The 72,089-nt window shown below is 36.6% G+C and overlaps 2 protein-coding genes, 1 non-coding gene and 3 pseudogenes across 7 annotated transcripts; all 6 read right to left on the minus strand.

The window, feature by feature from the left end:
• Positions 1-11,286: 11,286 nt before the first annotated feature.
• Positions 11,287-39,862, minus strand: LOC122106690 (UDP-glucuronosyltransferase 2B31-like). 5 transcript variants are annotated; one of them, XM_042678162.1, is made up of 7 exons: positions 39,139-39,862; positions 37,700-37,848; positions 36,209-36,340; positions 31,977-32,064; positions 30,974-31,193; positions 28,893-29,078; positions 11,287-11,440 (listed from the first exon to the last, which is right to left on the minus strand). In XM_042678162.1, exons 1-7 carry the CDS (start codon positions 39,860-39,862, stop codon positions 11,347-11,349), a joined length of 1,593 nt encoding a protein of 530 aa, XP_042534096.1. In that variant the 3' UTR covers positions 11,287-11,346. The 5 variants fall into 5 exon arrangements, with proteins under 5 accessions (XP_042534096.1, XP_042534095.1, XP_042534099.1 ...); XM_042678161.1 differs by having other exon boundaries at positions 11,287-11,435; positions 28,888-29,078; XM_042678165.1 differs by lacking the exon at positions 11,287-11,440 and having other exon boundaries at positions 28,802-29,078; positions 39,139-39,190; positions 39,542-39,862.
• Positions 33,202-34,143, minus strand: LOC122106803 (annotated as a pseudogene).
• Positions 39,863-47,591: 7,729 nt separating the features above from the next.
• On the minus strand, positions 47,592-56,939 carry LOC122106846 (annotated as a pseudogene).
• Positions 56,940-57,199: 260 nt separating this feature from the next.
• LOC122106940 lies at positions 57,200-57,333 on the minus strand. The gene has a single exon (XR_006147259.1). It is a non-coding gene; the product is annotated as a small nucleolar RNA SNORA70 (small nucleolar RNA).
• Positions 57,334-58,972: 1,639 nt separating this feature from the next.
• Positions 58,973-72,072, minus strand: LOC122106689 (UDP-glucuronosyltransferase 2B31-like). Its single transcript, XM_042678160.1, is given in 7 exon segments — positions 58,973-59,249; positions 61,034-61,253; positions 62,016-62,103; positions 66,790-66,921; positions 69,789-69,937; positions 71,359-71,613; positions 71,616-72,072. Coding segments are annotated over 7 exon segments (1,578 nt in total).
• Positions 63,203-64,141, minus strand: LOC122106805 (annotated as a pseudogene).
• Positions 72,073-72,089: the final 17 nt, after the last annotated feature.

A 72,089-nucleotide genomic window follows, 5' to 3' on the forward strand; every position in this document is an offset into this window, starting at 1 on the left:
CAGTTTGTTTCTTGGTTATGAAGTGCATACAGAGGAGTTGCATACTTATAAAATTAATGTGTATCTCTGTGCCTTAATTCTTTCTCCTTTAGAGCTTATCTTAAATTTTGTCAAAAGTTCCCAGTAGCTTTACTGTGATTTTTAAATTATAAAGTTGGAGTTTAGACTCTCAGTCAAATTTCATGTGAGTTGTATTTAGGCCCCAAATGTATGTATATCTAGTTCCTTGTTTGAAGGATTTATTGCTTTTTCATTGTTTATGCATGGTATCTTTTCACACATAACTAAATCTTAATACTGTCAAATCAGAGTTCCAGCAAAATGTGTTGCATATAACTAAGTATGAAGGGCCCTCAACATCACTTTTCTGCGTCCAACATGCTAAGCTTGCAATACCATGGGGAAATGTGCACATGATCTTTATTGGTGTAATCTAGTCAAACTTTTATTAATCATTCCACTCTTTAGACAGCTGTTGGGATTATCTTTCCAGAATATGTAAGAAGTGTTCTCACTTCACATCTCAAATCCATGCTACTTTATTTTAAATAATATTTTTATTATCTTTAAGTAGCTATAACTAGAAAGTTCATGATCAGCTTCACCCTTCTAGTAATCTTTTTCATCTTTAAACTTTCCTTTTTTTCTGATATTCATCTTATAATTTAACTTCAAACCAATAAAATAATATCTTGTACTTGGTGTTTAGACCTGTATTCTCTTTTTTTGTGTTGTGTTCCTTGGATTTGAACTCAGAATCTCCCTGAGCTTTCAGCACTTAAGCCACAGATCCTTTCCAGCTTTTTGGTGGTTAATTGGAGTTAAAAGTCTCAGGGATTTTCCTGCCCAGGCTGTCTTCAAACCATAATCCCCTAATCTCAGCCTCCTCAGGAGGTAGGATTACAAGTGTTATCCACAGGTGCCTTGCTGCTCTGCATTTTTAGACTACAGTTGAATACAAAAGAATAGGAAGAACCAATTCCTGTTAATTGTAGAATTATATCCAATCTTTCAGGTATTTATTATGGTTCAAAATCAGAAAAGTTCATATCGTTGTTCACATGGAGCAGAAAAGTTCAGATCAGGGTTGACACAGGTCAGAAAAGATCACAAAGCCCCAAACCAACATCAGAAGCTGGATGTGAGTGTATTCACCTGTCATCCCCGTTCCTGGGGAACCATAGTGCAAGCCATCATAGTCCAGGCTGGATCAGGAAAAAAGGAAGAACCAATTTCATATCCCTACTCTGTATTGTGAAGTGCACATGAACACTTAAGGACTGTCACCTGCTTACTTGGGTTTTGCCATCCATTAACATGTTCAGAACAAGGGTACATTCTAACTGTTAACCTTCAGTCTTTAAACAAGAGGTTGATTCATAGTAACTACAAAAAAATCAATGATTTCTATTTACAAAAATTTTGCAACTCTGGGAAAAGTAAATTCAAGGTTATAAATTTCAATACTTTTAATTTAAGGAAGTTTTTGTGCAGTTTTTTAAATACCCAGAAGTTACATTAGAAACATCTTAATGACTGAACTTTACATTTTATTTTGTGAATTGCTTGTGCTTCTCAGTCTCCCTATTTGCCAACCATTTATACGCCTGTAATTTTCATGCTTTTGGCCCTCATTTAAGAAACCCTCACAATGAATGGCAAGTGCTTTGTACAGCTACTTAAAGATAAACAGTATTTTTTTTTTAAAGTAACATTTATAGTCAAGTATGGGTAATACCTGAAATGTATAATGCAGGAACTGGTGAAGCTGATGGAGGAAAATCTAGACTTTGAGGCCAGATCATAGAAAATACATGAGACTTCCTTTAAAAATTAAAGAAAACCACAAGATCTGTGTATTATGTTCAATGAGTACTATGATGGCCTGGTAGGGAAGTAGACTGCATTCAATTACCATTACTGAAAAAGAAAGAAAGAATATATAAACCTGGAACAGGCTAATTCAAAGTGATAAAGTGCTGATTAAACAAAACAAGTGAAAATAAATTTAACAAACATAAATTTGAAACAAAAACAATAATCTTTTTGTCTGGCACTCCTTTGTGAACAGGAAAGTCTTTTTACTGCTCTGAAAGACATAAAAAATATAAACAATCATGGGCTTTCTATTGATCTTGCTAGCTATGTCCTTTGCCATGCAAAAGCTCTGCCATTTCATGTAATCCCATTTGTCCAAACTTGCTTTGTTTTGTTGTGTTTCTGGGTCTCTATTAAGAAAATTTTAGCCGGTGCCAAGGAGACCTAGTGTTTCTCCTATTCTGTCCTGTAACGTTTTCAGAGTGTCTGCTTTGACCCCGAGGTATTTGATCCATTTGGAGTTGATTCTGGTGCAGGGTGATATATAAGAATCTAGCTTTAGTTTTCTACAAGTGATTAACCAATTTTGCCAGCACCATTTACTGGAGAGGCTGTCTTTCTTCCATTCTATTTTTTTAGCTCCCTTGTTGAAGATTAGATGGCTATAGGTCTGTGGGTTCATTTCTGGGTTTTCAGTTCTATTCCATTGGTCCTGAGGTCTGTTCTTGAGTCAGTACCAAGCTGTTTTGATTACTATGGCTTCAATAGAAAGCTCATGGAATGGGAGATTTTCACTAGCCATACAACGGACAAGGGTCTCATATCTAAAATGTACCTGAAACTCAAAAAATTAAATCCCCCAACAACAAATCATCAAAGAAACAACAGCTCAATAAATAAGTGGGCTAAAGACTTAAGGAGAAACTTCTCTGAAGAGGAAAGAAGGATGGCTTATAGACACATAAAGAAATGCTCAATCTCCCTAGCCATAAAAGAAATGCAAATCAAAACAATATTGAGATACCACCTCACCCCAGTTAGAATAGCCAAAATCAAGAACTCTAATAACAACAGATGTTGGAGGGGATGTGTACAGAAAGGAACCCTACTGCATTGATGGTGGGAGTATAAGCTTGTTCAACCACTTTGGAAAGTAGTATGGAGGTTTCTCAAAAGACTCCACATACAGCTCCCCTATGACCCAGCAATCCCACTTTTGGGCATTTACCCAAATGTTCAGAAATAAGACCACACTAAAGCTACCAGCACAACTATGTTTATTGCAGCCTTATTTACGATAGCTAAGATATGGAACCAACCCAGATGCCCCTCAGTAGATGAATGGATCAAGAAAATGTGGTATATATACACAATGGAATTCTATGCCTACATCAGAAAGAATGACATTGCCCCATTTGATAGGAAATGGAAAGACTTGGGAAAAATTATATTAAGTGAAGTAAGCCAGGCCCAAAGAAACATAGGTCCCATGGTTTCCCTTATTTGCAATAACTAGTATATGTCTGAGCCAAGCAGAAAAGGTCAGATAAGTTGATGTTAGGGAAATGAACCCTAATGTTTTTTTCTTTCATGTGATTGTTTCTAACACATTTATAGGATTATTTCTTTGTTGCTTTGTATGTCTCTCCTCCATGGTATAACCCCTGCTTTCACTGTATTTGATGTTGTTATAATTTGTGGAGGGGAAGAGAAAAACAAATCGTTTAAACAGGGATACAGGTGGAGCCATTGCAACAATAAGACGTACAAGTCGTTATGTCGAAAACGAACTTTACAACTTTGGTGTAGGGGGGGAGGAGGGTTGGGGGCTTGTAGGGGGAGAATGGAATGGGAAGGAGAAACAAAGGAGGAGGCTACAATGCTTGATAAGAAATGTACTCATTATCTTGCCCATGTAATTGTAACCCCTCTGTACAGTATTTTAACAATTTAAAAAAAGAAAAAAAAAGAAAATTTTAGGGAAGGCAAATTTTTTTCATTTTCATTTTGTCAAAAACATGCAACAACAAACAATTTTGAGGCAATTTTCCTTGCCTCTGATATTTATGTATTTTTCTTACTATGAAATCATGACCATACTTTTCAATATAAAATGTGCAATTTATAAAACTAATTATTTGTGTAAATTTTTTATTTAAAAGATTTAAAAAATCTGAAAAGAGATCAATTTCTAAATTTTTACCAGGGAGGCCATAGATGTAATTTATATACATTGTTGCTATTGTTAGTACTAAGAAGTCATACAAAGAGGATACGGTTTGATAAGTCAGGTTAGGTATGAGCACAACATTTCTTGGTCATTTTATCCCTTTCATCACTCTCTCCCATTTTCTCCCTGCCGTGCTTACCCTCAAATTACATAGTTTGTTTTTTACACAATGTACATTGTATATAATGCCCCTTCTCCCTCCATTCCTGTGCTCTCCTTCAAAACCCATTCCCAAAACACATGTTACTGCCTAGTGTTTGTTTTGATAAACAATACTTTAATTGTTCAGAGGAGTTATGACTTTGAATTCCTCCAGTAAGTATATCTTCTGTTAGCCAGTTTTGTATGTGTGTGTGTGTGTGTGTGTAAATGCATTGAACCTTGTTTATGTTATATGCATAGTTGCCTTTTAGATTTAACCTCCACAAATGAAACATGCAGACTGTATATTGCTATCTTAAACATTCTTTCAAAGTTGCATTTAACCTGGTGACATGTGTTTATGGGAAGATTACTGCATTATCCCTATGACTCCTAAACACTGTGACTCATGGAGCTTTGAAGTGAGCCTAGAGACCTATATCACCATTGAAAGTAACTTGTGATCAGTGTTTGGTTTCATTGCCCTCTGGACTGAAACATCTCCTCTATTGATGCTGCAGATGATAAGCCTCTAAGGAGTAGAGTACTACCTCTCGGTTGACATATTGATGAATATTGTGGATATCTGGACTCATTCTGTGATATTTTCTTGAATGTAAACAAAACTCAGTTTTAGAAAAATTTTAAATGTATGAAAAAGGTATTAGATTCACCCATATGTGTCATCCAGAGATATCCAGATTTTTTTAATTTTTATACTTTCATTCTGGGTTTTATTCTTTTCATAAAAGTTCATATAAATTTATGATATATAATTAGAAAAATATATGATATATAAATATGAATATAACAATATGACATAACTATAGAACTACAATATATAATTAGGAAACCATAATTTTATTGATTTATCACTTTTATTGTGAATTTGGAATTTTTTTTCTAGGGGTCGAAGTGAAATCAAAGGAAGGCTGAATTTGGGCCACTGAATTTTTTCAAAGGACTTCTAAGAAGCAGATTCGAGTGAATAAGATCATCTACTTTGAAGTTATTGGCCATTTTTGCTTCTCATTTCTTTCATCAATTTTCATATCAGATTGTCTGTGGTTCTGGTGAGTGTTTTACATTTGGATCCAAGTCTGATAGGTAACTCATATCCTTTGTAACATATTTTGCAAAATAAGTTTGAATGAAAGTATTTTTCCTTTACATGCAAGATTTAATGTTATTATCTTCTATTGCACTGTACTTCCTCTGTTATCATCTCAAGCTGTGTCAAGTATCTACACAGATTTTTGTTGAAAGCTCTGTGATAAACCATCCTTGCAGTTCTCCTAGCATCAATGCTTTAATTTATGCCTTGAATAAATTCATGCCTTATGGTGGAAATATTTTTAGTCTCTGATAATAGTCTTCCTTTTACCTATAAAAATAATTTTAAGGCTCAGATGATGGTCTTTACCTGAAAAGACAACTCTTTTTTATTCAATCTGGATTATTTTCAGGAGGATAAATATACAGCACTTAGGAGAATGCTGTGATTTACTCGTATTGGGAATGGGCAAAGGGGAGCACAGGATGGAGGGAGAATGGGGCATTACATACAATGTACATCATGTAAATAAACAAACTATGTAATTTGAGGGTAAGCATGGGAGAGAGTGATGAAAGGGATAAAATGACCAAGAAATGTTGTGCTCATATCTAACCTGACTTATCAAACCGTATCCTCTTTGTATGACTTCTTAGTACTAACAATAACAATAATGTATATAAATTACATGGATGGCCTCCCTGGTAAACTAAAATGTTCAAATCTATTTACTATCTCTCATTTTACTAAGTTTGGTTAGACAGACTGCAGTTATCAGTAGAAAAGAAGTTAATGAAAGTCAAGACTTACCCTCATTCTCAATAATATAAGTAGATAACAACGGCAGTATTTCTAATTCAATGTTCTTCCTACTGGTGGTGATTTAACTGAAAGAGGCAAGTTGGTGGTAAGGCTGGATGTATCTTCCAGTCAAACAAAGTTGTCTCCTAAAGCTGTAGAGCACTAAGTGAGAGAACATGTATTCTCTTCAAGTGCACATTTCCTATCATTTCCCTGTGGGAAGGTCACAGATGAAATCTCAGCAAGTCTTAGCATGTTCATATGACATAAATCAGAATACAGAGAAAGGAAATCAAGGGAGCGATGTAAAGAAGGGTGGGGATATACTGCCTGTTCCCAGTCCCTGCATTGTTGAGTTCCATGAAATGCAATGGACTAAGGCGATCAGTGTTAACTGTTTCCTACTACTTCTGCTCCAAACATAAACACATTCTAAAGAGGAAGCAACATAGAAGGACATACCCAGAAAAATACATGTAAGCACACACACACACACACACACACACACACACACACACAAGAAAATAGAAGAAACTTTTAAGAATAAATCAGTGGAGAATCTTAGTGAATTTTCTGTCTTCTTAGGAAAATTTGTATCCAACAGTGACTAATAGAAATCACCTAATGTACTACACATTACCAATAAAGTGGATTATAAGTGTCATTGTGAGCAGTTGACATTACTCAACTCTTCATTCCCTAATTTTGATTTTTAAAAGCCTCTATTGTTTCCATTTACTTCTTCAGCCATAATCAACTAATTTATATATTACATACCTATTTCTGAACGGATTCAATGTTTGTCTAAATATTGATTTTATCCTGCCATAACTCTTGCAATGTGCATGTACTCATTATGATAAATCATGTCCAAATATCACTTCCTTTGGCTTAGAAATTCTGGTTAATCATTACCATTTCATCTAATATTACATGGCATTATTTCTTTGAATTGACCTTCTTTCTTCATGATTAGCAATCTACCTGATTTAGCAATAGCAAAAGATGTTGCAAGTGATTCTCAATTTGAGCAAGCCAAAGAAAAATGCAAGGCCTGATGGATGGATGATCATGCTTTATTCAAAGCTGTCTGTTTTCAGACTTATCATCATCATCATTAGTGGCAGCATACAACATAACAGGACACTATTCAAGGCCCATCTCAGCACAGATCCAGAAACTCTGCACAACAGCATTCACCTCATTGTGTTCATAGGTTCATCTCTGTCCACTAGCACCACCGCATTCTGCCCTCACCCTGTCACACTCTCTCTTTCAGGAGTTTCTGTTTATTTCTTCTTTGACAAAATGGCACCTGGCCATCGATCACTGCATCAGGATGCACTTGTATGCCTAATCTCAAGGTTACATTCAGGGTTACCTAATGTAGTGTACACATACCCGACTGGACATTACAGGAAATGTTGAAAGAATGGAATCATGGTTCTTGGGACCTGCAAGCTCAAAGCTTTGAGGAAGCCATGTTGGGAAAGCCTGAATACTATTAGGAAGAATACTGTCAGCACAAAGCTTTTGAAGCCAATATAGATATGTTTGTGATAAAAAGAAGCCAGCCCAACAGAACCAAACAATATAGGGGAATACTCAGGAGTGAGCAAAACTTTCCAGTTAGAGGAGCTCAAGGGCTAAAGAACATGACATCTGCAATTCAAAGAATGGCCCATCTCACTTCTAGGCGGTTTGAAGATGGGTGAAAAGCACCCATCTTTATAGCTGCATTTCTTAAGTATCAGTAGAGGTGTATCTGTCATTTTATGTGATTTTTGCTTACTTTAGTGATGGTTAATCTGGTGAAGGATTGTTCATTTGTTGTGTGCAGTATTTTATGCATAAACTCAGCTGCAATTCACAGACATTTCCACATTGTTAGCTATAGTGTCCAAAGACACAGGGTTCATATGATAACTCTGTCCATGCCATACATTTCTTTTCTATTCTAGAAACCCTAAGTTTTCCATTGAGGAAGAGATACCACACCCAGACTATGGGAAGGCAGCCAGCTACCCCACTTGATGCCAGTGTGATCTGGAAATTGTTTTTTAAACTAAATTCACTAAGAAGTGATTCTGTGCATGGGCACTACAAAAAAGGCAAATATACTTTGCTTTGTTTTGTTAACTTTTCATTTCCAGTGGAAAAGATTCTTTTGTCTTCTATGTATAACTCCATCAAAGCAGTACTGCAGTGGTTACTTTATTTGGGGCCCCATCTTTGGTGGATATTTGTTTTAACCATTACATAGAACCGGAAAATGTATCATTAATTAGTATATCATTAGTTAGTGTGGCAAATCACAATTTATTAATGTGATTGACTATCTTTTGAAGGTTATCATCTACCTATCATTCAAGGGCCTGAACTCAGGGCCTAGACATTTGTCCCTAAGTTTTTTTTTCTCTTCTTCTTTTCCTCAAGGCTAGATCTTTAGCACTTGAGCCAGAGGTCCACTTCTAGTTTTAGTGTAATTGGAGAGAAGAGTCTTCTCTTGTCTGGGCTTGCTTTGAACCAGGATTACAGGCATGAGCTCTCAATTTCACTTTTACAAAATCTCCACTTTCTCAGAGACAAGAAAGAAAAGTAAATTTGTTTTTGTGAAAGAGTTAGACTGCTGAGTCTTAATGACAGTGGCCCAGAGTGACTGGCAAAGATGAGATTAAGGTTAGAAAAACGGCAGTAATTAACAAGTAATTCCAGCCAAATAAGGTTAGATTTGGAAACATTTGTCCATTAGAATTGTTACAGGCAAATGGCAAGAGTTAAGACAAAATCAATGCAAAATGAAAGTAATCTGAATCAGTTCCATAATGCAACAAATGAGTAATTATAGCTCACTAAATAGTAGGAACGAAGAGTATGTTAAGGAAAGAGAGGACTAATATAAGATATTAAAAATACAGCGTTTTGCCTGTTAACTGCTACTCTGGAGCACTCAGGTCATTTTCATTGTGGGCTCTTCTACTCAATTTGCTCCAAAATCTAGAATCTCTCTTCTTCTGGTTATGCTAGTTATTTATTTTTCATTCATTCGTTCTGTCCCATTTCATCTCACGTAATGAGACATATAATTTCAATGTATAATTGAAATGGATGTGTACTTTCAATAATTTGTATTTGTGTATATTATTTCATCATGTAATCACTCATCCACATACTACTGTAGTGCATGTTCATTAAATTAAGCCCCTCTATTAATTAAAATTTTCTTGCATCTTATTTCCTCCGACCCCTGTATTTGAAAATCTTTCAATAGGTTCTATGTGCCACTTCCAAGCATAGACAATATAGTTTAATATTGTTTATCCCAACTCGTTCTCTTTTGTGTTCACCTTGTTTCCCTCAAACTGTCCAATAATTACAACCACATTATATATTTATATATAGGTAATATACACATAAACAAATATACATACATAGTGATAAAACAATGACATATATATGGCATATATAGTAATAGATATACCCATACTATATATGGTATTATGCATACAAATATTCTACTATGTATGCAAATATAGTATACATATTATATAAATACACTCTGTTTACTCTGTATGTATGAGAAACAATGTAATCTTTGTTATTCTGAACCTTACTTTGTTTGACATACTAATCTCCAGTTGTACCCATTTTTCTTATAAATGATATATTTTTATCGCTGTTTAATACTCTAATATATATGCATTTCCATCTGCTCATTTTCATATGTATGTATATATATATATATATATATATATATATACTTATTTTTGTCATCTATTGAATAGGCAAAGACAGCTATACTGACTTCATAGCTTGGCTATTAGCAAATAATGCTGCAATAAACACCTGACTGGGCAATTACATTACTTTAGAGATTACTTTAAGAGTGATATTACTAGATCATTTTTTAGTTCTATTTCCAGGTTGTTAAAAACTTCCATGCTCCTTTCCAAAAGAGATGCACTGATTTGCATTTCTACCAACAGTATATAACATTTCCTTTCCCCTATTAGCTGGTCAGGATCTGTCGTTGTGTTCTTTTCTAAAATTTTACTTTTGAGTTACCATTTCTTTCTACTATGAGGGGCTTTCGTTGTGATATTTCCATATAAACATGTTGTGTACTTTGAATGTAGTTTCCTCTTCCACTCTGTGCTCATTCCTCTCAATTCTCTCTTCTCCTTTCTTAAATAGCATTTGGTTCATGTTATCATGGCACTGTCATAGATATGTGTGTTTAATGTCCTTTTATCCTCTGTGCTCCACAGAAGCCCATTCTTTTTCTCTTCCTCATTTTGCTGATCCCCTCCTAAAAAGTCCTGCATTTGCATTCATGAACCAGATCACAGTCTCTGTGTACCTAGGATTACAGGCATCAGCCACTATGGTCTGGAATCTAATTTTCTTTATTCATAGCACAGTGCCATAAAGTCTGTCCATAGATCAAAAGCAATAATCATGTCTCACCAACTATGTACAATGCGCACCCTCTAACTCTTCCACCCAGGAGTGACCATTTTCAATGTTTTTCCACTTCTTTTGGAATTGGCTATCTTCAGATAAATCTCTCATCCCCTCTAATTATCCCTTCATTTCCTCTCATTCATTTTCTTTTTGTCAGTTGTGGGGCCTGAACTCTTGGCCAGGGGGCTGTCCCTCAGACTTTCAGCTCAAGGCTAGTGCTCTACCCCTTGAACCTCAGCGCCACTTCAAGCTTTTTCTACTTATGTGGTGTTGAGGAATCGAACCCAGAGCCTCATGCATGTGAGGCAAACAATCTACCACTGAGCCACCTTTCCAGCCCCCTCATTGACTTTTTATGTTTATGAAAATCTAGATGGCTTTGACTCACCAGAAGTTCATTTCAGTTAATTGTCAACTCTCTCCCATATTTCAGTAGTCAGAATAAAATCTGTCACCCTTTTTAACCTCTCTCTCTCCTTTTCTTTGGACAAACAAGCAAATACTTCATTTGATTATAGTTTACCAAAATATTCCCATTCTGGAAATGCACAACGAAACTTTGGATTTTATGCTTCTATCAACTTAACATGCTCAAATTTCCATGGGTCTTGGTTAATTCACTTATAATAACTGCATAAACAGGTCAAGTACCTTTTGGGGAAATTCTGAAATTAAAATTGTACATTACTTCATGTTTAGTCAGGAGTAAGATCCATTTGAAAATACCTAAGACATAGGTAAAATGTGAAGAAGAATCTCCCAGTTAGACTGTGCTCAAAATCATTAGGATGGTCTTGCTTAGTATGGTCTTAGTCCATTCCCTGAGGTGTTGAAAGCTCTACTCCTTCTTTTTCTTCTTTCCCATCTTAAGAAACTTTTGGTAAACAAGCAAGCAACATTTTGAGACAAGGAAAGTAATAATAGCCAAACAGTAGGAATCCAATGACATCCAGAGGGTGGTACTAGTACCAGGAGAGGCTGTGAGAAAGTGGTCTCAGATGCTTGTGGCACATGACAAATTCAATCCAGAAGACAGCTCGATCCAGTGGATTCATAGGCTGATCCTGGTGAATGGTTGACAACCACACAGCATTCTTTTTATAACTAAAGGTAAACCAAATTGACATAGATATGTGGAATGAACTAGAAAAGATAGATACTGTACTATTCTGTAGTTGATAAAAATGATTCTATAAAATTTGGAAAGAAAAGAAAATTCTTTTCTTCTGCTGTATTTATGGACTTGTTTGTATAAAAGGCAAGCACTTCTAAATGACACTGGATTTAATCATTTGAAAAAAACCTTGTTAAAAACAAGAATTTCTGAAGTAGAAAGTGGGAAATTTCTAAGAAGCGAAGCTCAACTTATTCAGTAAGTAATCATTGATACACCAGTTGTTCAAAGTTCAGAATTGTGTTGTAATTTAGTGATAAAAAAATAATTTGATGAAACAGCTTTCCCCCCAAGGATTTGTATTTATCTTTTATCATTGATTAACTTTTTTTTTTTTTTTGGTCTGGTTTTAGGGTTTGAATAAGGGCTTTGGCACTGTCTTTGAACTTTCTTATTTTTTTTTTTTTAGTATTCTTTTTATTTATTTATTTGTGAACATACTGTACAGAGGGGTTACAATTACATGGGCATGATAATGCGTACATTTCTTACCAAGCATTGCAGCCTCCTCCTTTGTGTCTTTCAACTTTCTTTGCACAAGGGAAGAACTCCACTATTGAGGCCACAGTTCCATTCTGACTTTCTGGATGTTATTTAGAGTCTTGTGGACTTTCGTACCTGGCCTGACCACAAACCACAATCCTCAGATGGCAGACTGTCAAGTCGCTAGAATCACAGGCATCAGCCACTGGCACCCAGCTCTCCTTTTATTTCTTCACCCTATCACTTACTTGTTCCACTATTACCCTATGGCTTGCCTTTTCCTTTTATGAACTGCTTTTGAAACTTCTCCGTTTTACTTGCTTACTATGACACAACCGAAGGATAGGAAATGGAAAAGTAGAAATGATTGAGTTCTTCTTGCCTTGTGAGAAGTAATGTACTCTAGTTTGAATAGTTTTAATTATTCACATTTTCAAATATTGTTTTATCTCTGTTTGCATCGAGGCATTGCAGGCACATGCGATTTGTGTTGAAATGATTATGTCCAATAGGTAATGTGAACATGTGCATACCTAGGCAATTAAGTGTAAATTCCAAAGTGCTAAAGGAGGAGCCTATATGGTTTCTCTTATTTGCAATAACTAGTACATGTCTGAGTCAAGCAGAAAAGGTCAGATAAGTTGATGTTAGGGGAATGAACCCCAAGATAAATATTCAAATGTTTTTTTGTTTTTTTTCCTTTCATGCAATTGTTTCTAACACATTTATAAGATTATTTCTATGTTGCTTTGTATGTCCCTCCCCCACAGTATAACCCCTGCTTTCACTGTATTTGATGTTGATATAATTTGTGGAGGGGAAGGGAAAAAACAAACCGTTTAGCTAGGGATACAGGTGGACCCATTGCAACAATGAAATGTACAAGTAGTTATGTTGAAAAATGAACTTTACAACATTGGAGGGGGTAGAGGATCGAGTGGGAGGAGAGGGCGAGTATGGGAAGGGACAGGAAGGGGAAACAAAGCGGAGGCAACAATGCTTGATAAGAAATGTACTCGTTATCTTGCCCATGTACTTGTAACTCCTCTGTATGGTATTCTCACAATTAAAAAAAAAAAGGAGCTTGTAGCAATTGCAATTGAAGTGACTTTTCTCTTTATGATTTAAAAACCTCACTGACATGGCTGTTTTCAGACCTAATGATACAAATCTTAGTATTCTTTTGTAATACACCAGGTAAAAATAAACTGAAGTGCATCAAAAACTAGGGAAATGTATGTTGCATCATAAGGTTTAGCATACATTATCTAATTAAGACATCCCCTGCATTTCTCAGAATCAACATTGTATATGTTTAAAACTTACTAAGAACAGGGGCTGGGAAGGTGGCTCAGTGGTAGAACTTTTGCCTTGCATGCCTGAGGTCTTGGGTTCGATTCCTCAGCACCATGTAAGAAAAAAGAAAAAAGCCAGAAGTGGCGCTGTGGCTCAAGTGGTAGAGCGCTAGCCTTGAGCTCAAGAGCTGAGCGACAGTGCCCAGACCCAGAGTTCAGGCCCCACGACTGGACCTCCCCCAACCCAAAAAAAAGGTGTATTTTTGATAGTCTTCTTGGATATGAGACTAAATCTATCACATATTGTTCTTATTAAGTTTTTTGGTTTTTTTTTGGGGGGGTGTCCGGTCGTGGGGCCTGAACTCTGGGCCTGGGTGTTGTCCCTCAGCTCCAGCTCAAGGCTAGTGCTATACAACTTGAGCCATAGCACCACTTCCAGCTTTTTCAGCTTCTATGGTGCTGAGGAATTGAACCCAGGGCCACATGCATGCAAGGCAAGCACTTTACCACTCAGCCAAGTTCTCAGCCCAACACACTGATTTTCCAAAACTGGAAGAGAAAATACAGCTCACGAAATAGTGATTAGTTTGCTCAATGTTTGTAGGAAAATCAATAAGAGTTAGATGTTGGTGGCTCTTCCTATAAACTTGTCTACCCCAGGAGCCTGAGCTAGACATGACAGAAAAGTCCCAAGATTTTTGCTTTAAAATAACCTGAAAAAAGTAGGATGGGGGTCATAGCTCAAGTGGTAGAATGCCCGTTGAAAAAGCAAACCAGCTGAATATTAAGCTCTGAGTTCAAACCCAGTGCCTCCAAAACATATCAAAGTAACATGCTATTCACAATGTGTCTGCTATACTCATATACAGTACAGTTAAAAAAATACAGTGCTTTATTTATGCAAGCATGATAAAGGGGGAGAAATACATACACAATGTTACAGATCATAAGACAAAATTGATAATAGTATAAATGAAATAAATATATTTATTGAAATAATTCAAGTAACAAATCTTTCTTGTTCCAGATAGTTTGGATAATAAACAGCTATATTTCACTGGTACTTTTGAAGGTAATTGCTTTTTTATGATTGTTCTGAATAAGATAATCATAGCCCTTAGTATCTAAGAATATGTATACATTTCAAAATAAAGTTCTCTTGTTCTAACAGGATTAGTCAGGAAAATTTAAAAGTCTTAGTTACCAGTGATAGAACCAAAGCATTAATATGCATAAATATAACAGGAATTGGAGATTTGATTGTTGTTTTGCTGTTTAACAAACTAAACCATTTAGAATTTTTTTTGAAGTAAAGCAAATTGCAAACTGAAAGGACAGAAATGTTCATGCAGTTCACAAGAGTAAGATTTCAACCATCTTAACTTAATGCTCTATTTTTTCAAACACACTGAATTTTTATTTTATTAAGAGTAATTAGTGAGATCTTAGGTTGAAAGAAATTTATACTGAGCTGGAGTAGTGTCATTTATGGAGGGAGCGTTCATGCGTCCCTAATTCATTGCTTTCCTCATCTTCTTAGTGATCATCTGTTTTCATCCTTAGAGATTCCTTTTAGTCCCTGTTTGCCCTGTTTCAGACTTTCATACTATTCTCAAGGTTCTGATCATTCTTTTGCACTGAAATCAAAATAACTTATGGTTGGGAATGAAAGTGGAGTCTTGAAATCTCAGCATTCCAAATGCTGAAGGATGATGATCATGAATTTGAGGCCATCCTGGCTTCCTATAGAATGACAATGTTACAACACAGACACTGACACAGACACACAGTCAGACAGAAACACACACACACACACACACACAACACATGCATACAAGCATACAAAAATATTATTCTGACTTGTAAATTGATGAAGTCTTCCAGAATTAAGCAAGTCTAAACTGTGGGTAACTTTCATGGTCAGATTCATGTAAGAAATTATCTATAACCAGTATTTAATAAAACAACAATCAGACTAACAAACAGCTAGAGCAGAATTGTTACCAATTATGAGTTACTCCCCTGAGTTTAATGCCCATAAAAAGACAGAGAGACAGACATTCACACATTTTGCTGATGCAATTGTGTTGGCTCTTTCTTCTATCATGTTACTGACCATTCAGCGCAGAGAAAACACCACCACACCCTGGTCTACAGCGCTCTGGACAAACTTTTCCATTTTCTGTGAAGATAGAATATTCTTCATCACAAAAGAACAACTGCAGAGGAAAATTTGTGAAATTGTTAAAATATCTGGATCTCAATTCACTAAATAATGTATTTTATTTGTAAAATATGAAACAGTACAATTCTATTATGTGTAGTTGTGTAAGTGTAATACAAGTGTTCATGTATTTGACAGGAAGAGGAGAAACAGAAAATTCACACTTTGATTTGGGTAGATACCCTGAGAAATTATTCTTAGTCTCTTAGTTTACAATTGTATTAATTGTTAATGTAGGTTCTCCAGTTAGAATTAGAGTGAGTTTGTAACTGCACTCTATTTACAATGCTAATGATTATTTTTTAAAAATTAAGGAAGAAAGGCATGAATATAGATCACTCACAAAACCCCAGAAAAGGGCAATAGATTACCAGTACCAGTGTACACTTTTAGTAATAACCTTAGATGTAAATGATCTTAATTTTCCAACTAAACAATAGAATCTGAATGACATACCATGAAACACATAAACTAAAAATTATATACTTATTTTGATAGTCCAAGAAAATAGTACTCAAAAAGAAACAGGAATATCTAGTTGCTCATATTTGAGGAATAGCTTGCAACTACAAATCATTCAGAACACAATAAGACTGCTATATAGGAGAAAGTATCCATCAGGTATATCTAATGATAAATACATCCCATAATGGAATACTGACTTCCTAAAATATATACAACTAAGTGAACAGGGAAAACTATGTTCTGATGGAATGGTAGGGATTTGATTTCCATGCTCTACCTTCATTAATAGAAAAATCATTCAGACAAAGTCCAACAAAGATCAGATTTAACTAAACTAGAGATCAAGTAGCCTTAATAGACATATTAGTGTATTCCAACCTGCAGCAGCAGAATGCACTTTTGTTTTACTGATTATCTAAAATATTTTACAAAGCCAATCACTTATTGAGCTAAAATGCAATGCTAAAAATATATATAATGTGGTAAAATAAAGTTCTTATCTTAGCAAATCATCAAGGAATAAAAGTGGTAAATAACCAGAAGGATAACTAAGGTTGCACAAACATATATGAACCGAGCAATATACATTAGGAAGAATAGTAAAACAATGAAGAAAAATATTCACAAAACCAAATAAAATGATGAACATCAAATACTCTATACATCTACATGGTTCTGGGTTGGCTCCTGTCCTTAAAGAGTCATCAAATCAGAGTAGCTCTTGTCTTCAGATGGATAGAAATAACCACAGAAACACAAGAAACATGGCCAGTCAACTAATCCCAACTTTGACTCCACATAAATAGGCAATAGAGCAGTCAGGGAATGACCTAGAGGATATGCTCAAAATAATTTAAAAGCATGGCTGGTAAATAAACCCAGCACAAGACTATACAAGAATATGATGAACAACTGCCCAATAAATAAGTGGGCTAAAGACTTAAAGAGAAACTTCTCTGAAGAGGAAAGAAGGATGGCCAGTAGACACATGAAGAAATGCTCAACCTCTCTAGCCATAAAAGAAATGCAAATCAAAACAACATTGAGATACCACCTCACCCCAGTTAGAATGGCTAAAATCAAGAACTCCAATGACAACAGATTCTGGAGGGGATGTGGACAGAAGGGAACCTTACTGCATTGTTGGTGGGAGTGTAAACTTGTTCAACCACTTTGGAAAGTAGTATGGAGGTTCCTCAAAAGACTCCACATAGAGCTCTCCTATGACCCAGCAATCCCACTTTTGGGCATTTACCCAAATGATCACAAACAAGACCACACTAAAGCTACCAGCATGACTATGTTTATTGCAGCCTTATTTACCATAGCTAAGATATGGAACCAACCCAGATGCCCCTCAGTAGATGAATGGATCAAGAAAATGTGGTATGTATACATAATGGAATTCTATGCCTCCATCAGAAAGATTGACATTGCCCCATTTGTTAGGAATTGGAAAGACTTGGAACAAATTATATTAAGTGAAGTAAGCCAGGCCCAAAGAAACATAGGTCCCATGGTTTCCCTTATTTGCAATAACTAGTATATGTCTGAGTCAAGCAGAAAAGGTCAGTTAAATTGATGTTAGGGAAATGAACCCTAAGATATGTATTCAAATGTTTTTTTCTTTCATGCAATTGTTTCAAACACATTTATAAGATTATTTCTTTGTTGCTTTGTATGTCCTTCCCCCATGGCATAACATCTGCTTTCACTGTATTTGATGTTGTTATACTTTGTGGAGGGGAAGGGGAAAAACAAATCGTTTAAATATGGATACAGGTGGACCCATTGTAAAAATGAGATGTACAAGTCGTTATGTCGAAAACGAACTTTACAACTTTGATCGGGAGGGGGGGAGGAGGTTTGGGGGAGGATGGAATGGTAAAGGGAAACAAAGGAGGAGGCTACAATGCTTGATAAGAAATGTACTCATTATATTGCCCATGTAATTGTAACCCCTCTGTACAGTATTTTCACAATAATAAAAAAAAGAATATGATGAGGCCAATCAAAAATTAATAAAAGAGCTGGGAAGGTGGCTCAGTGGTAGAATGCTTGCCTCGCATGAGTGAGGCCGTGGGTTTGATTCCTTAGCACCACATAAGCAGAAAAAAAAGCCAGAAGTAACACTGTGGCTCTAGTGCTAAGTGCTAGCCTTGAGCTGAAAAGCTGAGGGACAGCACCCAGGCCCAGAGTTCAGGCCTCATGACTGACCAAAAAAACAAAAAATAAAAAATAGAGGAATTCATGGATTCCACAAATGAAAAAATGAAGGAACTGGAGCTGGGAAGGTGGCTCAGTGGTAGAGCGCTTGTCTTGCATGCATGAGGCCCTGGGTTCGATTCCTCAGCACCATATAAGCAAAAAGAAAAGAAGCCAGAAGTGGCGCTGTGGCTCAAGTGGTAGAGTGCTAGCCTTGAGCTGAAGAGCTGAGGGACAGTGCCCAGGCCCAGAGTTCAGACCTCACGACCAGACTTCTACCCCTCCCCCCCCAAAAATGAAGGAACTCCAATAGAAGGAGAAAGAGTCCAATGAAAACATGGCCACCCAGTTAAAAGAATTAAAAGAGAAGACTGAAAAGCAACCCCAGGAGGTAAAGCAGTCCATAAGAGACCTAAAAGAAAACCTTAATAAAAAGCTGGTAACCATCAAGATTGAATAACAGGAGGGAAGGGGGATAAATAGCAAAGTATAAAGTTTTGAAAGCAGAACAGAGAGAGGAGGCAGGACACAGAATCTCTGAAAGAAGATAGTTTAGACTGCATAAAAAAACACAGATATTCAAACCATTCTTGTAGCAGGAACTATAATATATTATCAGAAAGCCTAATTTGAGGCTAATAGGTATTGAGGGAGGCCTGGAGAGGAAGGCCAAAGGATTAGGTACAATACTAGCAGAGAACTTCCCAAATATCCAGAAGAATAGGCCCATCCAGATACAAGAAGCCTTTAAAACCACAAATTGACCAGACCAGAATAGGACATCCCACCACAATATTATAATCTGTATAGGATCAATAGAAAAACATTCCATCCAACAACACCAGAATTTACATTCTTCTCAGCAGCTCATGGATTATTCTCTAAAATTGACCAATTTTTAGAGCATAATGCAAATTTATGCAAATTCAGAAATATTGGAACTATTCTATACATCCTTTCAGACCACAATGAAATAAAATTCAAGCTCAATGCCAAAAGCCACAATAGAAAATCCTGCAACACATGAAGACTCAACAACACAATGTTGATTCAACAATGGGTCATAGAAGAGATCAGATTGTAAATTCAGACTTTTATGATATTTAACAAAAAGGAGCACACAAAACACCAGCTCCTCTGGGAAATAGCAAAGGCAATTCTCAGAGGAAAATTTATAGCTCTGAGTACCTATGGCTCAAACTAACAATTTAATGATACACCTTAAGCTCCTTGGAAAAAAGCAACAAGCCAAGCCCCAATCCAGTAGACAGAAGGAAATAATTAAAATTAAATAAGAGTTAAATTAATTAGAGACCAAAAAGCCATAGAAAGAATTAACACAAGACAAAGACTTGGTTCTTCAAAAAAAAATCAACAAAATTGACAGACCCTTATCAAACCTCAGCAAGAAAAAAAAAAAAAAGATACATTCAAATAAGCAAAATCAGAGATGAGAACAGAAACATGACCACAGAACCTACCAAGATTCAGAACATGATAAGGGAATACTTTGCAGAACTTTATGGTAATGAATTAAAGAATCTGGAAGAAATGGAAAATTTTCTGGCAAAAATTGATATTCCCCAACTAAATCAAGATTTAAACCAACTAACTAGACACATATAAAGTAACAAAATAGAAACATCAATAAGAGACCTCCCATCCGAGAAAAGCCCAGGCCCAGAAGGATTCACAGCCAAATTCTATAAGCCTTCAAAGGAGAACTCACTCCTATCCTCCTCAAACTCATCAATGAAATTAGAAATGAAAGCTCACTACAGAACTCATTCTATGAAGCCACCATAACCCTCATTCCAAAACCAGACAGAGACTCATTAAAGAAAGAGAACTATAGACACATTTCTCTGATGAACATTGATGCAAAACTTCTCAATAAAATTCTGGCCAATAGACTTCAATCACTAATCAAAAAATTGTACACTATGATCAAACAGGATTCATTTGAGGGATGCAAAGTTGGTTCAATATATGCAAATCAATTAATGTAATTCAACACATCAATAGAAGCAAGGACAAGAACCACATGATTGTCCATAGATGCAGAAAAAGCATTTGACAGGATCCAACACACCTTATGATGAATGCTCTGGAGAAACTAGGAATCTATGGAGTATTCCTCAATATTATCAAGGCTGTATATGACAAGCCTACAGCCAGTACAATACTCAATGGTGAAAAGTTAAAGCCATTTCCTCTAAAATCAGGAACAAGACAAGGCTGTTTGCTCTCTCCAGTCACCTTCAATATAGTATTAGAATTCTTAGCTAGAGCAATAAGGCAAGAGGTACACATAAAGGGGATTCAAATAGGAAAAGACAAAGTAAAACTCTCACTCTTTCCAGATGATATGATCCTATATCTAGAGAATCCCATAAACTCCACTTCCAAGTTACTTGAGCTGATCCAAAACTTTGACAAAGTAGAAGGGTATAAAATCAATCCATAAAAAGCAGTAGCTTTTTTCTATGCCAACAATGAGATGAGAGAGACTGCAATAAGGAAAACAACTCCATTTGCAATATCCTAAAAAAAATACCTAGGAACCAAATTAACCAAAGAAATGAAAACTTCAAATATCTGAGAAAGGAAATTAATGCAGACTTCATGAAGTGGAATAACCTTCCATGTTCCTGGATTGAAAAGATTAACATTATGAAAATGGTAATATTGCCAAAGGCTATATACAAATTCAATGCAATACCCATCAATATCCCAACTTCTTTCTTCAATGAAATAGAACACACAGTCCAAAAATTCATATGGAACAACAAAAGATCCCAAATAGCAAAAACAATCCTTAGCAGGCAGAACAATGCTGGAGGAATTGCAATACCGAACCTCAAACTTTATTACCAAGCAATAAGACTCAAAACAGCTTGGTACTTGCACAAGAATGGGTCTGAGGACCTAGAATAGATTGGAAGACTCAGAAATGAACCTGCAGATGTACAGCCACCTAATCTTTGAAAAGGTAGCCAAAATATAGGATGGAAGAAAGACAGCCTCTTCAATAAATAGTGCTGGCCCTCTTCAGTAAATGGTAAAAGCAAAATTAGTTAAACACCTGTAGAAAACTAAAGCTAGGTCCTTATATATCACCCTGCACCAGAATCCACTCCAAATGCATCAAAGACCTTGAAGTCAAAGCAGACATCCTGAAAACATTACAGAAGGAATAGGACAAACTATAGGGCTCCTTGCCATAGGGCACATTTTTCTTCATAAAGACCCAGAAACACAACAAATCAAAGAAAGGTTGGACAAACGGGATTGCATGAAACTGCAGAGCTTCTGCATGGCAAAGGACCTAGCTAGCAAGATCAATAGAAAGCCTACGGACTGGGATCTTCACTAGCCATACAACTGGACAAGGGTCTCATATCTAAAATATACTTAGAATTCAAAAAATTAAATTCACCTTCAACAAATCCTCAAAGAAATAACTGCCCACTAATAAGTGGGCTAAAGACTTCAAAAGAAACTTCTCTGAAGAGGAAATAAGAATGGCCAATAGTCACATGAAGAAATGCTCAACTTCTCTAGCCATAAAAGAAATGTCAAATCAAATGAACATTGAGATTCTACCTCACCTCAGTTACAATGGCTAGAACCAAGAAATCTAATAACAACAGGTTCTGGAGGGGATGTGACCAAAAGGAAACCCTACTGCACTATTGGTGGGAATGTAAACTTGTTCAACCACTCTGGAAATCAGTGTAAAGGTTCCTCAAAAGACTCCACATAGAGCTCCCATATGACCCAGCAATCCCACTTTTGGGCATTTACCCAAATGATCATAAACAAGACTATACTAAAACTACCAGCACAACTATGTTTATTGCAGCGTTATTTACGATAACTAAGATATGGAACCAATCCAGATGCCCCTCAGGAGATGAATGGATCAAGAAAATGTGGTATATATACACAGTGGAATTCTATGCCACCATCAGAAAGAATGATATTGCCCCATTTGTTAGGAAATGGAAAGACTTGGAAAAAATTATATTAAGTGAAGTAAGCTAGGCCCAAAGAAACAATAAGTTTCATGGTTTCCTTTATATGTAATACTTAGTGTATGTCTAGGACAAGCAGAAAAGTTCAAAAGCTATAACATGATGTTAAGTGAAATGAACCCTAAGATAGGGACACAAGTTTTTCCTTCTTGCTATTGCTTTTAACGTATTTAAAATGTACTATATGATTTTTTTTGTTTCTTCTGTATGTTCTTCCCCCATCATATAACCCCTGTTTTCACTGTATTTGATTTGGTGCCCTGCATCTTGTTTATACATTTTTATAATTTGGGGAGGGGAAGGGAAATAACAAAATGCTGAAATAATGATACAGGTTGACCCATTGTAACAATAAGATGTACAAGACACTATGTTGAAAATGAACTTTATAACTGGGAGTGAGAAGGAGGAGCGGGTAAGATGGGGAGGGAAGGGATGTGGGGGGAAAAACAAAGGAAGTAACAATGCTCAATAGGAAATGTACTCATTACCTTACTTATGCAACTCTACCCCCTCTGTACAGTATTTCTACAATAAAAAACATATAAAAATAAATAGTGCTGGCAGTATTGCTTAAATAGAAAACTAAAGTTAAATCCCTATATATCACCCTGCACCAGAATCAACTCCAAATGGATCAAAGACCTTGAGGTAAAAGCAGATACCTTGAAAATATTACAAGAAGAAATAAGAGAAACACTAGGGCTCCTTGGCACAGGTCAACCCTTCTTAATAAAGATCCAGAAACATAACAAATCAAAGAAAGGCTGGATAAATGTGATTGCATTAACTGCAGAGCTGCTGCACAGCAAAGGGCATAGCTAGCAAAATATATTGAAACCCACCAGGCTGAGAGAAGATCTTCACCACACATACAACAGACAAGGGTCTCATATCTAAAATATACTAACAGATCAAGAAATTCAATTATGCCAAATCAAACCCCCAAAGAAACAATCACCTCATTAAAAAAATGGGCTAAAGACCTTAAGAAAAACCTCTCTGAAAAGGAAATGCAAGTGGCCAAGAGACTTCTGGCTAGAAAACAAATGTAAATCAAAACAACATTGAGATTCTACCTTACACCAGTTAAAATGTCCCTAATCAAGAAATCTAACAACAGATGCTGGCAAGGATGTGACTGAAAGAGAATGCTACTACACTGTTGGTGGGAGTGCAAACTTGTTCAACAACTCTGGAAAGCAGTGTGGAGGTTCCTCAAAAAACTACACATAGAGCTCCCCTATGACCCAGCAATCCTACTTCTGGGAATCTACCTAAATGACCACAAACAAGGCCACACTAAACTCACCAGTATGACAATGTTCATCGTAGCATTATTTACCATAGCCAAAACATGGAACCAACCCAAATGCCCCTCAGTAGATACATGGATCAAGAAAATGTGGTATATATACACAGTGGAATTCTATGCTTCAATCAGAAAGAATAACATTGTTCTACACATAAGGAAATGGAAATTGGAAAAAATTATATTAAATGAAGTAAGCCAGATCCAAAAGAAATGAGGTTGCATGAGCGCCCTCATTTGTAAGAACTAGAATATGTATATGATATTCTTAACAGGGGATCTCAACAACCCAAGTGTGTAGTCCAAAGGACGATATATAAAATGAAGCATATTAACATGAATTCCAACTTATGGCAACAAGATGTTCTCATTAGACCTTGCATATACCTGGTTCTTTTTTCTCTATTGTTTTTTCTTTCTTCATTTCTCTTGGTTTTTGTTCCTCATACTTTGCATAATATACATGCAATATGTATATTATGTGAAAGGGAAAGGGACTAACAGAAATAGCAGAACAATTATGAACCACAGTAATGCTGATATTCACTTGATACTATGTTGGGTATGAACATTACAACTTGATTGGGGGATAGGGAGAGGTAAGTGGGAGATAAACAAAGACGGTGAAACAATGATTAAAAATAAATGTACTTATTGTCTTACCTATGTAACTGTCACATGCCTCCCCCCTCATCTTATTTTCAATTTTAAAAAAATGTGGAAACAAGGGAAACCTTGAATTTACAACTATTTTTTGGCCTAGTATGGTGTTGCTATTGACAGAAATATGAAGGAATGCTCTTGTCAATATAGGAAAATATTTTAATTTCCTGAGGTAGAAGTTAATCTACTCAAGGAGAAGTAATTTTTTTTTCAATTCTTTCACTACAGACTACACCTCTCAAGAGTTTTTTGAGAACATCAGAATATTTTCTAAAGAAAATTGAGTCTTTGGGATAAAATTTCCACAATGAATATTTGGGAAATTCTTTTGCCAATTTCTAGGTCTGTTTTACGAAGAAATCTTTCATAGCATCTCCACGTAAAGATAGAGAGTAAACCTCAAATTTAATAGCAGCTGCTTTGGTGGAATGGATGAGAATGGATATTGATGATGACAGTCACCTCATGACTATTCCATACCAGTTCATCCACAGTGCGCATATTGGTGCAGGGACTGTATTCTGATGTCCAAAAGAGTATTTTCCTAAAACGTGTAGACTTAAAGTAACACATATGTTGCCTCAGTAGAAAATGGTAACGCATTGCATATATAATCTTACTGCAACCTGATGGTTTATTTTGTTGATCATGGGGCTTAAACTCAGGACCTGGGTGCTGTCCTTGAGCTTTTTGGCTCTGGGTTAGTGCTCTACCATTTAAGCTAAATGTCTGCTTCTGGTTTTCTAGTGCTCAATTTGGGTTAACATTCTTACCTTTCCTGCCCAGGCTTCCATCCATGACCTTTAGATCTCAGCTTCTTGAGTAGCTAGGATGACAGTCTTGAGTTACCTGTGCCCAGACCTAATGTTGCTCTTTCCAATGGTAAATCAACCAGGAGGTTAATGTGTCACTTACACTCCAAATTATAATCTGATCATGTAATTGGCAGAAAGACATATAAAAATGTAGATACCCTAATGTTTTAAAGTTTTTAAACTCTTATTTTATAAGTGAAACAACTGATTATAAATTATAAATACATTCCATTTATTATTAGTTATGTATGATCTTTTAGAGTAGTGTGGAAATAAAGGGGCAATCAGGAAGCTTTTATAGGGAATCCTTTCCATAGAAATATAGATGAAGTCATTGTGCAGTTGAAACTGTGTTTCTTAACTATCATGATTTATGGCGTGTTTTGGGGGGAGTTGCAGGAAGTCAAGAAATGCTGATTTTTTTTTCTGGTTTATGGTGCTGGAATTTAGTATTTCATTGAAATAGACCACAGTGTCCTGTTTATAATCCAGATGTTTACATGTATATTTACATGCTTAGAGGATTCTATTTCTTAAATTATTGAATGTGCCAATTATCCTCATACAAAGTTAATGGTCCAGAAGAATATGCTGTGTATAACTGGCTGGGAGGCCACCTTGTTATTACCTCTCTGTGTATTACAGGGGATTCTTATACAACAATGGGAAAAGCTCAACAGACCTTTTACTAGTAGAGATGTGGGCAAACCCTTGATTAAATCACATCATTTTGAAAGCCCCTGGCCAAACGTGCTTGCTTGGAATGGTTTGAGAATTATTCTCATTCTGCGTCCTCAGTGCATACCACTTTGGATGTTGAGTTGCTAGTTTAACAATTAGTATTCTTTATTGCTCTATTACTCCTCCCATTACGTGTAAGTTTTCTGTTATTATAACAAAATACTTGAGGTAATTAGTTTATGTGTGGGGAAGATTAAATGTGGCATGATTCTGGTGACATGGCATGCCTCTTGCTTCATGATTCTGTTTTTGGGGTGGGGTAGGGGTTGTGGTGAGGGAGAATATCATATTGGGAGTATGCACCATAGCCAGTCCCTCAGGAAACCTAAAGGAACGTAGTGTGAAGGACATGGGTTTCCAATATCCCCCTCAGGGCCACATTTCTTGTGTTATAACTGTTTTGCTCTGTGCCTCTCTTCCTTCAAGTTAAGCTACAAACCAATAGTGCTACAAAGTCAGTGAGTTTTCAGCACAGAGGTCTTTAAGGGGACATACAAGATGCAAACTATAGTACTCTTCCCACTAAAGAGAAATTTAGGGGAGGCAAAACTTTTTTGGCATTTTGAAAGTTGCAATTATCAATTATTGAGACAATTACCATCACATTTGATATTAATTATTCTTCTTTTTCTATGAAATCATGACCAAACCTTTGAACCTTAAATGTATACTTTATAATGCTAGTCAATGTTGTAAAGTTCATATTTGAAAGAATTTTGTAAAAAATTGTAGAGATAAAGCTTCCAAACAAGACAAGACAGACTCTATATTTCTGTCTATAACACTCTTCAAATAGGATGTAATGTGATGGAATTAGTTTGTAAAAAGATTACTGTGTTACTGCTATGTCTCCCAAAGCAATGTGATTCTTGAAGATGTTGAGCTAGCCTAATGACCTGTACCAGCATTGAAAGTAACTTGTGATCAGTGCTTTTATCGCTTCACTGACTAAAACTATTCCTCTGTTGATGGTGCATTTGATATGTCTCTGCAGAGTAGAGTTCTACCACCTCTGCATACTTATCAATAATGTGGATAGCTTTTCCCCATCTGGTTTATCCTTATGAATAGAAAACAAACTCAGTTTAAGAAAATTGAGAGTATAAAATGTATATTAAGTTAATCCGTATATACCTCTCAGATTTCCCCACTGTACAATTTTAATCCTTTCATCCTGGAATTTATTATGTTCTTCAAAATTAACACACATTTATGATATATATTTAGGAGACAAGAATTCAATTGAATATACTTTTGTGAAGGTATATTGTGAACTTGAAATACATTATTTTCTCAGTGTCTAAATACATTCAGAGGAAGACTCAATTAAAGTAATGAAGTTCAACATATCAATAATTGGGGCTGGGAAGGTGGCTCAGTGGGAGAGTGCTTGTCTAGCATGCGTGAGGCCCTGGGTTCGATTCCTCAGCACCACATAAGCAGAAAAAGCTGGAAGTGGTCCTGTGGCTCAAGTGGTAGAGTGCTAGCCTTGAGCTGAAAAGTTGAAGGACAGCGCCCAGGCCTTGAGTTCAGGTCCCATGACTGACAAAAAAAATGTATCAGTGATTATGATCATCCATTTTTTATTTTCTTGTTCCTTTTTGTTTCTTTCATTATCCTTTCATATCCTTCATCAATTTTCATATCAGATTTCCTGTAGGATTGGTTGGTAATTTGCACTTGGGCTCAAGTGAAAAATAATCCATGTTTTAACAGATATATCAAAAGAAGTTGAACTGAAAGTATTTCTCATTTCTATGCATGATTTAATGTTCTCGTTTTATTTAGCACTGTACTTATTCTATTTTTCTCTTAAAATGTGTCAATTATCTACATAAGTTTTTTTTTTGACATTTTCGTGGTGAACCAAACTTGTAGTTCTGCTAGAATCAGTGCTTTAATTTATTGTTTGAATAAATTCATGCTCAAGGCTGGAGAATAGTTTTAGGTTGCAGATCATGTCTTTCTTACCTGAAAAAACAGTTAACTTTCCTTCAATCTGGACTGTGTTGATGGTGAAAATATGCTTCCTAAATATGAAAGATTCAGGATGGCCTCGAGATTCCTGTGATTTTACTTAAGCATATCCCACATGTCAGAAATTAGAAGTTTTACATGTGTTTTTGTCCTTTTTTTGTTACTGATCAAGGTCAGGCAGCCTGTGTTTAGATTAGGACAAAAATGACCTTATCTTTAAAAAATATTCTTTCCCAAAATTTTCTGTGTCTTCATTAGCAAAATTAGAAAGATGCAACCATAGTCTTTTCAGAAAAAGAACAAATAAGAAGAAAGAAAAGGGATGTTCATTATAAGAAGATCACAAATATAATACATACAATATAGAATATTATATAATATAAGCTGATCTATTATAATTATTACAATAGAATTAAATAATGACAATTGTGCTAAGAATAAGAAAAATATAATAATAAACTCTTTGTAATTGTATAATACTTTGTAATTGTATAATACTTTGTAATTGTATAATATAATTCCTCTGGATATAATTATGACACACCACAACCTTCTATGAGATATTATGTTAATCATATACATTATGTATTATATGTGTTAACCATATATTAAATATGTTAACCATATATGTTAATCATATATATCTTAGATGTAGAAGGAACGAAGAATTTATTGAGCTTCATAATTTCAGATAATTCAGTCCATGGTTACTTGGTCACATCCCTGTGAATTTGTGTGGAGTTAGAACCTCATGGTGAGCAACCATAGTGACACAGGGCTGCTTCATTAATACTGAATACAAAACAGAGAAAAAGAAGAAGCTTGGAATGAGCAAGTAGGAAAGAACTTAATCTATTAAAATTTGTCTTGCTGGAATAATTAACAGAGCTACCAGCTTCCAACTACTCTCTTTTCTTTTTTCCACTTTTAGGAAACTTCCAGCAACAAAAAAGGCAACATCTTGTGAAGATGAAGATGAGAGCTGCCACACAGGCCAGCAGGAAGCCAATCACATCCAGAGAGTGGTACTGGAACCAGTTGAGGTCATGGAGAGCCGGGCGAAGGTGTTTGGCTCCTTTGTGGCGCATGACAAACTCCATCCAGAAGACAGCTCTATCCAGAGGCTTCACTGGCTGATCATGGTGAATTCTTGATAACCTCATTGCATTCTCTTTATAGCTAAAAGGAAAACACAGAGACACCTACCTTAAAAGAATGTAATGTTGATGACTATAGTAAGCCAAAAAGTTCTTCTAAACTGCCATAGAAATAATGCAAATTAAATCAAATGGACCTACTACCTTAGTGTTTTATTTTCATTTGCCTATACACAGTATTTGCATTGGATACTCTTAAATGAGCAATATTTATTTGAGAAGGTATGAAATTTTTAAAGATCTCTCTTAAACTAGTAGGTGAAATGTCTGCTGCTGAATATCTCTTTCCCATCTTCTGCCTTTTATTGTTTTAATTTTTAGCCTCAAAGCTACAATTAGTTTTACAGAAAGTCTCAAATAATATGATTATTTTCGTTACAATCTCTTGTATTCAAATGTATCTATTTCTCTTGTGGAACTTGATAACTTTAAGGCTGTGAAACTGTCAATTTTTTCTCGTCATTCACCTCTGCCCATACCATGTAGTCAATGGTTTTCTTTTTGACATTTAATTTTCTCTCTCTTTTTCCTTACATTTCTTCCCTTCTATATCATGAAGTTTGCTTTTATCTTATTACTGAGGGAGTCAGTTTAAGGCCAACAGTCAGAGAGCTTTTAGTTATCCTATTAGCATAGCAACCCTAAACATGGGAAATGAGTATAAGGCCATTGTTTATTAGACAAAATTATAAAAGTTTCATAGAACTTGGATAATAGGGTACTTACCTGACAACCTAGAGTTCAAACTCTAGTACCAACAAAATTATAATGTTCAATTAGTTGAACTGCCCTTTCCATTCCATGCTATGATTGGCCCTTCTAGCTGTTCTGTGCTATGACTCAAATGGTAGAGCACCTCTGTAGTGAGTGTACTGTTGTCAGTTTAAAGCTCTGGAAAACCAAATAAATTTCATGATAGTGAAGATAGAATATATATGTAAAATATTATATATGTGCAAAATATATATCATATATTTGAATTTTCTAAATTAAACCTGTTACTTTTATGATATCTGTATTATAGGCAATTAAAATCTGTAAACATAACCATAATAAAATGAGTTTTTGGCAAATGATTATTTGATTGAAGCCAGATTTTCATAGCTCACACCGATAACCTCTAGCTGCTCAGGAGGCTGAGATCTGAGGATGTTGGTTCAAAGCCAGCCCATTCAGGAAAGTCCCTAAGACTCTTTCTCCAATTACCCACCAATAAAGCCAGAAGTGTAGTTGTAGCTCAAGTGGTACAGTGATACCCTTAAGTAAAAAAAGCTCAATGACAGTGTATAGGCCCTGAGTGTAAGCTCTAGAAAAGGCTAAAAATAAAAATGATTAGAATGAGATATTTCAGATATTTGATTAAACAATTTCTTTTGTTTCTGAGTTTATCATTTTTATAAAGTTTAAGCATATTTTGAAAATAGAGTCATTGCAAATAGTTATATATCTTCAGCATTATTTGCATATGTAGAAATGTTTTCAGTAATTGCTTACCTAATTAATCTGTGAGTTAAAGTACAAGACTGAAATTACTTTGTTGTTGAAAATAAAAAGCACACTAGAAAGCTGATTGCTCATGCCTGAAGTTCTAGCTATTCAGGAGGCTGAGATATGAGGATCACAGTTCAAAGCCAGTCTGGGAAGAAAAGTTCCTGGGACTTTTCTCCAATTAGCCAGAAAATCCAAAGTAGCTCAAAGCGGTGGAGTGCTAGCCTTGGGTGTAGAATTTCAGGGACAGCAACCAGGGCCTGAATTCATGCCCCAGGACAATACAAAAAAAAAAAAAGACATAGATCACAGAGAAGCTCACTTAAATATTAAGTAATAAGCCTCCTGAGAAAGCAGGTGAGATGCATTGTCACTGATGAGAAGAATCCTTCTCTAAATCGGGTCCAATGAAAGAGTAGGTAAACTCACAAAGGGTTGTTAATGACTGTCTTCAAGGCATTGATAAGATCTTCACTTGAAAACCTGGTAAAGTCCAGTCTAACAGCTGCTCCCTTAGCCTTCATCCGAGCAATGTTATCAGGTTGATCCACAAACAAAGGAATGCCCACCATTGGGACTCCGTGGTAGATGGCCTCATAGACACCATTGGTTCCACCGTGAGTGATGAAGGCCTTGGTTCTGGGATGACCTGCACTTGGGGAGATTTCCACAGTGATCAGGTATGCTTTAGGAATTAAATGAGATACAGTATGTTCAATGTGAGTGCTCTCTACATAGCATGCACCTTAGTCATGAAACTCCATTGAATTTTAAACCTCAGAACAACAAGCACCTAGGCTCACTGGAGAGACTAGTGATGACTTGTGAGAGCATTTTGTTTGTCTTGAGATTTGAAAAATGAAAACAATATTGAGAAAAGGATAACAAAACCAAAATAATGTTACAAAAACATTTTTACGAAAGATACAGTGGGTTTAAATGAAGGAAAGTCTGGAGACAAGTGCAGCATGGTCTCCTGAAGACCTAGTGAGATCGTGATCTCATGTGATATGTGATGGCATGCTGGAATTCAGTGACTGTGGTGCTGGTATCTATAGAAAGACAGGCTGCATCTCACTGAATAATATTTGCATATTTATCACTATGAGAAATGCAGAGCCCCTACCAATACAAGAGAAGCAGTTATTCTCAATGACTTTTGAAATCCATCTGCAGTTGGAAAATAAGAAAAGCTAACATAGGAGATAAAGGGCCATTCAGAGAGTGCCTCTCTACCCAGAAAGAATGTGACTGTGTACCCTCACATGACAACTCCGTAATTTATTCATACTAAAAATATGAAGAAAGGTTAGTGTTCGAGTTTGAGATAATTAATATTCAATACATTTGTTACTTATTGGACTATTATTTTCATGGTGTGCTAGGTGTTTTTTGTATTCACATTTTTACTCTTTAGTTTCCTTAGTTTTACCAAGCAGGTCATTCTGAGGGATCCACTTGTACAGCCGAGTGTTGGATCCTAAGGTTTCTGGTTTGGGGCCCTCATATCTCCATAAAACCTGTTAGGTAGAGAAAATGTTATTCAATATCTCAAATGTCAAGTCATAGTATGCTTGATTCCTAAGAATTTAGACAAAGATAAGTCCTCTCTTTGAAGTAAACCTTTTAGAAGAATTGAAGCAATTATCAAGGTGAACATTTTCCACAGGCTAGATAAGGAACTGCAGTAGAATATTTTAATATAAACTATTGCCGAAGGTCTGTAACGACAATATGTACATTTCATGGACTTTATAATAAATGACATATAATTATTAATATTAATGAAAATTTATTATGTGATCATATTGTGAAGATTACTTAATTACACATTTTTAATAAAGTTTATGCTAACTCTGATTTTAAGAATTTGTTATTGTATTTTTTCCCTCTGGGTTCATATTGGAAGCAGTTTCCTTGTGTCCATTTCTACCTTAAATTATTTATTGTAATTTGCCTCATCTTATCTCTTAAAAAGTCTAATAGTTACCTTTTTTAAAAGAAAAATTTTATTGAGGATCTTAAAAAAACTCATCAAAGAGTTGACTTAAAAAAAAAAGATTTGCCTTTTCCCCCAAACAGTAGCTACACAATGCTTTGCATCCATCATGTTAAACTTGAATTGGACATAAAATATAAAACACATGAAGCAATCCACCAATCTTCCTCCACTGAGCAGATGGAGTGTGCAGGAACCTAGCAGGGTCTTGAGGAAGGGTCTGTGGGTGAAGTGCTAAGATTCCAAACTGAACATCAGAGGCATGGCGCGAATCTACACATGATCAGAATTTTGGCCCTGGGTCAGCTTGGTGACGTGGCGTTAACAGGGATGCATTATCAAAGAGAGTCATGTCAGAGGAAGAGATCACCAGCATGGAAGTCGATTTGTCACCTAGGCAACAACGCGACAGCTGTCTCTTGTCTGTCACTGGGTCCACTGGTAGCGACTTGGAAATGAAGGAAAGAAGAAGAGAAAAAGCAGTGGTGACCCCTTTTTTTTCTCTGCTTAAAATGAACGACACAATGTGTAATTCTGTAGCACGCCACCATCTTCAAAGTGCACCATCTGAACAAGAGGTGGAGGAGGAATGTCATACACTTCCCTCTCGTGTGCGCATTTACAAGGACATGTTCCACCACAGATCCCTCGTGAGTGCTCATTTGACCTTCCAGTGGTCCTCGTAGTCGCTGGCACTAAAAAGGATCCTGGAATTCGTGGCCAGGCCCTTGAGGAAATCGTGAAGAGTCAGTAACAGGGCCAGGCGCTTCTCATCCAGCAGGGTGTCACCCATCATCGCGCCAAGGCGAGCCAACAGTCGCAGGAGTGGGGCGCAACCCACTGGTGGGACATGGGCGTGTCGGGGTGGTCCCTGCAGTGAGAATCTGCGCTTACTGAGGCCTCTCAAACTTGTAGAGCAGTCAGGTGCCCACCATCACATCAAAGTCCTCTTTAATCCTGGCCACAACTTCATTCACAGGGTACTCCTTATCTGTGTTTTCTCCAGATTTCTTTAATTTTGCATGATCTTCCAGAATGGAATCCACGTTCTAATTGGCAGGAAAATAAAACAGCTGTTTCTGTCTGGTAATTTAAGTCGCAATGATCAAAAGCCATGATTTAAGCTCTTCTTCAGTCTTCATTTTAACTTCCACGCTGTGCATAAACAGTTCATGGTTTTCAACAATAGGATCCACCCGGGGCCCTTTTCTCCCAAGGAGGCTGGAGTGTCTGGCGGGTACAGCCACCATTTCCATTGCCAGATGTTTTCTGCTTATTCCTTTTTGGTTTTCACTTCAATGCTCATCTGCTGCAGGCTGCACGTCTTCTTTCCAGGCCCCCACTCATCTTCCCCTGCGCATACTGCTCCTTTTGTAGTTCAAGTGGTTTCTGCAGATTGGTGTCCAGTACACCAGTACCCTGCTATCAGGAACCCACTCATCCAAATTCTTACTCCAACCACTGTAACGCATAAAGCGATTCACTTCCTTGCCCTTTATGGCAACCTTAGCACACTTTGTTCATAAATGAGAGGTCTATGAAATCAGGGCACTCGCTCACTCTGCTGGAACTTAGGCTTGGGGTCCTGCTTGGGTGCCATTTATAAGTGATTCATACCGATTACTGCCCCGGCTTTCCACTCCACCCAAACTCCCATCAAAGGCTTTCAGCCACCTTGGACTCTGTACCCTGGGCCAAATTTCCCAGTGCCGGTTGACCTTACAGAGCCACCACCTGCTTACCACACAGCTCTACCCCCAATGGATACTTTTGAGAAATTAGTTTATTGCAACTATTCCAATTAAAGAGTACGCACAACTTCTTATAAATACAAATAAGCATTATTCAAAAATATTAAATGTCAGTTTTAACTGTTAATACAAAAGGTTTGAAGATAGAGTTAGAATTTCTTGTGTGTGCCAGTACGGGGGCTTTAAGTCAAAGCCTAGGCCTTATCCCTGAACAATTCATACTCAAGGATATTACTCTACCTCTTGAGCCACAGCTCCACTCCTGGCTTTTCTGGTGGTTAATTAGAGATCAGGGTCTGAAGAACTTTGTTGCCTGGGCTGGCTTTGAACCTCAATCCTTAGTCCTTGGGCTCTTGAGTAGCTGGGATTACAGGCATCAGCCACCAGTGCCCAGCTTAGAATGAGAATTTTTTTTAAAGTATTGTTAAAAGTGAACTTTACAATTTAGGGGGGAGATGTAGTTGTGGAGATGGAGGGATGTAGTTTTGTAGATGGGAGGAAGGGATGGGAGGGGAAAAAACAAAGACAACTTTGCTTGATAAGAAATGTACTCATTACCTTGCTCATGTGATTGTAACCCCTCTGTACAGTATTTTCACAATAAAAAAACTTATTAAAAAAAGGAAGAAAGGCTTGGGGTGGAGTGGGATCAAGGGCACAGGGGTAGACAAATGATGAAGAGTAGACGTAGAAAATGCAGTCAAAAATCCAATGTATATCCTGCAAAATTAAGTAAAGAAAGGGATATATAGGAGAGGGACGGGTGAGAATGTTGAAAGGAGTGACATTGATCAAGATATGTTGAATTCATAAGCTGCTTTGTTAGCTCTTTTGTAAAACTACTAAGAGATAATAATAATACTATAAAACAGAGAGCTTCTTGGCACTGGGTTAATAACAACTGTCATGTTGGGAAATTTTGTCCAGCACTTTGGGAATGCCTTGATGATAAAGTTGTTTTTAAAATCTGCCAAGTTTGGGGCTGGGAAGGTCTCAGTGGTAGAGCACTTGCCTTGCATGCATGAGGCCCTGGTTTGAATCCTGAGCACCACATAAGCAGAATAAGCCGGAGTGGCGCTGTGGCTCAAGTGGTACAGCACTCGCCTTGAGCTGAAGAGCTGAGGGACAGCGGCCAGGCCCAGAGTTCAAGCCCCACAAATGACAAAAAAAAAAAAAAAGAAAAAAACAATAAAATCTGCCAAGTTTGAGAGAGGTTTCTAAGAAAGTTAATTGTATATTAAAACTATTTTCCTACATACAATAAAAAATAATGAATTGATTTTCTAATTTGAGAGATTTCCTCATAAACAGGTTTGATAGTATTATATTCCATGATTCAAAAAATATGAGTGTAATTGTGCTTCTGGATGAACTTAATGTATTTATTGAGAAGCTTATTTATTTTGTATCTGACAGGTCCATAAAAACCCAAATTGCACAAGCATATTGCACTATTTTTTATGTATCAGAAAAGGAAGTTACTAATATTCTTTACTGTTCTGGATTTAAAAAAAAATACTTTCTTTGCCACACTTTTAGTCTGTCCTTTCTCAAGTAGGACAAGGTAGTCTGATGTGTTTTCAAAAGGGTTTTTGAAGAATATTATTTATTGGAATTGGTAAATTGGTTTACTGTGTATAATGGTGAGACATAGGACAAGGGGGGTGCAATGCAGCATTGATACTAACAAGATAATATGTTGAAAATGATATGTATAACTTTGGGAGCAACTGGGGAAGGAGGGAAAGAGGGAGAAAAAAATGAGGGAAGGGATAACGAGTTAGAGAAGAAATATACTCACTAATTGATGTAACTGTAACCCCTATGTACATGAATTTGACATTAAAATTTTAAAAAAAGAAATAAAAGAAAAAGTATTATTCTGTTAATGTCCACCAGAGAGCGTTAGTTTACCTTTTGTGGAATCTGTGCAAGGCCCGATGCAATTGTGTTGGCTCTTTCTTCAGTCAAGTTACTGACTATTGAGCCCAGAGAAAACACCACCACACCCTGGTCTCCAGAGCTCTGGACAAACTTTTCCATTTCCTGTGAAGAAAGAATATTCTCCATCACCAAAGAACAACTGCAGAAAAACAAGCTTAACTTGTTATAATATCTGATCTCAGTTCACTCATTAGCTCCTTTTATTTGGAAGAAGATGTATAATCTGTTTAGGTTTTTTACAGGAAGAAGAGAAATAGAATCCTCATACATCAACTGGGGTAGATGTTCTTAGAAATTATTCTACTTAGAGTCTTAGATGATAATTATCTTCATTACTAATGTAATTAATTACATTACTAATGTAACCAGCTAGAAGTAGAGGAAGTTTATAATTGGTCTTTACTTATAATAGTTATGATTATTTTTCAAAAATTAGGAAGCATAGACACGAACATACCAGATCATTCACACAACCCCAGAAACCAATTCAAGTGTATACTTTTGAATATTAACCCTAGATGTAAATGATCTTAATTTTCCAATTAACTGATGGAATCTGAATGATGAGATGTAGCAATTGTCTTCTGGAGGGGTCTCACCCCTCTGTCAAAGACATACACTGAAAGTGGTGTATTGACATTGGCAGTCTAAGCAAACAGTATTCAAAAAGACTCAGGAGTAGCTAATTGCTCATATTTCAGAAATAAGTTTCAAGCCTAATTCATTCAGAAGACACAGTCAGATCACTCACTATATTGGAGAAAGGATGCATCAGAAATATCTAATGATAAATAAATCCCATAAAGGAACACAGATTTCTGAAAATATGTACTACTAAGTTTACAGGAAAAAAATAGATCCTGCTATAATGGTAGGGATCTGGTTTCCAAATTTTACAAGATTTTTATTGTATTATTCTGATTTATGTAATAACAGTAGTAGAGATTGAACTCTATGTTCATGCTTTCCTTGTGTTTACTTAACATTATTCTATTCTTTATGAAAATATTTTCAGACAATTTTTATTTTCTAGCTTCCTTATCCAAAAGGAATCAAGCTCTGTGTTCAGAATCTGTTTCTGCTTCTTCTCAGGATAGCCACCATTTTCTTTGGGTATATTATAGTCACTTAGTAAATAATCTTTGCATGAATCATATATTCGTCCTTATGATGTCCAATGAAGGCTCAATTTAACTGATTATATTCTACAAAGCTTCCAATTTTCCTACCTTTATCTTGATAGTCATGAGGATAGAGAGTTGAATGGAAATACACGAGGCCACAACTAACAGGACACTTCATCCCCTCTCTCAATCTATTTTTGCTAATGGAGACCCCCTGAGAGAGGATGCAAAGCCATTAAGAAATGCAGAAAGAAGGAGAGGGAGAGGGAGAAGAAAAGCAAGAGGGAAAAGAAGGAGAGAGAGAGAGGGAGCACCAAGCCAACAGGGACAGGTTCACCTCAGGCAGAGGTTTGGCAGGTTTGCAGTGGAGTCCTCCCACAAATTCAAAATTTGGTAACAGTGGGCGAGGGAAGTCGAAATCCCAGTAGGTCCTAATGAGCCATATATCAGCTTTGGCCATGAGCTCAAGTATTGTAGTGGGTCTTCCTGAGTGGAGAAAAGAACATAATAGCAAGTCTCATGAAAAAATTTACTCTGAAACAAATCATGTGACTTTCTGAAATAAGTAGGAATAATGTAGGCAAGACACTTAGATATTGTGTTTTGAAAAAGGATATTTATAATGACACATGTAATACTCTGTCTATAAAAAACATCCTTTCAGAGCTACAAAAGTACCAAATAAAATCTAGAAACATTCTGATCTCCAGAATCAATTAATAATATCAATCCTCTAAAAAGTTATCTCAGGAGGTTTCTCCAATTTGATTTTCCAGTACAGTGGGTTTTTGAGAGTCTAACTAAATTCTGAGTGGTTGTACTGCATTTGGTTTATATTAAGCTGATAATATTATTCTCCTGCTCTCCAGGAACAGAGAGAGGGAAAGGGGGGGGAGACTTTCAGTCATTAAAGCATTTTCTCTGGGAAATAAACAATATTTAACAATTATGAAGAATCATGCCTGCAACTATGGGTAAATTATTTCTTTGTGAGTGAGAAAACTAATCTGCAAAAGTTGGGTAATGTCCTTTATGCTACATAGTTTTGGTAATTAGTCATCAACTATAAGGACTAAATCTACATAGCTGTAAGGACTAAATCTACATAGCTATAGTCATTAATATATTAATGAGATTTATTCTTTGTGTTCTTTTTGTTTTTGTGCTGGTCCTGGGGTTGAACTCAGGTCTGGGCAGTGTTCTTGAGCTTTGTAAAAGAGTTGAATTTTAAGTTTACTGTAAGTGTGATATAAGGAGAGGTTACTGTTGCACAAATAAGGTAATAAGTACATTTCTTTTAACACCATGTCACCCCTTCTCTCCCTGAGCTATTTTTTTTTTTTTGCTCAAGGTTAACACTCTATTACACTTGAGTCACAGCTCTATTTCTGGTCTTTTGGTGTTTCATTGGAGAAAAAAGTCCCACACACTTTCCTTCCTGGGCTAGCTTTGAACTGTCAGCCTCCCAAGTAGCTACATGACAGTACGAGCTCCTGGTACCTGTTATATTATTCTTTAGGCTGAAATAAGACTATAGTAAAATGCATACATAATGCTTTCTAAAAACTGTCTGTGGTTCAAGTAGCAGAGTTATTGTTTTCTGGAAATGTATCTGAAAAGGAGATGGCCAGAGTTTTAACTGCTTCTCTAATGTAAGCCTCTTATGTCATTGATCTATATTTCCCTCAAGTGTGTAGGTTTGATATTTACTTCAGCTCATCTTCAAAGGAACAGAATAGTTAGGATTAAATCATAATAATTGAAGTGGTAGCTTACCTAGAACTTCACTGTAAAACTGATTCCACTTCTTCTCATTAAATGTTTGAAAGTAGAGGTCAAAAAAAATCACATTCATCATATTCTTCACCCTCTCCATGAATGACATGCGATCACTGAGCTCAGACAGAGCAACAGGCACATAGGAAGGTGGAAATGGAAGTCCTCCACACTGTTTCTCATATGCATTGCCAGGGAAGAAGCGGAGAGTGTACACAAAAGGAATTTTCAGTAGCTCAGCCAGAAGTTCTCCACAGGGAACCACAGGGTCTGCTAGCAGCACATCAAACTTTGATTCTTGTAGCGTTTTCATAAGTTTCTCATTGAAAATCATGTATTTGCATAAGCTTTCCAACACATCAGAATGTTCTTCAAACATGCTTTGCATTTTTGAATACAATTTCCAGACTGAGTATTTGGGGAACTCATATGTCCATATATTGACAGAATGTTTGAAATGTCTTTCAAATTCCTTTGTAGTCAAAGGTGTAGGGAAGGTCTCAAATTTAAAAGGAGATGATTTTCCGGAATCCACAAGAATGGCAGCAGAGGATGTCAGGACAGTGACCTCATGGCCTCTCTTCACGAGCTCATCCAGGATCATCTTCACATTGATCCAATGGCTGTACTCCATGGGCAACACGACCACCTTCCCACAACTTCCAGCATTAAAGCAATACATCACTTGTATCAGCAGAAGAAGGGACATCCACTTCAAAGACATCTTGGTAAGAGTCAGCTGTCTTTTTGGTTTGGTCTTCCTCTCTAAATTTTTTCTGATTTGTACTCATGGAAAAATCTATCCGTATGTTAAAGTATAACTACATCCTTTCATAGATCCATAAAGTATGCACAATGCAATCACAATTGCAAGAGAATAAACAGGATTTGGGTGAACTCAGGCTTATATGATATCTGTTTATTTTTTTCTTTTTCCACGGATATCTTAAGTGTTTTATTGATATTGTTGTGTGTTTTCAGAACTATGGTACCAAGTGGTATTAGTATTATACAAGCACAGTCATTACCATGAACCTGCTAGGCTAGATTCCTTCATCTGTTGCATGACCTCTGGTACCTACATTCTGAATAATTTCCCTTTTCATGACCTCATTCATGGCATTTAAATATGCTAAATGCATTTTGAGAGTTTTTTTTTTAGTAAAACAAGAAATCTGATCCTTTTTCTCTTACATTTCACTCTTTGTTGCCCTCCAGTGCCCTGTGCTGATGCTTCAAACTCCTCATAAGTATCTGGCTCCAGCTTCCCTCTCCAATTGGATTTTGCTCTTTAATGAGCCTGATCTTGTTTAACTGCCCTTGGAGTTTCTGGGAACTGTCCTTGTGACTAACTGCTTTCCATGCTGTGTCTTCCTCTCATTTTGTGATCTAATCATTGTGTAGGATGCACATTGTGTAGATGGCAAGTTAATGAATGAAACTTGGATAATTTCTATAACTATGCTTGTCATCTTTACTTGCAATAACTTTTTAAACAATATTTATTACTTGTTGTAGTGTTTCCATTTAAGCAGAATTTTTTGGCCAATGTAATATAGTACTTTATAAACTTATATTCTAATTTTCTTCAGTAGTTGTATAAAAATAATTCAATTGGGGGAGGAAAGGGATAGTAGGAGAACAAAAAAGGAAGGGGTAACAATGCTTGACAAGAAATGTAGTCATTGCCTTACTCATGTAACTAATGCCTTTGAACAGCATCTTTACAATAAAATAAAATTAAAATATTAATAATTTAATTGAACACTTTATTTTCTGAGTACAATGCATCTTTATCAGTGTTACTACTTGCAACATTGTTTGTATCAACGTTTTCTCTAAACATTCAGCACTTAATTCCATTATACTATTGCCACTGAAATGTATTTTGAATGAATGAATGATTATTTGAGATATGTTGGTTTACAAAGACCTTGATTTACCTGCTCATAATGAAAACTGGTGCTAGATACTGCTTTTGTCTATGACAATAACAAAATGCAGACACTTATGTGAACATATGTAACTATTTGGGGGGGGCTGGTCGCGGGGCTTGAACTCTCTTCCTGGGGGCTGTCCCTCAGCTCTTCAGCTTAAGGCTAGCATGCTACCATTTGAGCCACAGTGCCACTTCTGGTTTTTTGGTGGTTTATTGGAGAAAATGTCTCAGGGACTTTCCTTCCCTGGCTGGTGTTGAACCAAGATCCTCAGATCCCATCCTCCGGAGTAGGTAGGATTATAGGCATGATCCATGGGTACCCAGCTGAATGAATGAATCTTTGAGTTGGTGACTGACAGGATGTTTTACTCTAGTACTCCTATCTCCCTTACCTTAAGTGAAAGGTACAGAATCATCTTTACACAAAAAATACAGAATAAATAAAACCAAGATTGTAGGAAGAGATTTCTCTTAGGCAGAGTTTCGGCAGGTTTTCTGTTTCATGAAGTCAAAATTTTTCAGGAGTAAGATGTAGAAATTCCAAATCTTTGTAGTTCAAATAATCTATCTATTGGCCTTCCTCCTTGTCTCAGTGTAGTGAGTATCCTTTCATAGAGAAAACAAGATAAAAGACTGGGCAATAAAAAAACTGTAATTTGAGCATACCATGTATTTTCCTTAATAAGATGGAATAATATAGGGAAGATGTTGTATTAAAGAGTCAGTTAGTAAACATACACATTTACATATTTATGTATGGTGACACTGATATTTTATAAATTGTTCATAAACTTATAAATAAATTTAGTAGATAGACATTTAAAATCCTATATTTTATCTGTGTATTAATATTTACAAGTAAATGAATGTGTATTTTCAAAAGTACAAAAGTAAGAGATATACATTTAAAACCTTCGTGTAATCTACCATAGCTCAGTTCTCTCATATTGCACAAATCCTTTCCCAGGATTACTCAATCATACCTACAATTTAGTAAACTATTCCTTTGACCTTTAACCCTCCAATAAACTCTGATGGTTTTGAGTTCATGTCCAAATTTCTAAAAGAACTGCTAATTCATTTGATTCATATTAGGATATAAATAATGTTAGTTTAATAAAGAAATCAATTTGATCAGGATTTTAGGCCTTAAAATGTATCATTTGAGTTAGGCACTGGTGGCTCATGCCTGTAATCCTAGCTACTCAGCAGGCTGAGCTCTGAGAATCGCAGCTCAAAGCCAACTTGGGCAGGAAATGCCAAGAAACTTTTTTCTCCAAATAACTACCACAAAAGGAGAAGTGGCACTGTTGTTCAAAGTGGCCAAACACTAACCTTCAGCAAAAGATTTCAGAAACAGCTGCCAGGCTCTGAGTTCAATCCCCAGGACCAATAATAATAATAACAATAACAATAATAGTAACAATAATAATAAAGTTTTGATATTATTCAAAGAATGTATAAACAAGAGAAACCTGAGTTTACAACTTTTTTTGGTCTGCTATGGAGTTGCTGCTATTCACAGAAATGTGATGGAATGATTTTGGTTATATAGGAAAATATTTTAATTTCCTAAAGTAGAAGCTAATCTACTCAAGGACAAGTAATTTTCTCAAGATGTAATTCTTTTACTATCCACTACATCTCTTTAGAGCTTTAGAGAACATCAGAATGTTTTGTAAAGAAAATTGAGGCTTTGGGATAAGATTCCACAAGGAATATTTGGGAAAGTCTTTTACCAATTTCTAGATGTATTTCATGAAGAAATCTTTCATAGCATCTTCACGCAAAGATAGAGAGTAAACCTCAAATTTAACAGTAGCTGCTTTGGTGGAATGAATGGGAATGGATATTGATGATGACAGTCATTAATGACTATCATCATTGACTCATGACTATTCCATACCAGTTTATCCAGAGTTGTGTTCATATTGGTGCAGGGACTATATTCTGATGTCCCAAAGTAACACATATGTTGCCTCAGTAGAATATGGTAATGAGTTGCATATACAGTCTTACTGCAATCTCATGATTTCTTTTTGTTGGTCATAGAGCTTAAACTCAGGGCCTGGGTACTGTCCTTGCGTTTTTGCTTCAAGGTTAGTGCTCTACCACTTAAGCTACATGGCTACTTCTGGTTTTCTAGTGTTTAATTTGCGATAAGAGGCTCACCTTTCCTGCTCAGGTTTTCAGCCATGATCCTTAGATCTCACCTTTTTTTTTTAATTGTGAAAATACCGTAAAGAGGGGTTACAATTACATGGGCAAGGTAATGAGTACATTTCTTATCAAGCATTGCTGCCTCCTCCTTTGTTTCCCCTTCCCATCTTCCCCCACTTATCACCCCCTCCTCCCCCCCTCGTCCCCCCCCACCGCCCCCCAGTCTTCCCTCCCCCCACTCCCTTCCCCCCCCCCCCCCCCCCCCCCCCCCCCCCCCCCCCCCCCCCGCGCCAAAGATGTATAGTTCATTTTCGACATGACTGTCTCATTATTGCAATGGGTCTACCTGTATCCCTATTTAAACAATTTGTTTTTCCCTTCCCCTCCACAGATTATACCAACATCAAATACAGTGAAAGCAGGGGTTATACCTTCTTATGTAGCTAGGATTACAGTCTTGAGCTACCAGTGCCCAGCCCTAATGTTTGTGTTCAGTTGTTGCTCCCAATGAGAAGTCAACCAAGAAGTTAAGGTGTCACTTGCACTCCAAATTGCAATCTGACCATTTACTGGCAGAGGGACATATTAAAACTTAGATCAATCGGGTAGGGGGGGGCAGGGGTTGGGAAGGTATGGGGAAAAAAATAAAACTTAGATCACCCTGATGTTAAAAGTTTAGAAATGTTTATTTTTATAAGTGATACAACACATTATAAATTATAAATGCACTGCATTTATTATCAGTTACATATTATCTTTTGAAGTAGCATGGAAATAAATGGCAATCAAAGGCTTTTATAGGGAGTCTCTTTTCCATAGAAATGTAGATGAAATTTTATGTAGTTGAAACCATATTTCTTAACTACCATAATTTATGTCTTTTTTTTCAGGAAGTCAAGAAATACTGATTTTTTTTTCTGGTTTACGGTGCTGGAATTTTGTATTTCATTGAAACAGACCAAAGTGCCATATAATCCAGCTGTCTACATGTATATTTACATGCTTAAAGGATTCTATGTCTTAAATCATTGAACCTGTCATCTATTTTCATACTAAGTTAATCGTCCAGAAGAATATGCTGTATATAACTGGTTGTGAGGCACCCTCATTATTACCTTTCTGTATCTTACAGGGGATTTTTACAGGGGAAAAGTCCAATAGAAATTTCACCAGTATAGATGTGGACAAACTCTCGATTAAATCACATCATTTTTGAAAACCCCTGGATAGAGCATGGTTGCTTCGAATATTTTGAGAATTCTTCTCTTTCTGGATCCTCAATGAATACCACTTTTGAAGTTGAATTGTCAATTGTACAATTATTGTCCTTTTTTTGCTCAAGTACTCCACCCATTGTGTGTAAGTTTTCTGTTATAATAACAAAATAATTCAGATAATTAGTTCATGAGGGGAGAAGATTTACTTGGTTCACCCTTTTGGAGGTTTCACTCCACAGTCATATGGCATGATTCTGGTGACATGGCATGACTCTTTTGTTTTATGATTCTGTTTTTTGGGTGGAGTAGGGGCTGTGGTGAGGGAGGATATCATATTGGGAATATGCACCATAGCCATTCCCTTAGGTTAAGGCTGGAAACCCAGAGGCACACAGCAGGAAGGAGATAGGTTTCCAATATCCTCTTCAGGGCCACATTTCTTGTGTTATAACTGCTTTGCTCTGTGCCTCTCTTCCTTCTATATGCCACCAACCAATAGTGCTAAAAGTCAGGGAGTGAGCTTTCAGCACACAAGTCTTTAAGGGAACAGGTAAAATGCAAACTATAGTACTCTTCCCTCTAAAGAGAAATTAGGGAAAACAATTTTTTGAAAGGTGCAATCATCAATTATTGTGACAATTATCGCAGCGGATCCACTATTTATTCTTTTTTCCTATGAAATCACGACCAAACTTTTGAACATTAAATATACACTTTATAAGCCTAGTCAATGTTAAAAGTTAATATTTTAAAGTATTTTGTAAAAAATATAGGATAAAAATTCCAAACGATGACCCGACAGCATGTATATTACTGTCTATAATAGTCTTCTACAGGGGATCTCACCTGAGGGTTTTATTTCATAGGAAGATACTTAAAGTATTGTGACTCATGGAGCTGTCATGTGAGCCTAGTGATCTGTATCATCATTGAAAGTACCTGGGAATCAGTGTTTCATTTCAGAGGCAAATTAACTAAAACTATTCCTCTAATTTTTTATCTTTTATAAAATCTTTTCTTTTTTTCTCTCTTTTTAAATAAGTTTTTTTATTGTGAAAATACTGTTCAGAGGGGTTACAGTTACATGAGCAAGGTAATGAGTACATTTCTTATCAAGCATTGTCGCCTCCTCCTTGGGAAGGGATGGTAGGAGAAAAAGTACTCCTCTATTGCTACTTTAAATTTGTAATACTTTTATTTTAGATTTTATTCTGTTCATAAAATTAATGCACACGAATGTTATATAATTAGGAAACTAGAATTCTTTTGAATATATCTTGAAATAATTTATTGTTTTCCTCTGTCCAAATAAACTCAAAGGAAGGCTGATGTTATAAAGGCTTAAAAGTATCACTTAATTCTAACTGGGGTGAGGTGGAATCTCAATGTTGTTTTGATTTGCATTTCTTTTATGGCTAGAGAAGTCGAGCATTTCTTCATGTGTCTATTGGCCATTCTTATTTCCTCTTCAGAGAAGTCTCTCTTTAAGTCTTTAGCCCACTTATTAATCAGGCAGTTGTTTCTTTGAGGATTTGTTGTTGGGGGATTTACTTTTTTGAGTTCTAAGTATATTTTAGATATGAGACCCTTGTCCATTGTATGGCTAGTGAAGATCTTCTCCCAGTTGGTGGGGTTTTTATTGATCTTGCTAGCTATGTCCTTTAGCATACAGGAGCTCTGCAGTTTCATGCAATCCCATTTGTCCAACCTTTCTTTGATTTGTTCTGTTTCTGGGTCTTTATTAAGAAAATTTCGGCCTGTGCCAAGGAGCCCCAGGTGCCCCTCAATAGATGAATGGATCAAGAAAATGTGGTGTGTGTGTGTGTATGTGTGTGTGTGTGTGTGTGTAATGGAATTTTATGCCTCCGTCAGAAAGAATGGCACTGCCCCATTTGTTAAGAAATGGAAAAACTTGGTAAAAATTTATATTAAGTGAAGTAAGCCAGACCCAAAGAAATATAGGACCCATTGTTTCCCTTATCTGCAATAATTAGTTTATGTCTAGGACAAACAGGAGAGATCAAAAGCTATATACATATGACCATAAAACATGATGTTAAGTGAAATGCACACCATGATAGGGACACAAGAGATTTTATCTTTGTTGCTGTTCTTTTTAATGTTCTATGTGATTTTTTTGTTTCTTTTTATGTTTTCCTCTGTGGAACAACCTCTGTTGTCACTATATTTGATTCCAGTGTCCTGTATCTTATTTTTTGGGGGGGGTGGGGTAGGGTTGGTCATAGGGCCTAAACTCTGAGTCTGGGCTCTGTCCCTCAACTCTTCAGCTCAAGGCTAGCGCTCTATCACTTGAGCCTCAGTACCACTTGCAGCTTTTTCTGCTTATGTGGTGCTGAGGAATCAAACCCAGGGCCTTATGTATGCAAGACAAGTGCCCTACCACTGAGCCACCTTCACAGCCATGTGTACTGCATCTTATATATACATTTTTCTAATTTGGGGAGGGGCAGGGAAATAACAAAATTCTAAAATAAGGATATAGGATGACCCATTGTAACAATGAGGTGTACAATACAGAATGTTGAAAACAAACTGTACAACTCTGCAGGGGGAGGGGAGAAGAGGGAGGAATTGGGGAGGTGGGGAGTAAAGGGATGGTAGGGGAAAAATAAAGGAGTATGTAACAATGCTCGATAGGAAATGGACTCATTACCTTGCTCATGTAACTGTAACCTCTCGATACAGTATCTTTACAATAAAATGTATATATATATATATATATACATATATATTTATTAAAATATCAGTTAAAAAAAGAACAGAAGGAAAAGAGAATGACAGAGGGTAATATTGTTCAAAAGGAAATGTACTTATTACCTGACTTAAGAACTATAACCCTTCTGTATATCACCTTCATAATAAAAAATTTTTAAATTTAAAATGCAACATGTTACTCCAAAGTGAAGTTAAAGGAAGTTAAATATTTCCAAAACCTATTTAAATTATGAGGGGTTTTTTTAATGGTCTTATGTTCACATAAAACTTGGGGAACTTAGTTAAGCTCAGAAAATTATGTGGAAGTTCACTTTTGACATTCAGCTACAAATTTCAAAATCTGACTGGAGCAAGTAACTTGTTAACGTTTATCTTGTCACACGAGGAAAGATCAAAATCCATTACAAATTCATCTTGCTGGAATAATTAACAGAACTACCAGCTTCCACTTGGATACAACTCTCTCTTTTCTTTTTTCCACTTTTAGGAAACTTCTGGCAACACAAAAGGTAACATCTTGTGAAGATGAAGATGAGAGCTGCCACACAGGCCAGCAGGAAGCCAATCACATCCCGAGAGTGGTACTGGAACCAGTTGAGCTCATGGACAGCCGGGTGAAGGAGCTTGGCTCCTTTGTGGCGCATGACAAACTCCATCCAGAAGACAGCTCGATCCAGAGGCTTCACTGGCTGATCATGGTGAATTCTTGATAACCTCATTGCATTCTCTTTATAGCTAAAAGGAAAACACAGAGATACGTACCTTAAGGGAACTTAATTTTCCTGAATATATTAAGCCTAACCAAGTTTATTAAAGTGTCATATAAATAATGCAAGTTAAGGCAAATGGACCCAGTGCACCAGTGTTTGTTTTCAATTGCCCACATACAATATTTGCTTTTTAAATGATACTCTAATTGAGCAATATTTATTTGAGAAGTTAAAATTTTAAAGACCTGCCTTGTCCTAGTAGGTAAAAGGCATCCTAATGAGACTCTTTCCACTTTTACCTTTTATTGTTTTTTTTTTAATTGCAAAGAATTAATTAGATTTTACAGACCTGCTCAAATGATTTTACATTGCTCAAAATATCTCCTGATAAAATAATATCTACTTCTCTTCTTGAACTTGATAACTTTAAAGCTGTAAAGCTGCCAGTGTTCTCTGGTCACTTCGCCTCTGCCCATCCCATGTAGTCAATGTCTTTCTCTTTCGACTTTTAATTTTCACTTCCTTTTCTAAATTACAACTCTTCCTTGCTAGATCACGAAGCTTGCTTTTTTATCTTATTATTGAGGGACTACCTGGTTATTTTTAGCTTTCAGGTCAACAGCCCAATAGGGTGCTCACCTAACAAACTAAAATATAAACCCTAGTACCACCAAAATTTAAAACTTTAATTAGGTGAACTAGCCTCCCAATTGTGTTATGCTATGATTGCCCTTTCTAGCTGTGCTGATCTGTGACTCAAGTGGTAGAGCACCTGCCTACTAAATGTACTGTTGTCAGTTTCAAGGTCTGAAAACCACATAAATTTCATGATTATGAAGATAGAATATACATAATATATATCATATACTTGAATTTCCTAAATTAAAATGTAACTATTACGGTATTTGTATCATATGTCATTAATTATATCAGAAAGCATAATAATAAAATGAGTTTTTTGGTAAAAGATTATTGATTAAAGCCAAGTTACACTGGCTAAAACCCATATCTCTAGCTACTCAAGAGCCTGAGCTCTGAAGATGCTGGTTGCAAGCTGGCCCACCAGAAATGTCCCTAAGACCCTAATCTCTAATTAACCACCAAAAAAAAAGCCAGAAGTGGAGTTGTAGAGTGACACCTTTGAGTAAAAATGCTCAGAAATAGTGCACAGGCCATGAGTTCAAGCCCCAGAAAAGGGTAAACAAAGAAAAAAATAGATAAACAGATTATTTGAATGAGTCATTTCAGATATTCAGTTAAACAACTACTTTTATCTTCATTTATCATTTTTCTGAAGATTGTCATATTTTGAAGTCATTACAAATAGCTGTATACCTTTGGCACTGTTTATATATGTAGAAATGAGTTCACTAATTGCTTACATATTAATCTGTGAGATCAAGTTCAACTCTGGTATTACTTTGTAGTTAACACTAAAAATCTTACAAAGCTGGGTACTGATAGCTCATGCCTGTCAGCCTAGCTATTCAGAAGGCTGAGATATGAGGAACTTGGTTCAAAGCCAATCTGGGAAGGAAAGTCCCTGAGTCTCTTACTCCAATTAAACAATGGACAACCAGAAATAGCTCAAAGTGGTAGGGCACTAGTCTTGTATGGAGAAGATTAAGGGGCAGCCGTGAGTTCAAGCTGTGTGATCAAAAGATAAAACCAAAACCAAACTACAAACCAGAACACATTAAACTCATTTAAATTATTAAAGAATAATCCTCCTGTGAAAGGGAATGAGATCAATGCACTGTTACTGATGAATGGGTCTGTAAATACTGTCCGGTGGAGAAGTAGTTATACTCAAGAAGGGTTGGTTACTAATGACTGTCTTCAAACCATTGAGGAGAGCTACACTTGAAAATGTGGTAAAGTCCAATGTAACAGCTGCTCCCTTGGCCTTCATCCAAGCAGTGTTATCAGGTTGATTCACCAACAAAGGGATGCCCACCATAGACACCATTTGTTCCTCCATGATTGTTCAAGGCCTTGGTTTGGGGATGACCTGCATTTGGGGGAATTTCCACAAAGTGATCAAGTATGTTTTAGATGAAGTGAGAAAGGTACAATACAGTGTGTTGAGTGTGAGTGCTCTTGACATAGCATGCACTTTAGTCATGAAACTCCCCTGAATTTTAAACCTCAGAGCATCAAGCACCAAAGTTCACTGGACAGACAAGGGAAGACTCAGTGAACACATCTTGTGTGGCTTGAGACTTGAAAAATGAAAAGAATTAAAAGAAGAACAAAAGCCAAATGTTTTCACAAAAATATTTGTATGAAAGATGTAGTATGTGGCAATTGAAGAAAAGTCTGGGAGACATGTTGTAGTATGTTCTCATGAGGAGCTAGTGAGGTCATGGCGTTTGATACAAGGGCATCCAAAGACTGCTGGAATGCAATGGCTGTGGTTGGTGCTGGTATGAAAGGAAATACTAGCCACGCTTCATCAAATAACGTGCTACCACCTCACAATAATGTTTGTGTGTTTATCACTATGAAAAGTTCAGGGCTTCTAGTACTTCAAGGAAAGGAGTCACTTGCCATGACATTTGAAATTCTGTTGCAGTTCAAAAATAAGCAACTGTGAGAAGGAGAGATATTCACAAAGTGCCTCTCTACCCAGGAAGAATGGGATAATATACCCTAGCATGACAATTTTGTTATTTATTTACTACAAAAGTTCAATGTTATTTTTAGAGACTTGAGATAATAAAGGTTCAATACATTTGTTTCCTATTGAACTATAATCTTCATGATGTGACTTTTTTCATAGTTTTACTGACTATTCCCCTGAGTCTTACCAAGGAGGTCATTCTGGGAGATCTATTTGTACAGCTGAGTATTGGATCCTAAGGTATTTGGTATCTTGCCTATATATCTCCATAACATCTGTTATGTAGAGAAAATATTATTTGATATCTCAAATGTCAAGTCATAACATGCTTGATTCCTACAGAATTCAAAGGCAGACGAATCTTCTCCTTGAAGTGGACCCTTTAGAAGAACTGAAGAGATTATCAAATTGAACATTTTCCAATTGGCTAGATAATAAATTAAGAAAGAATATTTTAATATGAATATATGGCCAAAGATCTATGACAGAGAATAGCTACATTTGATACACTTTATAATCTAAAATTATAATAATTAGTATTAATTTAAAGTAAATCACTCATTGTGAATATATGGTGGAAATTACTCAATTACTCATTTTTATATAGTTTATCTTAAATGTGAGTATAAGCATTTAGTATTATATTGTTATTTTCAGCTTGGGTTCTATTGGAAGCAGTTTAATTATGGCCGTTTGTACCTTAAGTTATCTATTGCAAGATACCTTATTTTATCTGTCAAAAAGCAAATTGATAGTTAATTTTAAAAATAAATTTAACTATTTCAAGTAGGAAATGCTTCAAACTTCTAGTAACCACAAATATGCATTACTCACAAGAACAAAAAATGAAATATAAGTTTTAACCCTTCATCCCGAAGGTTAGTAGATAGAGGTAGAATTTCTTGTGTGTGTGCCAGTCCTGGGACTTGAACTCAGCTCAGTTCCTGAGCTCCTCATACCACTTGAGCCACAGCTCCACTTCTGGCTTTTTGGTAGTTAATTAGAGATAAGAGTCTGAGGGATTCTCTTGCCCAGGCTGGCTTTGAACCTCAATTCTCAGACCATGGGATTCTGAGTAGCTAGGTTTACAGTCATCAATCACCTGCACCCACCTTAGAATTAGTAAGGTTTGTTGTTGTTGTTGTTGTTTTGTTTTTTGTGTTTTTTTGGTTGGCATGGGGCTTGAACTCTGGGCCTGGGCACCGTCCCTGCGCTCTGCAGCTCAAGGTGAGCACTCTACCACTTGAACCACAGCGCCACTTCCAGAATTAGTAATGTTTTAAGTATTAAGTAGAAAAGCTTCAGGTGGAGTAGGGTCAAGAAGACAGAGGTAAATAAATGATGAGAAAGGGTTGAAAATGCAGTCAAGAATCCAATGTAAAATATGTGAAATTTATGTAATCACCTAGTCTCAATTGTAAAAAAAAAAAAAGTGAGAGAAGGGATTGGTTAGCAGAAATGGATGACAATGTTGTCAGACACCTTGTACATATTTTGTAGAATGGGAACTTCTTTGTACAACTACTTAAAGATATAATAATAATAAATGCAAAAAAAGAATCCAATGTATATCCGCAAAATTACTAAGTAGAGTAAGGGAAGGGGTATGTAGGAGAGGGATGGGTAAGAATGTTCAGAGGAGTGACATTGATCAAGATATAATGTATTCAGAAACTGCTTTGTTAACTCCTTTGTAGAACTACTTAAAGAGAACAATAATAAAGAGAAGAACTTATTGGTTAATAACAATATGGCCACTTTAACCCATTGTGACGTTGGGAAATTTTGTTCAACTGTTTGCTAATACTTAGATGATAATGTTGATTTTAAAATCTGCAAAGTTTGAGAGAGTTTTTTTCTTCCTTTTTTTTTTTGTTTGGAAAGTTGAGTGGTCTTGCCCTGTGGATTGGCCACTAAGAGTGGTTTTTCTAAGATGTATTTGTTCACTTGTCCTTCCTTCCTTCTTTCCTTCCTTCCTTATTTCCTTCCTTCCTTCCTTCTTCTTTCCTTATTTCCTTCCTTCCTTATTTCCTTCATTATTTCCTTCCTTCCTCCCTTCCTCCCTTCCTTCCTTCCTTCCTTCCTTCCTTCCTTCCTTCCTTCCTTCCTTCCTTCCTTCCTTCCTTCCTCCCTCCCTTCCTTCCTTCCTTCCTCCCTCCCTCCCTTCCTTCCTTCCTTCCTTCCTTCCTTCCTTCCTTCCTTCCTTCCTTCCTTCCTTCCTTCCTTCCTTCTTCCTTCCTTCCTTCCTTCCTTCCTTCCTTCCTTCTTCTGGTCAGTTGTACAGCTTGAACTCAGGGCCTAGGTGCTGTCCCTGAGCTCAAGGCTAGTGCTGCACCACTTGAGCCACAGCACCACTTCTTTTGAGAGAGGTTTCTAAATTTTTTTCATACATATGGTCAAAAATAATAAACTGATTTCTAATTTATAAACTATCCTCATAAGTATATATGAATTGTTATATTGTGGTCCATGTGTAATGCAAATATTAATGTAACTGCTTTTTCAGAAAAACATAACTTGTTTAATTAGAACTTTCCTACATCAAACAGGAACCTAAAATGTAGTTTATAAAAGTTGAAACGACAGGAGCTCACTGACCTAATTTCTATGTATTGGATAATAAGTTACTAATGACCGTTTACTGTTTTAGAGGATTTTTTTTTTTGCATTCTTTCCTGCACTATACATATATTATGTTGGTTCTTCAACTCTCCTTACTCAAATAGGACAAAGGCAGTCTGAGGTGTTTTAAGTAGAGTTCCTGAAGGATATAATTTAATTTGTGTTGTATAAATTCAATTCCTTTTCATATAGCAAGTTTTGGCACTCAAATCCTTTTCTGTTTAACAAATTCATTACATAAATATCCACCAGCAGCTTTAGTTTACCTTTTGTGGAATCTGTGTAAGAGCTGATGCAATTGTGTTGGCTCTTTCTTCTATCATGTTACTGACCATTCAGCGCAGAGAAAACACCACCACACCCTGTCTACAGAGCTCTGGACAAACTTTCCCATTTCCTGTGAGGATAGAATATTCTTCATCACAAAAGAACAACTACAGAGAAACAATTTTGAAATTGTTAAAATATCTGGATCTCAATTCACTCAATAGTGCATTTTATTTGGAAGATGTAAAATATAAAACATAAGCTTCTATTATGTATATTTGTGTAAGTGTACATATAATTGTTCATGTATTTGACAGGAAGAAGAGAAACAGAAAATTCATACTTTGATTTGGGTAGATGGCCTGAGAAATTATTCTACTTAGTCTCTTAGTTTATAATTGTATTAATTGTTAGTGTAGGTTCCTCCAGTTAGAATTAGAGTGAGTTTGTAATTGCACTTTACTTACAATGCTAATGAATATTTTTTTAAATTAAGGAAGAAAGACATGAGTATAGATCACTCACAAAACCCCAGAAAAGAGCAATAGATTACCAGTACCAGTGTACACTTTTAGTAATCAACCTAGATGTCAATGATCTTAATTTTCCAACTAAACAATAGAATCTGAATGACATATCATGACATACATAAACTGAAAATTATATACTGATACTGATAGTCCAAGAAAATAGTACTCAAAAAGAATCAAGAGTAGCTCATATTTGAGGAATAGGTTGCAAGTCCAAATCATTCAGAAGACAGTAAGACTACTATACAGGAGAAAGAATCCATCAAGGATATCTAATGATAAATACATCCCATAAGAGAACACTGACTTCCTAAAATATATACAACTACGCTTACAGAGGAGACTATGTTCTGATAGAATGGTAGGGATTTGATTTCCATGCTCTACCCTCATTAATAGAAAAATCATTCAAAGTCCAACAAAGATCAGAGTTAACTAAACTAGAGATCAAGTAGTCTTAATAGACATAATAGTATATTCCAACAGCAGAATATACTTTTGTTTTGCTGATTACCTAAAACATTTTACAAAGCCAATCACTTATTGAGCTAACATGTAATGCTAAATATATATATATATATATATATATATATATATAATGTGGTAAAATAAAGTTCTTATCTTAGCAAATCATCAAGGAATAAAAGTGGTAATTAACCAGAAGAATAACTAAGGTTGTACAAACACATATGGACCGAGCAATATACATTAGGAAGAATAGTAAAACAATGAAGAAATCAAATATGACATATAAAATATTCATGGCACCAAATAAAATGATCAACATCAAATACTTTTATCTGTCTGATACAGCAATATTCAATAGAATTTTATACATCTGAGTGCCTACCTTAAAAACAGACCCAAAGAAATAAATTACCAACTGAGGATTCTCAATTTTTTTAGGTAAATAGGTACAAACAAAAGACAAAATTAGTTGTAGAAAAGCTATTTTAGAAAGCAGGAAAAAAAAATGAAATAGAGATAAAAACAGAATGGTTAGAATTATTAAAACAGAGTTTTAATAATTTATTAAATAATTTATAAATTTATTAAATATTTATTAAAACAGAGTTGATGCTTTGAAAATGTCAATTTAATAAGCCTTAGTTATATTAATGAAAACAGAAAACACATAAATAAAAATGGAGATGATATATTACATAATATATAAATGACAGCATTGTAATTGAGAAGACCAGTAAGTTTTATTAAACACACACACACACACACACACACACACACACACACACACAGGAAGACATAAACAAGGGCATACACCTGTAGTCCTAACTACACAAGAGAGTGAGATCTGAGTATCAAAGTTCAAAGCCAGTCATGACACACATTATGACAAAATTTTTGGTTAACCAGCCAACGTAAATAGAGGTATGTCTCCAATAAAAGAGACGGAGCCTTACAGTGGAAAAGCCAAGTAAGAATGAAGTAATCCTGAGTTCAAGTTCCAGTACTGACAGACACCACACACACACACACACATACACACACATACACACACACACACATCCCCAACACACACACACACACACCCAACACACACACACTCAACACACACAGAGTTTTGAAATTGATCATATATAATCTAGAACACTTGGGAAAATTATGACATTCTTATGAAATTTAATCAAGAATTAATACAAACTTAATTATAAAAACAGCACACAATGAAATTGAGACAATAGAAATCCTCCCAGTACGCAAAATCCCAAGAACAAATAATAAATAGGAAAAATCTTTCTAAACAAAGCCCAAGAACAAACAAAATGCAACATTTATGCAAGATTTTTATTGTATTGCAGTGTAGTATATTGAGTTGTATTGTGTTGTATTTGTGTATTGCCAGTAGTAGAGATGGAATCCTATGTTCATATTTCCTTTGTGTTTACTGAACATCATTGTATTCCTTATGATGACATTTTCAGACAATTTTTATTTTCTAGCTTCCCTATCCAAATAGAATTAAGGTGTGGGTTCAGGATCTGTTTCTACTTCCTTTCTCGTGATAGGCAGCATTTGCCTCTGGAATGTTGTGGTCACTTAGTAAACATTCTTTGAATGAATCAATTATTCTTCCTTGTGACTTCAACAATGAACTCAATTTAACTGACGCTATTCTCCAAAGATTCCAGTTATCCTACACTTTTCCTTGACAGTCATGAAACTTAGATAATTGCAGTGGTCCATATTCAATAGGATACTTTTTTCCCCTCTCATGTCTATTATGCTGATGCAGACCCCTGAGCAAGGAAGAACAGAAAAAAGGAGAGGGAGAGGGAAAGGAAAGTAAGAGTTAGGAAAGAGAGAGGGAGAGGGAGAAGGAGAAGGAGCACCAAGCCAACAACAACAGGTCTACCTCAGGCAGAGGTTTGGCGGGTTTTCAGTGGAGTCCTCCCATGAATTCAAACTTTGGTAACAGTAGTTGTGGGAAGTGGAAATCCCAGTAGGTCCTAATGAGCCAGATATCAGTTTTGGCCATGAGCTCACACATGTAGTGGGTCTTCCTGAATGGAGAATAAACCATAATAGGAAGGATCATGAAGACATTTGATCTGAAACAAATCATGTGACTTTCTGAAAAAAGTTGGAATAAAGTAGGCAAGACATTTACATGTTGTGTTTTGATCAAGAATATTTATTTATATTGACATATATCATTCTGAAGATAAAATGCATTCTTTGAAATCTATTTGATACTTTTGTTTGATACTTCTAGTATCAAATAAAAATTCAGAAACCTTTTGATCTATAGACTCAATTGATAAAATCACATACTCTAAAGAAGCTATCTCAGGAGGTTTCTTTTTTTTTTTAGACGTAATGCAAGTTTTATTGGGGAACATGATCGAAGTGGGGGTGATATAGCTCAGTGGATGGAGGCCTTCATGAGTGCAGGGCTCGCCACTTATCCAGAGGACCACTATTCGGGATGTATTTGACTCCACAGCCATCAGGGATGAGGCGCTTCTCAGCTACCATGTCTTCAAACTCATCCGCATTGAACTTGGTAAAGCCCCACTTCTTGGAGATGTGGATCTTCTGACGACCAGGGAACTTGAACTTGGCCCTGCGTAAGGCCTCAAGTACACATTCTTTATTCTGCAGCTTGGTGCATGATTACCTGGCCAATGTGAACCCTGGCCACAGTGCCCTGGGGTTTCCCAAAGGCACCCCGCATACCTGTCTTGAGCCTAGATAGGGGGACAGTATAAAGTCAGAGTCATGAAAATACACTGGAAAACTGTCTCCAAGGTCCTTAGGGCAACCCATACAAGCAACAGGCTGCATACACTACCAAGGAGGTTGCTGTTTGCAACCAGTGCACACCATGTCCCCACGAGAAAAGGAACCCGGTCAGCTTAATTGGCTGCAGAAAAGAAGAAATCTTTTTTTTTTTGATCAGTTGTGGGGCCTGAACTCTGGGCCTGGGCGCTGTCCCTCAGCTCTTCAGCTCAAGGCTAGCACTCTACCACTTGAGCCACAGCACCACTCCTGGCCTTTTCTGCTTAGGTGTTGCTGAGGAATCGAACCCAGGGTGTCATGCATGCAAGGCAAGCACTCTACCACTGAGCCACCTTCCCAGTCCCTGGGAGGTTTCTATATTTTAGCAAATCCTTGATTTCCAGAACAGTGGGATTTTGAGAGTATAACTAAATTCTGAATGGTGCTAAAGAATCTGTTTGTGCTAAGGCTGGATGTATCTAACAGTAAATTGCACAATTTGCCTCCTAAATTTGTAAAAGGATGTGTTAGAGAACACTTTTTCTTTTCAAGTGCACATATATCATATAATTGCCCCGTGAGACAATCACAGTTGATGTCTCAACAATTATTACCTCTTGGGCTAGAAATCTAACACTTCAGCCAAGGCACTAACCCTACTTTTTCCTGGTTATTGTGGAAATTGATTTTCTCCTGGCTTTGGAGAGTAATCTTGTGGAATTCAATCTCCTGTGTAACTTGGACATAGTGTTCTAGCATTTAAGGAAAATGGCTCCTTCAAGTTATTTGAGTGATTTATTTATTTTTTCCTGTGAAGACTAAAATAGAAAGGAAAATATCATACTGGAATTTGAAAAGTGGGAAATTTAGAATACTCATTATTTAAAAATTCTTCTGCAGGCACAGCCAGGAGCTGGTAATCAGGAGGCTGAGATTGGAGAATCATGGTTCAAAGCCAACCTGTCAAGAGAGTCCATGAGATTCTTTTCTCCAGTTAACCAGAACAAAATAGGAAATGGCACTGTGGCAGTGGTAGAGCGCTAGCCATGAGCAAAAGTGCTCAGGACAGTGCCAAGGCTCTGAGTGAAAACAAAGGTCTACAATAAACTGTCTAAACCTTATAACATAGCTGTGATGGAACTAAGTGAAGCTGTACACTAAACTGCAAATCCTACACCTATATGTGCATGAGTTTATTTGGAGAGAGGAACAATTGAACAATTGAGTGTGCATCTACTCTCAAAAGCTGAAATGAGAACCTTCACTTCAATATTTATAAATGTCTAAGACAAAAAGAAATGCGTTCATCAAAGCAAAGAGTTTCCAAACTATTCTAATTTTATAGTGAAGAACAGGGAGAAATCATTTCATTTCTAATTAAATTGAGAATGACTTTGTAGGGAAATAAACATCTCAGTGATGTATTATTGGTCACAAATTAAGAAGGTAAATATTGCTGTACAAACTTGACTACATTACATCTTTTCTTATACATAAAAAAATACATGGTACTCCCAAATGAAGTTAAAGGAGGTTAAATATTTTCAAAACCTATTTATATTATGAAGGGACTTTTAATGGTCTATGTCCACATAAAACTTGGGAAACTTAGGTAAGCTCAGAAAATGTTGTAGGAGTTCCCTCCTGACATTCAGCTAGAAATTTCAAAATCTGACTTGAGCAAGTAACTTGTTAAAGTTTTTCTTGCCACACTAGGAAAGATCCCAATCCATTACAAAGTCATCTTGCTGGAGTAATTAACAGAACTACCAGCTGCCACTTGGATACAACTACTCTCTTTTCTTTTTTCCACTTTTAGGAAACTTCTGGAAACAAAAAAGGCAACATCTTGTGAAGATGAAGATGAGAGCTGCCACACAGGCCAGCAGGAAGCCAATCACATCCAGAGAGTGGTACTGGAACCAGTTGAGGTCATGGAGAGCTGGGCGAAGGTGTTTGGCTCCTTTGTGGCGCATGACAAACTCCACCCAGAAGACAGCTCGATCCAGAGGCTTCACTGGCTGATCATGTTGAATTCTTGACAACCTCATTGCATTCTCTTTATAGCTAAAAGAAAAACACAGAGATACCTATCTTAAAGGGATTTAATGTTGCTGACTATATTAATCCTAACAAAGTTTAGTAAACTGCCATAGAAATAACCCAAGTTAAACCAAATGGATATACTACCTTAGTGTTTCATTTTCATTTGCCCACACACAGTATTTGCATTTGAAATGGATACTCTTAAATGAGTAATATTTATTTGAGAAGTTTTTAAAGATTTCACCCTAGTAGGTGAAATGTCTGCTGATCTCTCATTCCTCCCTTCTGCCTTTTGTTTTTATTTTTAGTCTCAAACTGCAATTTTTACAGAAAGGCTCACATAATAATATTACTTTGGTCAAAGTATAGTATCTCATATTCAAAGGCATCTATTTTGCTTCTTGAACTGGTTAACTTTAAAGCCATAGAAACTCTCAATATTTTCCTGTCACTTCATGTCTTCCCATACCATGTAGTCAATGGTTTTCTTTTTGATGTTTAATTTTCTCTTTCTTTTTCCTTACAATTCTTCCCCTCTATGTCATGGAGCTTGCTTTTATCTTATTACGGGGGGAGTTTCTTTAAGGTCAACCATCAGGGAGCTTTTAGTTATCCTATTAACATAGCAACTCTAAACATGGGAAATACAAGGCCATATCACATTGTTTATTAGAAAAACATTATGTGAATAATATAAAAGTTTCCTAGAACTTGAAGCATGACTTGAATAATAGGGTATTTACCTAACAAACCAGAGCTCAAACCCTAGTACCACCAAAATGAAAAAGTTCAATTAGCTGAACTAGCCTTTCCATTTGTGCTATGCTATGATTGGCTCTTCTTGCTCTGTTGTGCAGTTACACATGTCTCATAAGTGTACTGTTGTCTGTTGACAACTCTGGAAAGCCAAGTAATTTTCATGATTATGAAGATAGAATATATATAATATTATATATGTGCAAAATATACGGTGTATATTTGAATTTTCCAAATTAAACATGCTATTTTATGATATCTGCATTATAGGTAATTAATTACATCTGTGAACACAATGACAATAAAATGAGTTTTCTGGCAAATGAATATTTGATTGAAGACAGGTTTTCGTGCTGCTCAGGAGGCTGAGATCTGAAGATGTCTCAAAGCTAGCACAGTCATGAAAGTCCCTGAGACTCTTTCTCCAAGTAGCTACCAAAAAAGCCAGAAGTGGAGCTGTAGCTCAAGTGGTAGAGTAATACCCTTAAGTGAAAAAGCTCAAAGTCAGTGCACAGGTCCAGAGTTCAAGCCTCAGGAAATGCAAAAAAGAGACATTTTAGTTATTTGATTAAACCATTTCTTATTTGTCCTTATTTGTATATGTAGAAATGATTTCAATAATTGCTGACCTAATTAATCTGTGAGATCAAGTACAACTCTGAAATTACTTTGTAGTTGAATATAAAAACGTGCTAGAAAGCTGAGCACTGGTGGCTCATGCCTGGAATTCTAGCTATTCAGGAGGCTGAGATCTGAGGTTCACCATTCAAAGCCAGTCTGGGAAGGAAAGTCTCTGAGACTCTTATCTCAATTAGCAACTAGAAAACCATAAGTGGCTCAAAGTGGTGGAGGGCTAGCCTTAGGTGAGAAGTTCAGGGATAGCAACTATGACCTGAGTTCATGCCCCAGAACAATACAAAACAAAAACACAGATCAAGAGAATCTCAATTAAATTATTAATAAGCTCCCTTGAAGGGGTAAGATGCATTGTCACTGATGAGAAGAATCCTTCTCTAAATAGGATCTAATGGAAAGGTAGTTATACTCACGAAGGGTTGTAAATGACTGTCTTCAAAGCATTGAGGAGATCTTCACTTGAAAACCTGGTAAAGTCCAGTCTAACAGCTGCTCCCTTGGCCTTCATCCGAGCAACGTTATCAGGTTGATCCGCAAACAAAGGAATGCCCACCATTGGGACTCCGTGGTAGATGGCCTCGTAGACACCATTGGTTCCACCATGAGTGATGAAGGCCTTGGTTTTGGGATGACCTGCATTTGGGGAAATTCCACAAAGTGATCAGGTATGTTTTAGGAATGAAATGAGAAAGGTACAATACAGTGTGTTCAATGTGAGTGCTCTCTACATAGTCATGAAGCTCCATTGAATTTTAAACCTCAGAGCAACAAGAACCAAAGTTCACTGGAGAGACAAGGGAAGACTCTGAACACATTTTGTGTGGCTTGAGACTTGAAAAATGCAAAGATGATTGACAAAGGAGAACAAACCCAAATGATTTTATAAAAACATTTTTATAAAAGATCTATCATGTTTAATTGAAGAAACTATGGAGACATGTGTAGCATGTCCATATGAAAACCTAGTGAGGTCATGGCATGTGATATGGAGGGCATGCTGGATTGGGATGGCGGCAGTACTGGTGTCAATAGACATACAGGCCACACTTCATTGAATAATGTGCTAGTGCATCACAATAACATTTGTGTATTTTCACTGTGAAAAGTGCAGAGCCCCATGCAGTACAAGAGAAGAGGTCATTCTCAATGACATTTGAAATCCATCTGCCATTGGAAAGTAAGGAAAGCTAAAATAAAAGATGGAAGGCCAATCACGAAATGCCTCTCTACCCAGGGAGAATGGCTGTGTACCCTAACATGACAACTTTGTAAGTTATTCATACTAAACTATGAACAAAGTTTAGTGTATGAGTTTGAGATAACACATTTGTTTCTAATTCGACTATTATATTCATCGAGTGCTATGTTTTTACTTTTTATTCTACTGAGTTTTACCAAGGAGGTCGTTCTGAGGGATCCACTTGTAGAGCCGAGTGTTGGATCCTAAGGTTTTTGGTGTGGTGCCTTCATATCTCCATAAAACCTGTTAGGTAGAGAAAAATATTATGCAATATCTCAAATGTCAAGTTATAGCATGCTTGATTCCTAAGAATTCTAAGAGAGAGGAGTCCTCTCCTTGAAGTGGACCTTTTAGAAGAATTGAACAGAGTATCAAGCTGAACATTTTCATAGCTTAAAGAATTAAAATAGAATATATTATTAAAAAAACTATTGCCAAAGGTCTGTAACAGAGAATATCTATACTTCATGGACATTATAATGAAATAAGTATAGCCATGAATATTAAAAATGTAAGTTAGTCATGTGATTATATTGTGGAAATTACTCAATTACCTATTTTTATGTAGTTTATCCTAACTCTGATGTTAAGAATTTCATATTCCCTTGGGTCATATTGGAACCTGTTTACTTGTGTCCATTTATACTTTATATATTGTAATTTGCCTCTTTTTATCTGTTAAAAGTCTAATAGTTACCTTTTAAGTAAAATTATGATTGAAGGTCTGAAAAACAAGTGGTAAAAGAATCTGACATTTCCAGAAAACTAGCTACACAATGACTTGCATCTACCATGGTAAAGGTGCATTCCACACAAAATACAAAACCAGTAAAGCAAGCCAGCAATCTTGACAAGGGAGCAGGTGGAATGTGTAGGGAGTGAGGAGGGCTGTGAGGATGGGGCTATGCGTGAAGCACCAGGAAAACCCAACTAAGCACCCTAGGCAAGGTGCGGCTTTGCACACATCCTGGCCTTTGGTACTGGGTCAGCTTGGTGACATGGCGTTAACAGGGATGCATTATCAAAGAGAGTCATGTCAGAGGAACAGATCACCAGCGTGGAAGTCGATTTGTCACCTAGGCAACAACGCGGCAGCTGTGTCTTGTCTGTCACTGGGTCCACTGGTAACGACTTGGAAGTGAGGGAAAGAAGAAGAGGAAAAGCAGTGGTGACCCCTTTTCTTTTCTCTGCTTAAAATGAACGACACAACGTGCAATTCTTTGGCAAGCCACCATCTTCAGAGTGCACCATCTGTCCAAGAGGTGGAGGAGGAACGACGCATCACACACATCCACTCACGCGCGAACCTGCAAGCACGTGTTCCACAGACCCCATGCAGTGCTCACTCGACCTTCCAGTGGTCCTCATAATCGCTGGCACTAAGGAAGATCCCAGAATTCGTGGCCAGGCCCTTGAGGAAATCGTGAAGAGAGGTTAGTAACAGCATCAGGTGCTTCTTATCCAGCAGGGTGTCGCCCATCATCGTGCCAAGGCGAACCAACAGTCGCAGGAGTGGGGCGCAACCCACTGGTGGGACATGGGCGTGTCGGGGTGGTCCCTGCAGTGAGAATCTGTGCTTACTGAGGCCTCTCAAACTTGTAGAGCAGTCAGGTGCCCACCATCACATCAAAGTCCTCTTTAATCCTGGCCACAACTTCATTCAGTGTACTTGTCATTACCTGTGTTTTCTCCAGTTTGCTTTTAATTTCCATAATCGTCTAGAATGGAATCCACATTCTTCTCAGCAGGAAGATAAAAGAACTGTTTCTGTCGGGTAATTAAGTCGCAATCGTCAAGAAGCCATGGCTTAAACTCTTCCACAATCTTCACTTTAACTTCCACTCTGCGCATAAATAGTTCAGCATTTCCACAGTACGATCCCCCGGGGGCCCTTTTCTCCCGAGGAGCCTGGTACAGCCACCATCTCCACTGCCAGATGTTTCCTGCTTATTCCTATTTGGTTTTCGTGTCAAAGCTCATCTGTAGCCGGCCGCACGTCTTTTCTTGCCTTCCCTCGCATCTTCCCCTGTGCTTACTGCTCCAGATTTTCCTTTTGAAGTTCAAGTGGCTTCTGCGGATTGGTGTCCACGTCCATGAGTACCCTGATGTCTGGAACCCACTCATCCAATTTTTATTCAATTGCTGTAATGCATACAGCCATTCACTTGCTTGCCTTTTTGGGCAGCCTTTGCATACCTTGTTCTTAAAGGAGAGGTCCATGAAAGCAGGTCACTCGCTCATCCTGCTGGAACTGAGGCTTTGGGTCCTGCTTGGGTGCGGTTTATAAGTGATTCTCCCTGACTCCTGCCCCCCCCAATTTCCTCTCCACCCAAACTCGCATCAAAGTCCCTCAGCCACCTCGAGCACTCCACCCCTGGCCCAATTTCCCAGAGCCCACTGACTTCACAGCTCCACTACTTGCTAGCATGCTAGGCCTTTCCTAATAGTTACTTTTGAGAATAAGTTTATTTTAACTATTCCAGCTAGAAAACCTTACAACTTCTTTTAAATACAAACAAGCACTACTCAAAACAAAAAATATGACTGTCAGTTTTTAGTCTTAATCCAGAAGGTGCAAATATAACTAGAGTTATATATCTTATGTGTATTCCAGCAATGAGGCTTGACTCAGAGGTTGGGCACTATCTCAGAGCCTACTCAAAGATTCTTATTCAAGGATATTACTCTATCAGAAGATCCACTTCTTTTTTTTTTTTTTTTTTTGGTGGATAATTAGAGATAAGAGTCTGAAGGCCTTTCTGGCCAGGGCTTGGTTTGAACCTAAATCCTTAGTCCTTGAGTTTCTGAGTAGTTAGGATTACAGGTGTCAGCTACCAGCATCCAGCTTAGAATTAGAAATGTTTTTAAGTATTAAGAAGAAAGACTTGGTGTGGAGTGTGGTCAAAGGGAGCAGAGTAAACAAATGATGAAGAGAAGAGGTAGAAAATGCAGTCAAGAATCCAATGTATGTCCTGCACAATTAAGTAGAGCAAGGAAAAAGATATGTAGTAGAGGGGTGGGTGAGAATATCGAAAGGAGTGACATTGATCAAGATATACTGCATTCATTAGCTGCTTTGTTAATTCTTTTCTACAAATACTTAAGACAGTAATAATAATAATACAAAACAGAAGAATTTATTGTCACTTGGTTTATAACAGTATGGCCCCTTAATTGTGATGTTGGGAAAGTTTGTCCAACTGTTTTCTAATACCTTGATGATAATGTTGATTTTTTAAATCTGCTAAGCTGCAAACTCTCCTCATAAACATGATTTGATAGTATTATGTTCCAGGATTCATGCAAACATTACTGTAACTGTGCTTCCAGATGAATCTAATTTATTTAATTAGAAGTGACCTACATCAGATGGGAAACGAAAGTATAGTCCATAAAAACTCAACTTGCACAAGCATACCAAACTATTTTCTATGTATCATAAAAGGAAGTTACTAATAATGTTTACTGTTGTGGAAGTTTTTGAATTCTTTCCTATCCCATACCTATAGCCTCTTGGCTCTTCAACTCTCCTTTTTCAAATAGGCAGAGGTAGTCTGATGTCAAGGGCCTCATATCTAAAATATACTTAGAATTCCAAAAATTAAATCCCCCACAACAAATCCCCAAAGAAACAACTGTCCCATTCATATGTGGGCTAAAGACTTAAAGAGAAACTTCTCTGAAGAGGAAATAAGAATGGCCAATAAGCACATGGAAAAATGCTCAACTTCTCTAGCCATAAGAGAAATGCAAATCAAAACAACATTGAGATTCCACCTCACCCCAGTTAGAATGGCAAAAATCAAGAATTCTAATAACAACAGTTGCTGGAGGGGATGTGGACAGAAGGGAACCTTACTTCATGGTTGGTGGAGTGTAAACTTGTTCAACCACTTTGGAAAGTAGTATAGAGGTTCCTCAAAAGACTCCACATAGAGCTCCCCTATGACCCAGCAATCCCACTTTGGGGCATTTACCCAAATGTTTACAAACAAGACCACACTAAAGTTACCAGCACAACTCTGTTTATTGCAGCGTTATTCACCATAGCTAAGATGTGGGATCAACCCAGATGCCCCTCAGTAGATGAATGGAACACGAAAATGTGAGATATATATATATATATATATATATATATATATATATATATATTCTATGCTTCCATTAGAAAGAGTGACAGCTCCCCATTTGTTAGGAAATGGAAAAACTTGGAGAAAATCATATAAAGTGAAGTAAGCCAGATCCAAAGAAATACAGGTCCCATGGTTTCCCTTCTTTGTAATAACTAGTATATGTCTAGGGTAATCTTATCAAATGACCAGAAAAGCTCAAAATCTATGTACATATGACCATATAAGATGATGCTAAGAGAAATGAACCCCAAGATATGGACAAAAGAAATTTTTAATTGTTGTTGTTGTTTTTAATGTGTTATGTGATTTTTTTGTTTCCTGTGTATGTTCTCCCCCTATGGTATATGCCCTGTTGTCACCGTATTTGATTTTGGTGCCCTGCATCTTGTATATATATTTATCTCATTTGGGGAAGGCAAGGAGAATAATAAGATGCTGAAACAAGGACACAGGATGACCAATTGCAACAATGATACTCACAAGATACTATGTTGGAAATGAACTTTACAACTTCAGATCGGGGGGAGGGGAAAAGGGGAAGGAAGGCATAGTAGGAAGAAAACAAGGGAGGGTGTAACAATGTTCAACAAGAAATATACTCATTACCTTACTCATGTAACTGCTACCCCTCTACACAGCATCTTTATAATAAAATAACATTAAATAAAAGGTAGTATAATGTTTTCAGCAGTGTTCTTGAAGCATATAATTTATTTGGGGGTTTGTAAATTAGTTTTCCTTTCACATAGAAAAAGTATTATTCTGTCAGTATCCACCAGAGGGAGCTTTACTTTACCTTTTGTGGAATCTGTGCAAGAGCTGATGCAATTGTGTTGGCTCTTTCTTCTGTCAAGTTACTGACCATTGAACCCAGAGAAAACACCACCACACCTTGGTCTCCAGAGCTCTGGACAAACTTTTCCATTTCCTGTGAAGAAAGAATGTTCTCTATCACAAAAGAACAACTGCAGAAAAACACATTTGACATTATTATAATATCTGATCAGTTCACTCATTAGCAACTTTTATTTGGAAGGAGATATATAATATGGAATAATAAGATTGTAGTATGTCTGCTTATGCAAGTGTGTATGCATTGCTTATGTGTTTGACAAGAAGAAGAGAAATAGAATCCTCATATACTGATTGGGGTAGATGGCCTTGGAAATTACTCTACTTAGATTCTTAGTTTATAATTGTATTAATTGCTAATGTAGTTGCCTTCAATTAAAAGGACAGGGAGTTTGCAATTGGGCTTTACTTATAATACCTATCATTAGTTTTCCAGTATTAAAGAAAAATAGATATGAGTATATTATCTCATGCACAAAACCCCAGAAAACACTTTAAGTGCATAGTTTTTAGTATTATCCCTGGATTTATTGTTTTGTTTGTTGTTGTTGTTGTTTTGTCGGTCATAGGTCTTGAACTTTGGGCCTGGGCACTGTCCCTCCGCTCTTCCCTCAGCTCAAGGCAAGCGCTCTACCACTCTTCCTAGCCCTGGAGTTACATGATCTTAATTTTCCAAATAAATGATAGAATCTGAATGATGAGATCTAACACTTGACTTCTGAAAAAAATCTCACCCCATTATCAAAGACATACACAAAGGGAAAGCAATATATTGACATTGACAGTCTAAGCAAACAGTATTCAAAAAGAATCAGGAGAAGCTACTTGCTCGTATTTGAAAAATAGGTTTCAAGCCTCAGAAGAACATTATGAAGGAGAAAGTATCCATCAGGAATTTCTAATGATAGATATACACCATAATGCAACATCGATTTCTGAAAATACGTATTACTAAACTTACAGGGAAAAATTGATTCTGATATAATGATGGCAATTTGATTTCTATGCTCTGCACTCATTAATAGGAAAATCACTGCAGCAAAGTCCAACAAAGAACAGATTTAACTAAACTATCGATCAAATAGACTTAATAGACATATTAGTATATCCCATCGCACAGCAGCAGAATACACTTTTGTTTTATTCGTTAACAAAGTAAATCATACATCAAGCTAAAACACAACACTAAAAAGCAAGTACAAAGTCTAGTAAAATAAACTTTTGTATCTTAGCAAATTATCATGGAATGAAAGTGATAATTAGGGGATCAGGGAGAGTGTAGTTGTAGAGATGGAAGGGAAGGGATGGTGGGGGAAAAACAAAGGAGGAGGCAACAATGCTTGATAAGAAATGTACTCACTACCTTGTTCATGTAACTGTATCCCCTCTGTAAAGTATGTTCACAATAAAAAACTTATTTTAAAAAGAGTATTAATTAACCTCTAGTAACTAAGTATGTATAAACACATAAGGACACATATGAACAAACAACAGACATTAGAAAGAATAGTAGAACAATGCAGGAACAAAATATGACATATAAAATATTACCAGCACCAAAGAAAATGATGAATCCCAAATACTTGTATCTGTGGGAAACAGCAATACTAAATTAAAATATACAACTTTGAGAGTCTGCATTAAAACAAAGACACATAAAAAAATTACCAAATGATGAATCTCAACATATTAGGTAGATAGGTGCAAACAAAACACAAAATCAGGTGTAGAAAAATATGGTAGAGAGCAGGGACAAAAATGAAATGAGCTACAGATAAACAAAGAATACCAAGAATCGATGAAACCAAGAGATGGTATTTTGAAAAGGTCAAATTAACAATACTTAGTTATACTGATGAAAAGAGAGAAAACCCATGAGTAAAATTAGAGTTGAAAGATAATATAATGTATAAAAGATTCCATCGTAATGCAGAACATCCCTAGGTAATATTAATCACACATAATAAAACACACACACTGGTTGTCATTGGCTTATGCCTGTAGTCCTATGTGCTCAGGAGACTGAAAGCTGAGTATCAAAGTTCAAAGGTAGCCACAACACACAAATCTGACAGACTTTTTGATTAACCAGCAAAATGTTGAAATGGAGGTTTCTCTCAAGTTATAGAGCATGAGACTTGAATGGAAAAACCTAGGAAGAATGTAAGGTCCCCTAAGTTTAAGCTCCAACACTTTTACACACACACACACACACACACACACACACACACATACACACAGAGTTTTCAAACTGACATTTATAATCTAGAACAATTACTACAAAATTTAATCTGTAAGAAATAAAAATTACATTATCAGCATGAAATTGAAACAATAGAAATCCTCCCAATAAACCAAAGCCTAAGAAAAAAACAAACTGTCCAAATTTACAAAATTTTATGGTATTGTTTTGTATTTATGTATCAGCAGTGATAGCAATTGAATTCTATGTTTATGCTTCCCTTATGTACTCCTTATGAAAACACTTTCAGACGGTTTTTATTTTCTACTTTCTCTACCCCAATGGAATGAAGATCTATGTTCAGAATCTGTTTCTGCTTCTTTCTCAGGATAGCCAACTTTTGCCTGGGGAATATTGTAGTCATGTAATAAACAATCTTTGCATGAATCTTGTATTCCTCCTCATGATTTCAACAATGAAGGCTCAATTTAACTGATCATATTCTCCAAAGATACCAGTTATCTTAGCTTTGTCTGGATAGTCATAAAACATAGAGTGCTGAACGGAAATACACGAGTCCACAATCAGCAGGATCACCTCTCTCACACCTATTTTTCTGATGGAGACTCCTAAGAGAGGATGCAAAGCCATTTCAAAAAGCAGAAGAAAGAGAGGGAGAGGAAAAGAGAAAGCGAAGAGACGGAGAGAGAGAGGGAGAGAAAGAGGGAAAGGGAACAGCAAGTCAACGGGGACAGGTTCACCTCAGGCAGAGGTTTGGCAGGTTTGCAGTGGAATCCTCCCACAAATTCAAAATTTGGTAACAGTGGGCGAGGGAAGTCGAAATCCCAGTAGGTCCTAATGAGCCATATATCAGCTTTGGCCATGAGCTCAAGTACTGTAGTGGGTCTTCCTGAGTGGAGAAAAGAACATAATAGGAAGGATATGAAAACTTTGCCCAGAAATAAAGCATGTGATTTGCTGAAATAAGTTGGAATAATGCAGGTAAGACATTTACATGCTGTGTTTTGATAAAGGATATTTGTTTATAATGACCCATGTATTACTCTGTATAAAAAATATATTCTCTAAAAGTGATACAAGTATCAAATATAATTAAGAAACATTTGGATTTCCAGAATCAATTAAGAATATCACATACTCTAAGGAAGCTATCTCAGGAGGTTTCCACAGTTTAACATGAATTTTGTTCATCCTTGATTTTCCAGAACAGTAGGTTTTTGAGAGTCTAACTAAATTCTGAGTGGTGCTACTGCATGCGGTTCATATTGAGAAGCTAATCATATTACTCTCTTGCTCTCCAGGAGGAGAGAGAGACAGAAGAAAAAGAGAGGTACACAGAGACAAATAGAGAGAGCTAGTTACAGTAATTAAAGCATTTTCTGTGGGGGATAGACATTATTTAATAATTCTGAAAGATCATACCTAGAACTATTGGTAAATGATTTCTTTGTAAGTGAGAAAACTAAGCTAAAAACATGGAACAATTTTCTTGATGCTACATAGTTTTGGTGATAAATAAGGACTAAATCTACATAGCTGCAGACATTTTGATATTAATGGGTTTTATGCATCATGTTCTTTTTTTTTCTTTTTGCTTATGTGATGCTGAGGAATCGAACCCAGGGCCTCATGAAAGCAAGGCAAGCACTCTACCACTGAGCCAACTTCCCAGGCCACGTCATGTAATTTGTTTTAGTTTTTGTGCAGGTCCTGGGGTTAAGATCATATCTGGGTACTGTCCTCGAGGTTTTTTTTAAATTTTTATTTTTTAATGTTATTATAGTAGTGATGTACAACGTTTTACATTGCACAAGTCAAGTAATGAGTAGAGTTCTTTTAAGACCATGTTACCCCTTCTCTCCCTGAGCTTTTTTTGGCTCAAGGTTAGCACTGTACCACAATTGAATCAAAGCTCTGCTTCTGGTCTTTGGGGGTTTAATTGAAGATGAATTCTCAAGGACTTTTCTGCCTGAGCTAGCTTTGAACTGTCAGAATCCCAAGTAGCTAGGATAACACATGCGAGCTCTTGGTGTCTGGAATATTATTCTTTTTAGCTGAAATAAGACTATAGTAAAATGCATACATAATGCTTTCTAAAAATTGTCTGTGGTTCAAGTAGCAGAGTTATTGTTTTCTGGAAATGTTTCTGAAAAGGAGATGGCCAGAGTTTTAACTGCTTCTCTAATGTAAGCCTTTCATGTCATTGATCTGTATTTCCCTCAGGTGTTTAGGTTTGATATTTACTTCAGCTCATCTTCAAAGCAACAGAATAGTTAGAATTAAATCATAATAATTGAAGTGGTAGCTTACCTAGAACTTCACTGTAAAACTGATTCCACTTCTTCTCATTAAATGTTTGAAAGTAGAGGTCAAAAATAATCACATTCATCATATTCTTCACCCTCTCCATGAATGACATGCGATCACTGAGCTCAGACAGAGCAACAGGCACATAGGAAGGTGGAAATGGAAGTCCTCCACACTGTTTCTCATATGCATTGCCAGGGAAGAAGCGGAGAGTGTACACAACAGGAATTTTCAGTAGCTCAGCCAGAAGTTCTCCACAGGGTCTGTTAGTAGGACATCAAACTTTGATTCTTGTAGTGTTTTCATAAGTTCCTTGTTTAAAACCATGTCTTTGCAGAGGATTTCAAAAGCATCAGAATATTCTTCAAATACATCTTGCATTCTTGCATAAAATTTCCAGACTGAGTATTTTGGGAACTCATATGTCCATTCATTGACCCAATGTTTGAAAAGACTTTCAAACTCCTGTGTATTCAAAGACGTAGGGAAAATCTCAAATTTAAAATGAGATGATTTTCCGGAATCCACAAGAATGGCAGCAGAGGATGTCAGGACAGTGACCTCATGGCCTCTCTGCAGGAGCTCATCCAGGATCATCTTCACATTGAGCCAATGACTGTACTCCATGGGCAACACGACCACCTTCCCACAACTTCCAGCATTAAAGCAATACAGCACTTGTATCAGCAGGAGAAGGGACATCCACTTCAAAGACATCTTGGTAAGAGTCAGCT

Source organism: Dipodomys spectabilis, unplaced genomic scaffold (assembly GCF_019054845.1).
Source record: "Dipodomys spectabilis isolate Male_0828 unplaced genomic scaffold, ASM1905484v1 ptg000043l, whole genome shotgun sequence".
Taxonomy (NCBI): Eukaryota; Metazoa; Chordata; class Mammalia; order Rodentia; family Heteromyidae; genus Dipodomys; species Dipodomys spectabilis.

Coding starts and splice junctions, on each gene's coding strand:
- LOC122106690 (XM_042678162.1), bottom strand. CDS start 39,862: ATGTCTTTGAAGTGGATGTCCCTTCTTCTGCTGATACAAGTGATGTAT. Junction 37,849..39,138: donor GTTTTACAGTGAAGTTCTAG/GTAAGCTACCAC, acceptor TTCTCCACTCAG/GAAGACCCACTACAATACTT. Junction 31,194..31,976: donor CCCTCAGAATGACCTGCTTG/GTAAAACTAAGG, acceptor CCCCAAGTGCAG/GTCATCCCAGAACCAAGGCC.